Source organism: Sardina pilchardus, chromosome 3 (assembly GCF_963854185.1).
Source record: "Sardina pilchardus chromosome 3, fSarPil1.1, whole genome shotgun sequence".
Classification (NCBI taxonomy): Eukaryota; Metazoa; Chordata; class Actinopteri; order Clupeiformes; family Clupeidae; genus Sardina; species Sardina pilchardus.
The window spans coordinates 14,652,036-14,724,124 of record NC_084996.1 but is presented as its reverse complement, the minus strand read 5'-3'; the positions used below and the strand labels follow the sequence as shown (position 1 = coordinate 14,724,124).

General features: G+C 46.2%; 1 protein-coding gene across 1 annotated transcript; it reads right to left on the bottom strand.

Annotated features, from left to right (window-relative positions):
* Positions 1-22,476: 22,476 nt before the first annotated feature.
* On the bottom strand, positions 22,477-51,495 carry LOC134075899 (protein shisa-6). Its single transcript, XM_062530928.1, has 5 exons — positions 50,945-51,495; positions 43,316-43,470; positions 37,491-37,586; positions 35,877-35,942; positions 22,477-22,550 (listed from the first exon to the last, which is right to left on the bottom strand). The coding sequence occupies exons 1-5, from the start codon at positions 51,493-51,495 to the stop codon at positions 22,477-22,479; spliced, it is 942 nt and encodes a 313-aa protein (XP_062386912.1).
* Between the last annotated feature and the right edge of the window lie 20,594 nt (positions 51,496-72,089).

The following is a 72,089-nucleotide window of genomic DNA, read 5'->3' as shown; positions in this document are numbered from 1 at the left end:
AGTCAAGGAAAGTGGGAAAGAATACTTTTAGGATTAACTACACAGAAACATTGTTCTGGAATCAAAGTTGGATGTAAGGTTTGTTTGGTGGTATAAGCCGAGGTCTCGCTATTCATACAAATCTTGTTATAGGCTGTTGGGCTGACAATATATAAAGTCCATTCAAATACAACAAGTTTGAGGATTTTATTTGTCCATCTCACTGAATGGAGGCCCTATCTAGCTAATCACACATAATGTGCTATTGTTCTATAGAATTGCAGCTGATTCAGTCCAATCAACAGTATCTCCGCTTGTGCCGAGACGAAAGCGAAGCCCCTATTAGTGATAAAACAACCCCAGACAATCAGGCCGCGCCGGGCAGCTAATTAGCAGCATGTGGCTGGCGTCCAGGCCCGTGATCATTAGAGTGTGCCTTTATTCATCTACAGCGTGGGCGGCTATTGATCCCCTGTCTGGAGCACGGCGAGGCCAAAACCTGCCCTCCTGTGAAAACCTTTCTTTCCAAAGTGATCTTCGGAGAGGGGATTTAGCATCGGGGGCTAGCCTAAAGAGTTAGCACAAATAACATGATTGCCTTCGCCGGTACACGTAGGAGGGATCAGATGAGGCCCAGTTGTTTTGAACAGTCTTTTAATCCTTTTTTCATTTTGATTAGACAGAAGGAGAAAACGAGAGTGTGTGTGATCAGATACAACCCCTCCCACACACACACACACACACACACACCCTTCTCCGTCCACCCTCAGCTCCTCAAGACTGCTGACCATGTTGTTTTTATCCTTCTCTTAAAGTGGTCTGTGTTTATGCGTATCATCTCAAGGGCAACGCGTGTGTGAGTTAGCGGTTGTCTGGGAAAAGAACATATCAGTTTAATGTGGGCATCACCTCTATGGCTGTGGCCAGATGGTTTCATGAGCAGGAAGCTCATTAATTTGTTGAGGCTGGCTATTCTCCAAAGACCCAAGTCTCTGCGGGACAGTCACGCAGGTAACGTATACAGGATGTGAAGGTGCTTTTGCGTCATTCCCATAAGGCTACAACAATCAGCTGGGATGATGGCAAGGTTTATAGGACAACCTTTCTAATGTTTTCCTAGTTCCTAGAAATAAAATAGCTATGTGCATGTGTCCCAGTAGGACATTTCCCTTTTCATTCATCACGCTGTTGTATTCTCATTTCAGCTCAGCATTTGTTTTGTATGTCTTTTACACACCCTCTTGAACATTACAGTAACGTAACGCATCACAGCAGGCATAACACTGTACAAATGTGACTGCTAGCATGCGGCGGGGGAATCAGTTTCAGTGCTTGTAAAGTGGGAGATGATGTGCAAAGATCTAGCATGTCACAGCCCTGTGATGCCGACCACGTGAGGAGGACACGGGTGTGAGTGCTACAGACACGGCTCAATCAGATGGCAAATTAGTCGACATTCAACGGGAATGGGATCAAACGCCCGTTATCTGGCAAAACCACCATGAAAAGGCTTGTGCTGCTGGTCTCTGCATGTGGGAGTGGGAGGCGGAGTTACCAGTGCATCGATCCTCGTGCGTTTTGTGCAGGTCTCGGTTGCTTGCGTCAGTGCATGCATACATCGTCACGATCCACAAGCCAGCTGCCAAGTGCCATGTGCAAGGAGGTAGAGAGTAGGGAAATGGAAAGAGGGGAGGGGTGGGCATCTGAATCATCCATTCCATCAGTAAACAGCAACAGAGATGCAGAGAGGCGGGGGTTGGGAGTGGGGGGGTGGGGTGGGGTGGGGTGGGGTTGGGAGCTGCGGCACGCCGGTAATGCAATTTTAGAGGCACCTACTTAATTTCTTGAGAGAGGAGTATTTACTTAAGTCAGGCTTCATGGCCAGCTCGTAGGAGGGAGGCAGGTGGGCGAGGTTCTGGAAGGAGCGGGAGAAGGACAGGTCGTACGGCTCCGTCTGCGAGGTCAGGATGTTGTTCATCCGCGGCTTCTCTGTGGGAGACAGGACAGGAGAAGAGAGGGGGAGCGGGGGGTCGGACAGGACAGGAGCGAGAGGTGAGGGACATGTCCTGCAGGGGACACAGGAGCTGGAGCCAAAAATCAGAGAGGGGGGATGGGCTCGGCACCTTCATATGGCAGGAGTAAAATGCTCCAACTCATTGCGGATTGAACACACAACATTCTCAGCTGGGAAAAACGTTACACACACGATGCAAAGGGAGTGTTGAAAACACTCACAGACATAGAATTATGAAGTGGAGTTGCATTTTTGTGTGAGGAGTTGTCTCAGACAGATATGGTAATAATGAAGGCGGGGTTGTAGTGCAGTGGGTAGAACTTTGTTATGGTGCAACTGAACACAGAATTGAGTGCATGTTTGATGTGATGCAATGTTGGTAAAACGCTGTCTAGAGGGCGGCCACATCAGAGCGGAGACTATAAAAGACACCAATTGTCTGCATCCTTGGTACACCTCTTGCTCACTACTTCTGTTGTTTGTCTTTGTTTACTTGTAACGGCTCGCTGCCCCCAACCACTCGCCCATGTAGTTGTTTGTGTCTCCTCTCTTCACCTCTCTCGCTCATTCCAATCACAAACATTCTCTCGCCCCTCAGAGTCTCTCTCCTGTCCACCTTACCACACCTCGCTCCTCTTTTTTTCCCACTTTCTCATTCTCACCATCTCGGTCTTTCTCTCCCACCTTCTCTACCTCTGTTACTCTCCAGCTACCTTTTTCTCCTTTTCTATCCCTTTCTCTCTCTCTCTCTCTCTCTCTCTCTCTCTCTCTCTCTCCTCCCTGCTCTTTCTTAGGCCCCCAAGTGTGCTGGTGTGAATGTGGAACGTGAGTTGGTGGCCAACAGCAGCTGTGGTTGTGGCAGAGGAGGCTGCGGCTGCAGGAGGAGGAGGAGGAGGAGGAGGAGGAGGAGGAGGAGGGTGGTGGAGGAGGGTGGAGGCACTAGGCCACTGACGGGGACCAGGCCACTAGCGGCCTGCTCTGGCAAAAATAGGACTGGGTGACAACTGCGGCACAAAGGACAGAGCGCAGGGACACACATAACACCATGTGGCACTGACTTCAAGCACTCAGACAGGCGGAGAGGGGAGTGGAGAGGGGGAGAGAGAGAGAGAGAGAGAGAGAGAGGGAGAGGGAGATATAGAAAAGGAGAGGTACATCAGTGGTTGGAAGAGAAAAACGTGTGAGAAGGAAAGAAAGAAAAAAAGAATGAAAGAAAGATAGAGAGCGCAAAGGACAAAGGGGAAGATGAGGTAATATTGGAAAAGAGAAGTGCCTTGAGGAACACAACAATCCCACCGAAGGTGAACAGAACAGACCAGAAAGAAAGGAAGAATATAAAAAACACCATGCAGGGCCATTACGTTACTGATGTCAAACCTGGTGCATTCAGTCTGAGCAAAAAGGAGAGTTGCCCTCTCCCCTGCCTCGACCCCAGTCGCCCACCGCGGAACACCACCACACAACTCCAACACACAGCGAGAGAGAGGAGAATACACATGTACAGCCAGTGCATATGTGTATCACTTACCGTAGCGCTCTATTCTGTGGGCTAACAAATCCAAGTGAGAAAAGAAAATATCAATGACAGGATTGTTTTTTTTTTCTTTTTATAAAAAAAAGAAACAACATAAACTGTGGTTGCCCTTCAATAATTAAAAGAAAATTGACAAATGTCAAATGCGTGCAAAGTCATATGTTCACACAGACAGGGCACTGCATCAAAAGACTGAAATTGAAGACATTAGAAGTTCAAATGAGGACGGCAACATTCTTCACTTGGCTGTAATTGGTTGTTCTCACCCCACGCAAATAGAATAGTGTGAAGACATTGATTTCCTTCAGACCAATTACATTATGTTCTGTCGGAGTGGATGGCAACAGTCAGACACAAAGTCAAAAATAAGTTTTGTAGCTAATCGCTTGGTGTATCATTTCTTTATGAGAAATTGGCTCAATCTTTAATTCCCTGCTATAGACCCCCCCCCTCCCCCCTCCCCTCCCCTCCCCCAAACCTAACCCCCACAAAATCCCATTTAGCCTCCCATTTAGTGCGGAAAATTGATAGGGTGCAATAAAAAGTGATTGAGCTTTTTCAATAACCCGAATGAGCAGTGTAGATAGCATTATTGTACACTTCTGTTTTCATTCATTCTTCTCTTTGGACTCAAAAACCTCTATTCCATTTACTTATCTCAGCTTTTCATTTCCTGTTGGTATAAAGCAGTTTGGGCAAATCTCCTCCCAAACATCTATAATCACTTCTGAGCAGCAGCGAGCGCATCGTTTCACTTACTGTCAATTTTGTAAGTTAGCCAAATGCGCTCTTTAGAAATGGCTTCGCTGTTACTGGACATGACTAGTCTGGTTTTCACCATACTAAACATTAGTCTGGGGAGGCTGCGCTTTGATTCTACTGCAAAAGAGGCGTGATCAATGGGCATCGTTCAAATGACTGGCCGGTAGAATCGTAAACACGTCCTTCTGCTGTATAAACTGTTCCAGGGCAAGTTTTTGTTCTGTTTTCAAAGAAAAATTGCCTTTAACATCTTCCAAAACAGAAGCGACAGTGGCTGCTGCTTTTGTTTCGTTGTTGCTTAAGTTTCGTTATCGCACGTCACCGGCCAATTGCGTGCCAGGACTAGAGTATGGCCGTTTCTGATTGGAGCCAAAGATTCTGGCAATGAAACAGAGGAGATAGATCTGCTGGTATCCAGCCTGAGCTGCCTGGCGAAATTCAAATTCCCCGGAAGTTCAGGCAGGGTTCACCCAGCCTATAGGACACGACTGAATTGGCGTAAAAACAGCTGAATGTTCCTGATTTTACATTCATAATATCATTTTTTAAAATACTTATGATTACATCTAACTAGACAAAGTGCTCAAAATATCCTCAAAATATCCCTGATGTCCAAAGAAGTGTAGAGAAAAAGGCAGATTGTCTGTGTTATTTACTTATTACACATATATAAAGGATGTATTACAAGTATTACAACTTGTGTCATCTTCAAATGAATTGTCATGGTATATGATCAAAGTAGCTGCCAAGGTGGACCAGGCTAACCTCCCAAGAAAATATAAAAAGGCTTTCACAGTTCAGCAAGCCTGCCAAGGCCTAATGGGGGTGGGTGGGTGTGTGCAAAGGTCTACTGCTGGAGTGGTTGTGGTTGATTTTAAACATGTTGGGCCTCTGTCCATAATAACGGCTAGCTTAGGAAGTCTTTTGTCAGTGCCGACCGTGCTGGTAAAGTCTTAACATGCATTTCTAGTAGCTACACTGCTAGTTTTCAGCCAAAACCACAGCTTACAGGAAGAGAAGGTGTGTACTGTAAATACCCTTACCGATTTTGGGAGTGTGCGCCGTGAGATCTAGATGACTCCCGAAGTCGTGTTGGTGGTGGTTATCTGGTGGAGGGAGAGAGAAATGGTTGCCATCAAATTCTGGGCTTTCATCTAGATGGAGAACAGACATTTTGTGAAGAAACACTGGTAATGATGACTGGTGTAAGGCAGTCCTCCTGTACTCAGATCAAGGTAGCAAGTTAGACGGAATCATGCTGTGTAGAAACATGTGAATCCGGCGGCGCGCTTCAAAGTGAATAAGACCATCTGCGAAATGAGAGGAAGCTGTTCAGGTGAATGCGGAACACTGGTGAAACATGCATGCATTTAGAGCCATTACATCACATATTCCTTCAGTCTTCCATGAGCGCTGGAGGTTAAAATACCCTCTTCTGGAAGTGCCGTCGGGTCAGTGATGAAATGAGGACGTATGTCACTAATTAGCATGTATCCAAGTCTACTATGTAGCGAGGAACGGATGTTATCACAGAGCACATGAGACCGGCATACGACACGACTCTTTCAGGGCTCGATCAGAGATGATCCCACAGAGCCGTCATCATCACCATTACCCTGGGCCCTTTGAAGGCACGCTCTGATGAAGGGAAAACAACAAGAGAGGGGGAAAAAGATGGAGGGAGCGTGTGAGTGAACGCTCATTTATGATGCTTTCATCATACACTCCAGGCACGGGGTCTGGTCCGCAGGTCTGAGCAGAGAGAGAGGACACCTCGTATAGGTGCCGCCATGTTCTTCCAATGTTCCGAGCCAACGATAACTGGAGAGGAGCGTCTGCAGATTCTGAGGTGCCACAATCATGGTGCAAGGTATCTCTCTTGTTTCCAAAAGCACTGGAATGCATCTGTTCGTCTAATTACAGCAAAACACGCAACGCAACAGTGATGGAACAAACACGCACGGGATGAATATTTGATAACTCCACATTTGCATTTAAACAAGACAACGACTTATTTGATTAGTGCAATAAATGCATAAAAAGGATGACTAACTAGCTATTTGGTGAGACACAAACTCTCTGGAGTTCTTAATGTTGAGTGGCAGGAGACAGGTCTTTTTGCATGCCAATGGTTTCATAATTGAATAACAAAAGAAGTTTCAACACAGAGTTAGCCAAAGGGTTTACGTACGTACACACACACACACACACACACACACACACACACACACACAGATGTACAACAGAGAAAAACCAACAGAAGTGCTCTCCAGATGAGAAACATATCAACGCAATCAGGACTAAGATGGCGAGCAGAGGCAGCAGAAAAAAAAAGAAATGATTCATTCAGCGCAAAGTCTTGTCAAGGCCCCTTTTTTTCCCCAGTGGTGATGTCAAAAGATGAAACTGCCTCCCAGACAAACACCTCTGATTAGAACCACAGATGACTAGCAATGTGGCCCAATTAGACAGCCTTGAAATGGCAACGCACGCTAGAACCTCAAAATGGTGACCCACACAGGGCGCGAGCATGGGATGCCTGAATAGTCCGTTTTGGCACTGTTTGCAGTGCCCTGCTCAATCAGCCTGCTTTGATGAAGGGACCAATTAGATGCTCCCAAGAAGATGCTGAGGATAAATGAACTTGTTGTTTGAGCCCGGCTGGGAAACTACTCGACGCATTCAGGGGGAAAAAAAGAGAAGGGTTATCCCCTAGTGAGCTCGATGTAACATCTTAAATTGTTCTTGGGAAAGCAAGCAATATTTTCTAGGGACAGGGTTATTGGATTTGAAACACTTCTGCGTGGGATATAAGTGAAAAATTGCTGAAAACATTGTTTTACAGGTTCCTGTTTGGCAAATGAGTAAACCAAGCTGCTGTCCAACAATGTGAAACACACAATCCAAAACACATCACTAGAGTCTACAGTCAAACTCAGTTAAAGGCACACCTGCACAACACCCCCTCCCCACCACTACCACCACCACCACCACCACAGACAAACCACCCGCAATTAACTTGTTGGCCAATATTCATTATTACTGAACAGAATCTGCAGACGTGACTACCTCTCACTGCCATGTTTACCAGCCCAGTCCCCCTGCACTCTGCTACACACACACACACACACCACCACCACCACCACCACCAAGTGTGTTTGTTGACGCAGAGAATCAGGGGACGGGATCTTGCCCAACAGGCCCACCCACAGTCACTTAATAGGGTTACAGAAAGTAGCAGATGCAGATCCCGCTAGTTAGCCCACTTGGGTATGAGGTGTGAATTCATTACAGCTAACGAAAAGGCTGTAGACGAAACACTTGCTAACACAGCTGCATCAGCAGCTGGGATACAATGAGGTCTCGGTGGATTTTTCTGTGGCAAAACAAATTCCAAAGGTGAGAAAAAATGTAAACAGCAAGGGATGTGACAAGCTGAATACAGCTGACTGAATGCAGAATATGGCACATTGGTGATGATGAGTTTCCTAGAAGGTGACATTTCTAACCATGACGCTACATGTTTATTCATACACCGCTCATGAGATCATATAAATCACTATCATTTGCAGCACATATTTGTGATATAGCCTGTGTGACCCAAATGTTGGTTTTCATTTCTTCGTAACTTGAATGTGAAAAGAAAATCTGATGCTAAGTGAAGAGTCTTGGACAGTTTACTGATTGCAGTGACCTTGATTAGCATCTGCTGAATTCAAAGCTATTTTCGCTGGGTTATTTTCACTGACATTTGGGTCATTAAATGTTGCTGCCTGCCTCTGTCAGTGATGGACGGTCTGACAGCCATGCCCTGAAACTTAAGTAGGCACCAAAATATTGGACTCCAAAATTAATCTTGTTATTGTGCTATCATGGGCCATTTCCGTGCATGGCACAAACCTAACTGGGATCATTGATCCTTCCACATCGTCTCAGTTTCCAAATCATTCCTGTTCCTCCTTTGTCATTAGAGCCACAGCTACTGGCATTGATTGCGGTTGGACTCGTGACGAGAGTCTCATTATCAGGCTCTTATTACCCATTCACTACTAACAATAAGAGTTAACACATCATTAACCGTGACTGTGGTGTCAGTTTCACACAAAAGCTTTGTAATAGAATGCCCGATTTTCTTACTTGTGTCATCTTAGTCCAAGTCACAAGTCTTGCAAGTTCAGGAAATTAGGAAATGCAGATCCAGAGAATTGCAGTGACATCAGGTTATACGGTTACTGCCGTAGATATGTCACCTCACAGGGAAATGTTCCATATCCCCCCCAGCATGTGATCGCGAAATTAAGTCATTTGTATTTAGATATATGCTAAACATAATAATACAAAACACTTACACATGCAGAGTTAGTTACAGACACCTCTTAATAAAAAAAAGAGGAAACACTATAAAAAAAAAAAAATAAAAAAAAAAACATGATCAATCAATTTTACATCTTCAGGGTCATTTGTTTTTAACAGAACAGGTAATTCACCATATCCTGCTGGTGTGGACATGCGCCGACTGATCTTGGCTGTTGGGGAGGTCTTCCTCTGCGTCATGGCCTTGCTAGCAAGGATGAACACAGATTTAACTGATGTCTCCTTCAATTCCAAAGAAGTAACATCACTCAAAGCTGCGTTTATCCTGGCCTATGAGGGCTTCTTGGCGATGGTGCCCAGGCGCTTGGGGAGCCTAGATTGCGTTGCTTCCGAATGGGAGAGTCCTGTAGAGCAGAATATTCCCCAGCACAACACATGACACATAACAAACATCACAAAAGCACATAAAAAACATATTACACTGCACTCATTCAGTTTCTCAAGCGCCATTCTCCAGCTTTACTGTACAATTGACACACATGTAAATATTACAGATTGCTCTAAATACATTTACACAGCTTCTGTTTTGACACTACACATCAAAATCTCGCACCACTGATTCAATAAGAAGGTGTTGATGAAACAGACGATGGTGTTACATTTGGTTAGGTACTAATGGAAAACACCAAAGGTATCATAGAAGGCTAATCGTTATTTATATTTCACTCCAAAATTGCTCCATATTTTCTGCCGCGGTGTGAATAATTACTTTAACAAATTATATGTGCAAAAAGGGAGGGTGTGATGAAATGGCTTAACGAAGGAGAAATGTCAGCCTTTCTGCAGATGCGATAAAGGGGAAAATTACAACTCAGACGTGCTAATGACTTTGCCATTATGGATTTAAGGGTTGATTGACACTTGGCTGCAAGTCTGGGGAAGCGTCGTCTAAACATTTCGCACCATTTGTTCTGTGTTCAGTGGCTGATTGCATTTTTGCTCCTAATTTTCTCTGAAAGAAAAAAAAAACAGACATGCAAAGAGCCTCCCCTCCTATACCCCCTGTTTCCACTGCATCAGTTGTAGACTTAATATCAGACCATAGACAATGCAATGCACCAGGCCATTACATGTGAAATACCTGTAGATGTAGAGTATCAAAGGGGAGATATAAATAGCTTGAAAGACCCCATTTACCCCTATTTATACCCACCTAGCCTTTCTATTCAGCTTCTTCCAAACAATGTTACAGATCCAGGCTGTATGACTGCATCCTGAGCGTGTATGGATGAAAATAGCAATTGTCCTTGTCTCTGCTGTCTGGCTCAGTTGTAAAGTGTTGTGATTACAGATGTGCTTTGCATAATGTGTGATGAAAATAAACCACCACACTAACGCACTCCTCGCGCTCATTTAGTGGTGTGTGCTTGATTTCCTACGAGGTTCATTACTTTTTTAGACCCGTTGCTGACTGAACGCTGACAAATATCAACATTGCCGGCAGTATTCTTTCATGATGCTCTAAATAGAGAATATAAGCAGAACGACTCCTCCAGCATTAATGAAGTCATTCCCAAGTGACAAACATTTGGAGTCATCTAATCTTCCTTGTATGTTGCTTTATAATGTATGGTGATACCAAGGGGATTGATTTTATACCTTAGGATTGCGCATGCTGGTAAGGGTCTGGACCCATCACTATGGATTGCAGCTTGAGTTACATACAGTTCAGCCAACGAGTGAGTCAGTGTCTTCTCCTCTGGTCTAGATCCTGCTACCGCGATTAGTCCGGTATCAGTGCCATGACTCAATTTTGGGGAAATATGTCTGCTTGGAATAATACAACTATCAAAAAATGCTTCCTACAGTACAAATGTCTGCAACATTTGACATTTAAGGTAGTATCAGTCACATATGTCTACATTTCAAGTCTATGTGAGGATTAAAAAATGAATCATCAACATCAAAACGATTGTATACTATGCAAGAGATAATGTAGAACGCTGTCATGATCTGAAAAAATAAGTCCCAACAGGGTGAACAGTACCCTGACACGCCCACTTATTACACGGCTACTTGTCAAAGCAAACAAAAAAAAACTTCACATGATATGATTCTTGACATTTATTTGTTACCATTTCATCATGGCTTTTGCTGAGAAACAAATGGATCTCGACACGCTGAATTTGATCCGGTAACACCTTACTTGAAGGTATCTAAAGAGTCATACAGTATGACACTGTCATAACTATGACATGACACTGTCATGAACTTGCAGTAACATTATAAACAAGTCATAAACGTTATAACTTCTGTCACTAAGTGTCCCTCGTTTTTGTGTTATGACAAGTTTACATTGTTTGGGTTGTCTTGATTATGACAAGTTGACCTTAATCAAAGTTTTGAACATTGGCAGAAGTTGTCTTGGTCATGACAAGTTGACATTAAATATGTTTGGGATGTCTTTTTAATGTCTTTTTAATGGAAACTTGACATTAACTAGGATGACATTACGAGGCAACTTGACATAAACAGAAAATCCACCTCTTTTTATATTTAATCATGACATGTTGACATAATGATTACTGTAATTAGATCAAGGTTAGAGACCAATTCTAGCACTTGGCGAGATAGATGTGTGACAGGACGTTTCACAAAACTGGCTGTCATGTCATGGCTGTTATGATAGTGTAGCGGATCAATTCTTCGACCTCAAGTAGTGGTACCATTTTGATGTCATTAAGATATCATGAAGGATAAGATATGTCTTGTCATTGCGCACAAAATAACCTTTTAAACACATTGTGCTGTTAAAATCTTTGTCAAGACAATGGGACAAGTTAATGTCCCATTGTCTTGACAAAGATACTATTTTTAATGTTCAAGTCATAAGAATATTGAGCCTCTTTACCACCCAAAACAAAGTTCAGAAGCAAGAGATCTGCAGCCCCAGAGAGGATTTAACCTACTTAGCAGCATTAACTTTGAATCACCTTGAAGCGCCATGATGAAGAAGTCAGGTAATAATTATTCATCCGCTCCTTGGAAGTCACATAATTACCAGGTGTTATTTTTGTGATGTGTTGGAAAAGAACAGGGTGCTTTATTTCAGAGTCTATGCAGCGCACACTACTTTCACCCTGATCCTAATCGTCTCATGCTACATCAGAGAGCAAGTTTTAGCCAATACTGGCACTCTTTGAATCATGCCAACTGTCCACTGGGAGAAGTTAATGGTGCTTTGCCACTATCGGGTAAAACCCTGGAGTCATTCAATTGAAGTTGTCCACAGTTATAGGGCCATAACTGTAGACACAGTTCATAAAAATACCATCAGGAGAAAACTTCACTTCCTGCCAAAAGGTCCCAATAAAAAACAGCCATTTCATGTTATAATATGATCCCTTCCACTACTATGTTTACTACTATGAGACCTTTGATTCCAGTGAAATCTCAACAAATCGCAACATTCGTCAACCAAGGTGATGGTTGAGACAAGTCATTGCATTTGACATAAGGTGACCAGATGTTCGAGACCAAAACCGGGGACATAATCCCAAAAAAGTGGAAAAAACAGGGACATTTTCTGTTTGACTATCAATCTGATATAATACAAGTTTTATCTTCAAAAAACAGGGGACTGGGGACTGTCCCCTGAAACCGGGGATGTCTGGTCACCCCTAATTTGACAGAGCAAGTTAGCTTTTGCAGGAAGAGGATAGTTAACTTTAGCAGGAAGAGGACTGGCCTACACTCATCTGGATTTATCAGTGTAGCTTTTAAGGTCTTGTGTACACCATAGATGTGTTGTGTGTAACGATGTGTAATACAGTCTCTGTATGTTTGGAGTAATAACAAACAAAACATCAGAAGAACCAAAATATGATTCCACTTAGGCTACAGTATGGTACATCACTGTGAGAAACAGCACCTGCCTAAATTAAGACTAATGCCCTTGAAATTATACAGTACTGTACAGTATGCACAGGCTATGGCACGATTGATTTAATTTGTGTTTTTTTTTCATGCAAAAGCAGTTCATGTAAGTTGGCCAGTCAAAGAATGTTTAAAATGGCACGTCTGCATAAACGGCTGTTGCTGTTGCGTAGGTAGCACTCCGTCATCTGCGCCGCCCTTCTGACGAATGTATGCTGATTTACATTGCGCTATCACGTCCTGCAGCTGCATGGCAGAGCAGGCAGCCCGAGCCCCAGTCCACAGCCACAGCCTGAGCCAAGGAATACGGCAGACAGATGAGAGGAATGACAGAGGGTGGAGGGTGGTGGAGGGTGGAGGAGGAGGAGGAGGAGGGTGGAGGAATAAAGGGGGGAGGTGGGCAATGCCACCGTCGCTGCCAGGGAAGCAGAGGTATGGGTGCTATTGATTAGCTGTCTAAGCCGGCGTCTATGCTCATAATGACGAGCGTCCCTCTAAGTATCTCGAATAAACATGGCCAGGGCGGGCGGGCGGGCGGGCAGGCAACTGGCAGGCAGACACTCCAGGGCTCGGTAGAGGCAAGGCATTAATTACACGAGGCGGGCTAGGAGGGTCGTTTTGTGTGGGGGGAGAAATGAGCAGCGGCCTTGACTTTCATTAGCCTGCTGAGGGAAATAATTGGCTCTGTGTGTTCTTCTTCTTCTTCTTCTTGTGATTCTTCGTCTTCTTCTTCTTCCTCCTCTTCCTCGACACTGCCGCTGTGGCAGCGCTGGCAGGCAGGAGTGGTTCTTCCGTACGTGGTTCAGGTCGTCCTTGGGGGTTTTTTTTTGTGGCACAAACAGTCTCTCAGCACGGCAGTTTCAGATCTCTGTGGCCACTCACACATGTAGATGTTGCCACTCTGCTGTGTGTGTGCGTGTGTGTGTGCGTGCGTGTGTAGCAAGGTAATAACTAGAGAGCAATTATGGTAACGGCAACAAATGGGCCTGTAAAATGAATATTTCCTGTGGGAATCTTTGCGTGGGTGACCAGCTTTCTCTCCAGCTCAGCACTACAGACGCAGACCCCCCTCCCCTCCCGCCAACAGCCCTCCCTGGGCCCCAGGAGGATTATGTGGAGGATCGAGGACTAATTAAACACAACCAGCTGAGCAGAGGAAAACAAACCCAGCTTGGATTTGCTGCATTTACATTAATTCCAACTGTTTTTTTTCCAATACATCAATATCTCAGTGAGAAAAAAAAAATGAACACAATCCTTCTGGAGGATTAAAAAAGCTTGAGGGGTACAAGATCACAGCTGCCAAGCAAGGATGGGATACAAGATCTGGAACTTTTTTTTTTTTTTGAGTTTTACTGCAACACCTTGGGAGTCAGACAGGACTCAAATATATGTGAGATTGGTCAGTGTGTATTTCTTTTGGGGATGAAAGAATTAAGACAGGTGTTTGCCAGTGAGAGTCCTCCAGGTGTGTTGGTACTGTAGACCAGCTGATCAAGTGGATGAGGATGAGAGGGGGGTATTTCACGAGACTGAAGTGTGACAACCTGTAGATCTGTAACCAGGTTCTGTTACCACTGTCGCTCAGACCATCGCAGTGAGAGCGAGTGAGTGCACATTTAGTCTGCTGATATGGTACCACAAAAGCTCCTCGTACCACCATTACCACACACAGTTAGGCACAGTTGGTGTGAAAACGAGTGTGATATTAGTTCTTCTCAGACCAAGGGATGGAAGGGATGGAAGACACATAGGATAAGAGGAGTGAAAATGACACGGAGGGGGGCGAAGCGAGAAGGGTCACGGCGACCGCTGACAGCTTCGCTCACGCGGGACCAAAACAATTATGGCAAGACGTCGTCGCCTGCACAAACCACGCCAGTCTCCGGGAGTCTTCTCCAATTCACATCCAATCAAACACGTCGTTCCCCCCGCAAAAGATAAAGTGTTTAAAGTCACGAGACAAACACAGGTAGCCAGGCTCTGTCTGCCAGATACATGAGATAGCAGTGGCATCGTGTTGACCTTTCCAGAATGTGCGCTGGTTCCTTGCCAGGGCTGGATGAGTGCAGCACCTGTGATAAATCAGTATACCAAAGGTTAAGGAAATATCTCGTCATGGCTTTTTTCTTAATGATTACTCTTTCTTTCTTTTTTCTTTTTTTTTTATTTCTTTCCGTCCTTCTTTGTTCCATGAAAGCACACCACAGGGGTGTAAATGGTCTCTCTCCTGCCCTCTCTCTCTCTCCCTCCCTCCCTCTCTCTCTCTCTCTCTCTCGACTCGAATGTAATGAATGGTTGAATGTAATGAATGGTTGATGGCATATCTTTACGCTGCACAAAACAAACAAGCTATCGTTTAAACACTTAAAATGATGACCTGCCAACGTTTTGTTTTAATTTTCACTGCCACTTTACTGTTCCAAAAAACTCCCCATTTTCTTTCTCCGTCTTCCCGTCCCGTGTCAGCCCTTCCCTCTTCCCGCTCTTTTAATTAGTCACAGGGTGAGGCCGCCCTGCCGTCCCCTCGAGGGCCCAGCACAGTTCGGGGAGGTGAACACAACCATCTATGGGACAGAGACATGGGAACTGAGGAAGCTCAGTCCAGTGAATGAATGTGGACGCAGGCTTGATTCACACAGTCTATGGCCATGGAGAAGAGATCTCTATGGCAGGCGCCGGTCAAGCAGGTGTGTCTATGGCCAGGTGAGAGGCAGTGTGTCTTTGTTAGCTTGTGCCCAGTATAATTATCATCTTCCCGTCCAGCATGCACACACTGTCTGAATGGAAAATCTACGTGGGCACCCCTGGGTGTGTCAGTGAAAAAAACAAGACGTTGTCAGATGCACTGTAAGTGTGTTCTTTGACTGACCCATCGTGAAAACAAAGAAAGCTTTTATATGATACTTAGGGAGGAGCAGGCTCCATAAAGAAACCACTACAAAAATGAAAAAGCTAGTTTCTCTGTAATCTCACTGAGAAGATGTGTGGGTTTTTTTTGCCCATTTAAGGAGCATTACCCGTTTCACAGGTTTCAAGCACACAGCAGGCCAGCAGCATCTACTGACTTACTGTACAGGTATAACTTCACATGAAATAACTAGAATAAGAATAAACCTTCACTGTCTAATGGGAAAGTCAACAGGCCTACTGCCTTTGACGCTGAGCTATTTCAAATAAAACTGTACGATTATCCACAGAGCAAGTGGGAACTCATAAACTGCCACGTACGTACGAACGAACGATGTGCGCCAAAGAAACCCGTCAGCCCCAGATTTGACTTTTCCAATATGGTCGCTACGAGACAATGATGCAGGAGCCAGACGCCACACTGACAGGCACCGCAGACAAACAATTCATCTGAGTCACAGAGGAGAAACAACCGCCTTTCAGCAAGACATGTGTTGTGCAGCTCGCTTCACCCGTACAGATGACACATCAGCAATTTAGATGACAGGGGAGACACAAACACAAAAAAAAGGTAATTATAAGAGGCCGTCACAAACTAGTGTATTTGTATAGGAGCTATCACCCCTCTGTACTCGCATGCGAGATAATAGGCTCCTTTATAAGCATGCCAGGCACATCGCCATCTCTGACTCCATTTAAAAAGCATTATCACATTAGCAGATTAACGAGAATCTTGGCCTGAAAACATTACAGACACGTCATTCATTGCCCAATGGCACCAAGAAATATAATCAGGGGCCCCCATCCCTCAGCGAGGCCATTTAAAAGCGGGAAGTGAAGTGTCTGCACATCCAAGCACAGAGTAAATCAAGAAGCACAAACAGTCAAGGACAGAGGGGAGGAGGAACCATTTCAACTCAATTCACACTAATGAAATTAAGGCCTATTTTTTTTTTGTTCTCCAAAAGCGACTGGGAATGAATGCATCATCAATGCCAAACTTTGCTGTCGAAGAAGAAAGAATAACACCGAGTGCGAACATCTTACTTTGGCAGTGCAACACCAGTGCAAATAAAAAACAAACACATCTCTTCACAGCTCAAACCTTTTTTTATGTCTCCATTTAAAGGCTGTCTCCAAATATAAATCACCCAAACTGCAACAATAATAATAATAAACAAAATAAACATCTATTTGCCCTTGCACCTCTCAGTGGGTTTTCATGGCATGTCCCAAGCCTAAATCATAGAAAAGAACGCTATAACCTTGTCAAGCTCTTCGCTTGAGTTCAACACTCCACATTCTTCCTCAGGGCTTCCCTTTTTTCTTCAGAGTGTAGTTCTTAAAGCCCAAGTTCCACCCCAGCTGGGACATCATGATCCAAAAACAATAGAACAGAACACGGCCCTGTGTGCAAAGCTGAGATGTCTTCTCGACTCTTTCCCTTCAGTTCGGAGGTAAAAAGGCTGCACTTGAGAATGACACCAACTGCAGTTTAGAGGGCACATTAACCCGTCTGGGAAGTCTTAAAATACCCCCTTAACTAGGGCAGCTTCTGAGGAGTTTGGGTCGGTTAGCACTGAGCACACTAACAGCGAGAGAGAGAGAGAGAGAGAGAGTGAGAGAGAGAGGAGTGAATAAAGGGCCAAGACATAAAAGAAGGGAGAAGGATAAGGAAATAAATTACAAATAGCAGGCTTGGAGAAAATGACAGTCAGATGATAAAGGGGAAGAATGGAATTGTGAATGAAAGAAGCAGAGAAGAGTGAAAGGGAAAATAAGAGCAGAGTGAGAGTGTAAGAGAGAGAAAGAGAGAGAGTGTGTGTAAGAGAGAGAAAGAGAGAGAGAGAGTGTAAGAGTGAGAAAGAGAGAGAGAGAGAGAGAGAGAGACAGTTCCATGGAGAAGCACTTGCATAACAGAAGGTGTGTGAGACTATTAGGGTCAGGCGTGATGAAGGACATATTTTACCTCCTTCCCATCAGAGTCCAGAAGGACCCCGGGTCCATAGGATTCATCTCAAATGAAACCCTCCATCCACCAGCATTTACATGCAGGAAGCCCTTAGACCATGCAGCCAAATAACAGGCTATTTTAAGACGTCGGGAGTTCCAACTCCACAAACCATCAATTTAATTGACAAGCACAAGCGAGAATTAGGCACGCACCGTTAAAGAGCGGGAAAATGGGCACCTTGTCACTTCTGCCACACGCACCAGGTTTTCTTTTGTCCATCCATCCACACTTGATAACGAAGGCCCATAATGAATATGGTGTGAAAGGTAAAGGCTAAGTATAAATTGCGGGGTGGTGGTGGTGTGTGTGTGTGTGTGTGTGTGTGTGTGTGTGTGTGTGTGTGCGCGCGCAACACAGTGAGTATTTGTCACCATTAACTGATATTTTGTGACTGCCACAAGACAAATGGGTCCCTCCGGACAAATGCGGGAAGTCTGTTCTAATCTAATGTGAGTCATGATGCTCAGGCCACATAGCCGATGGCCTCTGGTAATAGCATGCATTACATGTTGCAATATTCCTGTGGACTCGTTCTCACCGGCTTCGACAATGAGCTTGCTTTCGTTCACTTATTCCTGGCCCTTGAAAGTTGACAGACGGTCATTCGTCTATTTGCCACCAATGGCAATGTTAATCAATGTGAGACACTGTGTATGTGCCACATAGGCGTAAGGAATAGGTGTGGAGCATGGCGTTGGTGGCAATGCTGAAGAGTGGGGACATTTGTTCAGGGTTGGTCCTAGGCTCTAAGTGACCATTACAGTAAATGGACATGAGCTATTTCTAAATATTGAATGGAAAAATGTGAAAGTAGAAAAAAAAATTCCAATATGGAAAATATATGACACATCTAATAGCTGATCATATTACAGGCTAAAGAGCCTTGATAAACTCAAAACATTACTGTAATATGGAAATATGTTCCCTTCGGGAACACCGGATTGAACAGTTGGAAGGATGACCCACACATGTTGGGTCCGTGTGTGATCCATTCTTGTGTGATTTTTTTTTTTCAAATATTCTAAGCAGTGGAAGCCTCCTTTTATTAAAAATAGGATATCCCACAAATGCCAAACTCCCAAGACATTGCGATGCTCATTCATTGTCACTCTTGTGTTGACTGAATGTCAGCTCCCTCCCTTCCCCTCTTTTCCCAGCTGAGGGAGCAATGAAAAGATCCATGTAAAAGCAGCACCCTCTCTATTTACTCAGGGCAAGTTACTATGGAAACCTTGCACACAATTTAACCTGAGATTTACAGCAAAGATATTGAAACCGCTGGTGCAGGGGTGACCTGTGATCTAACAGCTAAGTCTCGGCCGATGAATTCCTTCCCAGAGCCTCCCACGGCTGTACACTGCATATTTTCACTCTCAGGTGCAGCTTTTCTCTTCGCATCAGCCCATTAGGAGGTCTGAAAGAGGTCTTGGCTGGGTCCAAATCTCAGCACACTTTGACATTGATTTCATTTGAAAAGCCCAGATTATGCAAGTTTGTGCATATACATTTTCCCCTCTGGCCTGGCCGAGACTAATTCAAATCAGTGGCAAAACGGAAAAGGTCAGGGAGTGCAAAGTAAAGTCTACGATGACTTGAATCCCATGTCTTGAGATTAAAGCCAGAGTGGCAGCTTCTATTTGAGGAAATGGCTGGCATCCCATGCGGGCTATGGGCTGGCAGAGGCTCTTGATCTCCGGACGCCAAACACACATTTGTCAGTTTTAATTCGCAGACTGCGCCATCGGCTGAACTTTGGAGTCTGGACGGAGAGAAATTCTGACGGCGCCTTTCATTTGCATCATCAGGAAGATATATCCCACAGGGGAACGCATGTCATAGAGGAAGTGAATCCTTATCAATGCCTATACCCTCCTGCTGTACCGTACCCATGCTGGTAGTCAGACATCAATGAAGCAGCCTCTGATTTCCGCAAAAGGTTACTGATATTTAAATTGGCTGAATTTGACTAATTGACTAATGGATTAAACGTTGAAACTGAATCCTCCCAAGACAAGACTTATTAATGTAAACAGTGTTCTTCGCCTATTAAAATTAAACTCAGTGAAACACTCCTAATTTGAGAGTATTATGTGAGAAGAGGCCTAAAGAGAATTTTCAACAGGGAAGCCCTGACATCTGTCTGTCTGCTTGTTTGTGTAAATTAAACAAACATGAAACCCTTGAGAGCTGGGGAAAGTATTCAAGTCTCTCTATCATGGACCATAGTTGTTTTTCAACAGTTCTTTCAGGGAGATCCAATTAAGTAAGAAGCTTAAAACTAGATAGTGTGCGGTTTCTGTTGAAGATTAAAACATAAATACACTAATGAGCATCAATATCATCAAGTCTCGAATTCAGACTATGCTAATCCAATGTTGTCTTAAAATCCTTACTCCAATTGACATTCTGAAAACGATTCTGTTTTGAACTATCCTTTAGCGCTAACGAGAGCCTGTGTGTGTCCCAAACACTGTGATCAATTGTGTCTGTGATAAAGGCCAAGGAAGACGTATGCGGTGAGAATGTATGTTTGCAGTGGAACAGGCAGTACAGCCAGCCATGAAGTCATACAATACACCTTTGTTAAAAGAGACTGGGTCAGGCGTTAAGTAAACCAACCTCAGAGTAAATCTCATTTTCTCTTTGTCACAGTATATTCTCTCTCTCTCTCTCTCTCCCTCTCTCTGTATTACGTTTTGTATTGGCAGACTCCGTTTCCTCCACTAGGTATTTTTTTCTTCGCCGTTGACATTTTCATTGGCCCCATCACAATTAGCTGCGAGACAAGAAAACAATGTGCCACTGGCAACAATGCATCGACGTTCACCATCTGCTTGGATATGTGTTGTGTGAATTACACAGACACCCCCCCCAACCTTTGATTTGAGTACTACAGTACTGAAACATGACCTAGCTATGCTGTCTGTGCATCACTAGATGATATTGAAACACATTTCACTGCACATAGTGACACAGCCATACGTATTAAAGAGCATACAACTGAACCCTCCCCCCAACAGAAGGCTGAGGTCATCTACCAAAACAAATCCAGAAAAACGACTCCAACGACGGTATGAATTGAGGCTTCTATTTTAAAGTTGACCGCCGCAACAAGGGGCCGATCTGCGGCTCAGAGCACGGACTGTGGAACATTAAATATGACATGTGTGGAGTCCACGGGGCATATTTATCACTGAAGAATGCCCTGATTCCATTATTAGCACCCAGAGAACTTCCCCTCACAATTAGTGCCTTTCACATCATTGACGACACTGACCCTGCCGTCGGCTGTATGAGGACTACAATGAGTTTAGCTTCTGCACATTAGCCAAGCTAATGAAATTCCCTCCGCTCTCACAAATTTTGGGTGAGAAACGATCTGTGAAGGTCAAAATGATTAAACGGGTTTTTTTAGCTTTGTGAAAGGCTAGGGAGGGCTTTCTAACACGGAAGCTACACCGGCGCGTAACTGAAGCGTTCTGTTCGCGACGCGTAAAAAACATTTTAGAAGACTGTTTTTCGAACGTACGCACCGCTATCATGGCTGGTGTAGCTGCTTCCACTGATTATAGTGGAAGCTAATTGTTGCAGCAGACACAACGTGAACGGAACGCTCCATTTGCGCACCTGGTGTAGCTTCTCTGTAAGGCAACGAGGTAGACTGGGATGATGGTAAAGCGCACTGGATGAACCACTGCTATGTAAATGAGCTATTATTGACTAATCCCATTCACTTTTCTTTCCCTTTCTCCACCCTGGCACGATCTGGAGGAGCTAAGCGTCCAGCACTTTAGCAGAATCCCTGTGGCGGCACAGCAGCAACTGACACAAATAATAAAACGCAGGGGGGGAACTGAATAACCATTCGAAGAAATGTGCTTAAATCCATTCAGTCATGATTCATCGACAGTGTTGGTTTTCTCTCGCTTCCTTTCTCTTCCTTTCTCTCTTTCCCACTCTCTCTCTTTCTCTCTCTCTCTCTCCTTCTCTAAGATACACACACACACACACACACACACACACACACACACACACACACACACACACACAGCTAATTGCACCGTGCTCCTATGAAAAGTTTTCTCCCTTCGAGCGACCCGTTTTTTCGCCAACAATTGAGATTAATCACTTGGGCGTAAGTGCGGTTTGTGTGGAATGTGCACCTTGGGATGAATTCCCCCCCTATTCTCCTCTTCCCATTCCGTTTTTTTTCCCTCCTGCCCCGCAAGCCTGACAATTATCTGTGCTTAAGATCCAGCGTGAAGGCGACCAGCTGCACCATCAGCAGAGTATGGGCACCAGGGGGCCAGATCTCACCTCTCGGAGAAGAGACGGAGCCAGGGATGGGGAGGGGGGCACACACCGGGGGGACTGAGAACCAGGGGAGGAGTGAGTGGGTGGGTGGGGGGTGGGGGTGGGGTTGTTTGGGGTGGAGGTAAAATTATATCTTTTTGTGGCAATGGTAACCTGGGATTAACCAGACCCCTGTGTGCAGCCTTACCGTTTCCGGGGAAGGACACCTGCAGTGAGGATGATGGCCGATCATCACTTTTGTTGTTTCTTCATGCCCTCATTACCAGTTCAGTAATTACACACTCATGACCACGTGCACACACACACACACACACACACACACACACACACACACACACACACACACACACACACACACAAACATAGAATCCTCAGAGGGAAGCAAGAAATGAAGTAATGAGCACACACAATTTCTCTCTCTTCTCTCTCTCTCATACACACACACACATGCGCGCGCACACACACGCACACGCACACACACACACACACACACACAGGCACAGATACAAACAATACACAGTCAACTGACCATAAAGAGCCAATATCACCAATCGGGTTAGTGGAGGTGAGTGGGATGACGGAGTGTTGTAATATAGGTACAGGAGGCCCAGGGCTCTCTCTCTCTCTCTCTCTCTCTCTCTCTCTCTCCCTCTCTCTCTATCCCCCTCTCTCTCTCTCTCTCTCTGCCTGCCTGCCTGTCTATGGGGCAGCCGTGATGATGGAGCAGCTATGGGTGGTGTGCGGGTGGAGGCGCAGGACACTGGTGTGGAGCTCTGGTGGGAGACGAAGGGGCTCGGAGAGAGGGTGGGATTCGATTACTACGCCGTGTGGAGAGAAGTGCTGATGCCTTTAAATGACGCCGTGTTCTCTTTACAGCCAGGCATTTTTCAAATGTTTCATCTTCTCTCAATGAGAGAGCCACTGCTACAAGATTTAATTGAGCTTTTTATGATATCCTGGTCAAACCTTACCCTGCCTGCATGCCAGGAACGGTACTGCAAAATAGAGGTGAGATACAATAAAGATACCTAATGTTGGACAAAGAGAGAGAGAGAGAGAGAGAGAGAGAGAGAAAGAGAGAGAGAGAGAGAGAGAGAGAGAAAAATAAACAGAGAAAGTAAATCAGACAGAAAGTAGGTTGAAGGATGGAGAAAGGGCAGGTATATATAGGCAACACCTTTAGAGCATCTAGTAAAAGCATGTGCTTTTCCACTTGTGTTTTTGTTTTGCTCCATCACCCGATAGCCTTTTCACAGCTGGGTTAGGCAGTGGGCAGCAGTCTGAGTGCAGGTCTATACGACACCACCCAGAGTGCATGCGCACGCACACCACACACACACACACACACACACACACACACACACACACACACACACACACACACACACACAGATCAGGTCACTACAGCAGTAGGCTTGCTCTGACTGGTGATTGTGTCAGCCTTTAACAGCCCCGTTGCCTTTCTCTACCCTCCCTCCAGCAGGTCCGTGGGGTGATATTATCACCTTGCCCTTTCACTGGTTCTCGGGGTGGCTCCACAATGGGAGGAAAAAGGGGAGTGAATCAACCTCTTAGCTCAGCCCCTATAAGCCTTCAGCAGGAGTCAAGCAGAGTCTGGGACTGTGTGCACACCAGTACCCTTTTATTATCTCACACTGTCTGTCTTTCTGTCTGTCTGCCTGTTTGTCGGTGTATATCCACCCATCCATCCATTCATTCATCTTTCCATCCATTCATCCATGCATCCCCCCGTGCTTTCATACATCTCAGAGAGCCAGATTATGGATGATAAAAGGGGGGTGTCGGTGTCCAATCTGAGCCCCCGGTAGTACCTGCTCAGGGGCCCGTGGTGAGCCTGCCTACCTGGGGTAATGAAGTGATTACTATGCATCTCTGGGAGATGGGAAGGAACTCAGCTTAAAGGCTTACATGTATTAACTGATTAAGGAGAGCAGCTGCCGTGCCCTTTACCACATGACTGGCTGTGCTAATGTTTGTGAAGGTTGCAGTGTTTGTGAACTGCAGTCGTGCGCGCGCGCCACAGTCAAACTATTCTAATTAAATACCGTTGCATGCCAGCGGAGATAAACAAATATTTCCATCTAAGTAATGGAAGGCACCCCGAGTCGGAGCTGCTCAAGGCACTCGGTAAACACTGTAAGATTGTAAAGATGATTCACTCAGTACTTCAAAAATGTTAAGGCTTGGATGATTAGACAATTTTCCTGTTGCAGTTGTTGATAAACAAATAAATGGAATTGAAAATGCGAGATATTACGAGATATACTTCAAAGTATTAATCATGATGTGGAATGCTAGGACTTGCCAGGCCGTCATGGCTTGAGCAATGTGTTTACAATCAATTTGGCTTTGGAGAATTTGAACCTCGAAGGCTATGTTGTGATTATTACGGGTCCAAGCAGTAAAGTTAAGCCTCCGTGTCTGCGACAGTGTAACATTACGTTTTCAGGTTGCCCATCTGTCTGTCTCAATCTCATCGACGTGATAACTAGATATGAACTAGCTGATAAGCCGACAACAGTCAGTAAAATTGTGTTTGTTTTTGCCACTTTATTAGCATACCTGTTTTGACTGATGCTTTGCAGACACAGGTTTTCTTCAAAGCCGAGTTAATAACTATTTCCTCTGTTTCGCCTTTGGCCAACAAGCTGACATGATGCTACTGCTGGCCTGACTACGAGTCAACACGTCACAAACCCTATAATCCTGCAACCGATGGCAACATCTTGCAACGTTTAATTCACACTACTGCAACTGCAACTCATCTTTACTTCCGTTTCGTCTCACTGTGAATCTTTGGTGTGACTTGACCTCGTGCTGAATTATATATCAAATATGCACGTTCATATTTTGCCTCATATTTCAGGAACTGCAAGAGATTACACAAAATGTCCTGTTTCATTGCCTGTAAACTTCTGGATCAAACACCCATTGTTTTTCCATTCCCTCCCTTCAATTCTACCGCCATTTTAGAAAAGCTCAAAACTGAAACTGAAACATACTCTTCAGAGGTAACAACATCTACAGTACACACCATCTCAACAAAAAATGACTTTCTCCGATTTGTTCCTGCTTGAACCCCAATCATCATAGATTTCGGTTATATTTGATTCATTGACGTGTAGCGCTATCATGGATTTCATGGACTCTTCACCCATATGGGAATTTCTTGTGTGAACTGTTGCTTGTTTGTTGCTGTTTTTTTTCCGCTCCTTGTGCTTCACTGCTGCAGATGCAACTCTGATACTCTCTCTAGCCCTTTGAGAACAGCACCAGGCTACAAGAAGTAATAAGACAACTCCTCAACTCTTCAGTCTCCAGCCAAGCACAGCAGAAACTTCTATTCTCGCAGACTCCACTCGCTATCACACAGAGGCAGCACATCATCCCCCGGTCTGACACTGAGTATTTGCCTAAGCTCTTGACAGGCAGCCGGGCAGCATTTTGTACAGCAGTGGGACACTAATGGACACGTTTTTTTTTTTTTTTTTCTCCCTTTTCTTTTTCACAGAGCCACTTCAGGAATGTGGGGCAGCACAGATTGTATCCGTGGGGCCTGTGACTGCATGGTGAACCATTCGTGGTGGGACGCGGAGAGCTCTGAGCGATGAGCCCTTCCTCGCGGTGGCACGCTGTCCACGCCACGTGCCTGCTGCTGCCCCGCTCCACGCCCGAGTGCCCATGCGAGAGCTGACCACTTAGGCGAACATGTCTGCTGTATCTGAATCTGCTGCAGTGGACCAGTATGGACTCGTCAAAGGAGCTGAATGGCCAAAGCAGGCAGTGGTGATATGGCATTTGAGAGAATCACGGCCATACTGTGTTATGACCTCTAGTGCTTTGTGACAGTGACGCAGTCCTTTTAAAATTGTAGCGGTGCATTCTTTATTCTCGTTCTCTATAGCATGCGTAGAGTGTTCACACTGCAAATCAAATCACTAGCATGTGCCACACTGTGACACGATTCACACTGTTCATGGTCAACAAACAATTGACGCCTGCTCCTCTGTGTGTGTGAACGCATTACCCTTGACGGTGCACAGAGCGGTTTCTGTGCTGTTGGCCTTGCAACTGGAAGTCCCTGCAGCCTATGGAAGTAGGCGGCTCCATCTGAAGGAATTCAAAGGCATGTTATACCAAAGGCATGTTATACCAAAGGCATGTTATACCAAAGGCATGACCTGGTTTCTGTGTCTGTGGTTACGCGCTGGTCAGAAACTAATGCTCACACACGCATGCGCCTACTCACTCACACACACACACACACACACACACACACACACACACACACACACACACACGCACACACTTTAAGGCACACTATATACAATGATGTATGCACATGCGCGCTCACACCTTTTCAGAGTGGATGCCGGTCCCGGCCCCCGGATCACAAGTTCAATTAATTTCACAGTTGGCGGCGCCCAGTCATTTTGTCTGAGCTGTTGTCTATGGCCGCAGGAGGGGAGGGAATGCGGAGAATGAGCACTGGCCCGCAGCTCCGACTGCCCCCCCTGCAGAGCCCCCTCCCCCCTCGCCCCTTGCCCCCTCGGGCCAGATCTGCTCCCGTACGTGTGCGGGAACTAGGAACCCGAGGAGCCAAGGAGCATTACTCAGTAGCCTAGCGCAACAAGATCTGCCAGAGCTCATGGCGGGATTAGCGCATGAGAGTCGGCACCTGCAGAACACCACATTAACCAAACCACTTATCTCTCTCCCACCGTCTTGGATACCGCAAAACAGATTAAGCCTGGCTGTGGCACGAGGATGTTTGTAAACATCCCAAAAATAAAAAACCCAATCAAACCAAGCAGAACACGCCTGCGTTTCAGATGACGCATACAAAATGACAGAATAATTAAATATCAGCATTATCACTATAATTGCTGAGTAATTCTACAATTACATTAAACAGTTTTTTTTTTCATGCACGGTAGAACCAAATGCCAGAGGGGTTTTGCTGTTTCAGAGCACAACATTTTTGCACTTAAGATACCTTCCTGGAATTCTTGCTCTTCTTCCTGCTAACAGTGATAGTAGCTAAAAAAGAGAGCTGCTCTCAGACCTTCACATTACCCTGGGCAGCTTCCTCTTACAGTCAGATATATAAATAGGGTCAAAACAGAGAGGAGGGCAATATTGGCCAAACAAGTGCAAGTACGGGGGCTGTAGTTTTGGCTGTGTGGCCGTGAGCAGCAGATTCAGCAAGTGTACTGTATGTGGCATTGGGGTGAGAGTAAGAATATTCTTACACAAGCATAGAGAGGGAGAAATGGAGCGACGGTGACAAACTCACAAATAAAAAGATCTGCCCGCACTGCACTGTAGAGGCTTTCAAAGCACGCGACAATTAGCGAGCAGAGGACTTGAACGATGAAGAGCAAGTCTAAGCACAAGCACAACATCTGAATGAATCTTCACAAAAAGGAATTTTCAGCATCAGAATGAATTTTTGCTCCTTCCTTGTCCCTGCCAGTCTGTTTCTCTTGCTCTCTCTCTCTCTCTCTCTCTCTCTTTCTCTGTTCCATGATAACGTTTCACACTGATTGACTGTTTCATCTGTTTTGCATTTTCCCTGCTTCTTTGTTTGTGTGTGTGTGTGTGTGTGTGTGTGTGTGTGTGTGTGTGTGTGTGTCTGTGTACAGGAGAACATGTATTTAGTAGTTTCTATACTTTTTATCCCTGAAGAGCTAGCCTAGCCAGTCCCCTGAGAGGCTTGCGTCGGTCCTTCATCTGTGCATGTCTGTCTCTCTCCACACTCTCCCTGGCTTCAGGCGCCGTCTTGTGCATCTTCACTTGTGATTCTTCACATTGCTTGTCCTTTTTCCTTCTCTCTTTCTCTCTCTGTTTCCCTGTCAATCATCCTCTCTGCCCCCCCCCACTCATACTCTCTCTCTCTCTCTCTATTTCTCTAAATCCCCCTCTCATATTATCTCTCTTTCTCCGTGTCTATTCTTGTTCCTCAGCATCAGACTCCTGACTTTTTTTTCCAGGGCAACCCACAGGGGACAGTGCTGATAACAGGGCTGCCACTCCTCCCAGCTCCTCTCTCTCTCTCTCTCTCTCTCTCTCTCTCTCTCTCACACACACACACACACACACACACACACAGAGAGGGGGGGGGGGGGTATGTTGCTTCTCTCTCATTCTTTCATTTAGCTGTACATGCATTCAGACTTTTCCTCACACACGCAAGCTCCCTTAACAAAAGGACTACCACGCCACCACATACATAGACACACAGCATTTGCTCTGTGTATTTCAATCTCTTGGACTGACTTTCTCTGGAAAAACACTGTAAGAGTCAGTCTTTACAGGTGCTTTGCTGTGTGTGTGTGTGTGTGTGTGTGTGTGTATGAGAGAGTGTGTGTGTGTGTCGGTGTGTCGGTGTGCGCATACATTAGCACTATCACACCTAATGAACTGTACTCTGCGAGCACCATCCATAAACTCTGGGGCAGTAACTATCCTCATCATCATCGCCATCATCATCATCCCACAGATCAGATCAGCTGTGACTCGTCGCCTCTGACGCCATTTCGGTGGCGGGGCTGCAATTACGGCCCATTTGGTGCCGGCCGCTCAGGAGAGCCATCCTCGACGCTGCGGATCCACATCAGTGGCTGCCATTACCCCGGAGAGAGGGGCAAGAGGTTCGGCACGAACACCCCGAACACACCGCGCCCACCAGGACGCCTCCCAATCGAGGCCGGCTTTGTCCGCCCATTACTTCCTGTGCGTGGGAAATGTGCTGCGTCAATGGTGATGTGAGTGTGTGAGTGTGTGTGTGTGTGTGGCTGTGTGTGGCTGTGTGTGTCTGTGTGTTAGTGGTGATCCTCACACATGTCATGGTTGCTTTGAGACCAAAATGGCAGCAAATTACACCACTAGATCTGCTGGCACTCCTCAAAGTCGTTACCATGAACTTAAAGAGTCCAGATCGTTTAAAAGGCACCGGGACCGGCTTCATTGGCGTAATTCACAATCGGGAACTAAGAGGGTCACTACCCCTGCTAACAGGAAGTCGGATGCACCCCGTAGGGTAATAATGCCAAACCAGTCAACCCAAAGCCGTGTCCTTCATTTCGGTCTTTTCCTGAGGGAGACCTAAGCTCTGGCAATCTAGCAATAAGCCTGCAATCACTAGAAAGCCACAGCTGGAACCTGCAGCTCCGTTATGAGGAAAACAACAGTCTCTACACTGCAGTCTCTACACATACACAGTATTACATGTTAGCATCAGGATCCTTGAACCGGCAACACGATCCAACAAGTGATCCAGAAAGCTCCACTGATGTGGTGAGCAATGTGATTTGCTTTTGAGCCCTCTCCCTCGTCTCCTCTGGCCGTTGCAGACCAGTCCAGTAACATCTGTGCCAGAGTGCAGCCATTCCTCTAGCAGGCCAAAGGTCATCGCCAGCGGCCATGTCGAGCCCCTGCGCTCTGCTGCTGCCCCATCTGTTGGAGCGGGCAGTGAGGCATGGCATGGGCCCCTGCTTGCCCACTGGCCTTGTTGCCAACGTGCTGACAGCAGCCTCTCCGTGTTTTACACTGATCCGTCCTTGCTCCCATTCAATCAGCACATACAGACAACTAAACACACACACACACACACACACATACACACCAACCTAAGCAAACACACACACACACACACACACATACCAACCTATGCACACACAGACACACACACACAGTCACACACTACTCTCGTAATAGATATTGGCATGCAGGCTTCAGATAAGGCTAATCAACACCTTAACTGGATTGGTCCTGCCATAGCGAGAGAGTGTTTTATCCTTATTACTTTCAATTTGCAGACAGACTGGTGAGGATTTGACGCCCTCTCTCCCTCCCTGCGGTGGTTCCTCGGTGTCGGAGATGAATAGTGACAGACAGGGAAGTGACTGCTACCTGACTCCTCTGTGATTCTGACAAGCCTCGCTGCCGTGTCTCTCAGTGTCAAGCAGACAACGCGTTGTGTGTACGCAAAGTCAAACGTAGGTGTCGTAAAGCGTGGAAACGTGTTCTGGGCCAGAGCAGAGTTGTGTTCTCTGGACTCAAAAGCCAACATTTATTTTGCAAGCGACACTTTCAATGCTAAAGCGAGAAATTAAATAATAAAAAAAAGACTGTTTTCATTTTGCTGTCACAATATTAAAACAATGAATAATTCATGCGTGTTATTAATGAACTTCTGGAGCGTTCTAACGTGATGTGGACACTGACAGAACCCTCTAAAATAAATAATGCAAAAGATACGCTGTAAATTACCATATGAGTGTGTGTGAGGGTGCCTTGTGTATGTGTTTGTGTGTGCCTGCATGTGGAACTTTTCCACTATTATACGGATGTACCGTGTATGATCCACATTTATTAGAATTCCAACATATAAACCAGCAACCAGCCACAAACACACACAAATACACACACACACACAAGCACACACACACAGATGCACACCTAAACACACACACACACACACACACGCACACACACACACATGCACACGCACAGACACACGCACACGCACACGCACACGCACACACACAAGCACACACACACATTATCTCTAATCGGTTGAATCATACTATATTAGAATTCCAACATTAGGGGTGGCACGGTTCACAAAATCTACGGTTCGGTTCGTATCACGGTTTTCGGTTCGGTACGGTTCTTGTTGTTATTTTTTCTTTTACTCTTTAACACTCCAGAAACATATTTCAGCATAGCTTAAAGGGATATTCCGCCATTTGTGGAAATACGCTCATTTTCCACCTTCCCTCGAGCAAAACAATCGATATTTACCTTGTTCCCGTTCATCCAGCCATTCTGTGAGTCTGGCGATACAACTTTTAGCTTCAGCCTAGCATAGATCATTGAATCGGATTAGACCATTAGCGATTATTACGCCAGATGAGAGTGTAGTTCCATGTCAAATCAGCCTAGAAAAACGCCAGGTTTCATTTTCAGTTGGTCTTATTGCACTTTCTAACTTGAGAGGAGACACGTATTAAATGGGAAAATTACCAGAAATCTTAGTCACTTTTAAACATGAAGCTAGCAGACGAGAAGCTAATGGTCTAATCCGATTCAATGATCTATGCTAGGCTGAAGCTAAAAGTTGTATCGCCAGACTCACAGAATGGCTGGGTGAACGGGAACAAGGTAAATATCGATTGTTTTGCTCGAGGGAAGGTGGAAAATGAGCGTATTTCCAAAAATGGCGGAATATCCCTTTAATCATCCACAACTAGGCTAGAATATTTAGAGAATAGTTACAGTATCATGTAATAATGCACAAACTGAATTTGACAACATATAAACCAGCAACCAGCCACAAACACACACACACACAAACACACACACACACACACACACACACACCTAAACACACACACACACACACACACACACACACACACACACATTATCGGTTGAATCATACTATAACCACAAGCAGCCTGTCGGCGTCCCATTTTGGTCCATCAAAGTGTTTGAACGAGTGCAACTGAGAAAGCCGCGGAGAAAGAGTCAGCCAAGGACAAAATGGATCACCACTCTCCCTCCCTCCCTCCCTCTTCTTCCTCCCGACAACAACGTTTCAAGAGCAATCGTCAATGAAACTTTTCCCTACTCCTGATGAATCACCCGGACGTGGTTTTGAAGGAGACCCTCACACACACACACACACATCCTCCTACTCTGTGGGATATATAATATGGGAGGTGGAGGAAAAAAAAGTGCACAAAAAAGCACTGGGAAGAGAAAAGTGCACATTATCATTGAAGCTCCAGTACAGTAGGGGCCCACGTGGTTGGGCCTTGGAGAGGCATGCAGGCCACGTCACCTCCTCCAGATGTTAATGTGACCAGCGCGATATGCAGATAAGGGAAAGGCAGGGAGAGCCATATTTTCCACTGGAGATAAAGGCTGGTTGGGATTAGAGGGCCATGCATTAATGCATGGGCAGCCTCCCTCTGATTGTACTCCCTTCACATACAAACACACACGCGCACACACACACACGCGCACACACACACACACACACACACACACGCACAAACACACACCTTCCTGTTGTGTGAATCACAATGCAGCAAACCATCAAAATTCAGATAGGGCTGAAGACTCATACGCATCTACTTGCCTACACATATTACAAATATAGGCTACACACATACAGCACACACACACACACACACACACACGCGTGCGCACACATACAAGATGGACTTCCTGTCTCTCCCTCACACACACACATACTACACACACAACTCTCTGATCTATGGCCGAGGCATGAAATCTGTAAACAAACACACAACAAACATCACTGATATGAATTATTCAGAGAAGTGGGCATAAGCTTTGGGCAACAGAGACTAATCCTGGTAGATTTGAGAAGGTCAGCACCCACTTCATGCGTTAAACACAGAGCCAAAAGAGAATGTAAATATAGGACATGAAACATGACACATTAAGCTAAATTAAAGGAATTACAGTAAAGACCCACTGGCTGTTATCTCGTGCTCTGGTGAAGTGCCTCTATAATTTCAGTGCAGTGAACCTCATTGGAGAAGTAAGACCTGCATGGGTGAATCAGGTTGAAAGAGTGTAAATGTTTTAGCGATCATGTCACAGATTAGATTTGGGCTTGTCAAAGGAATCAAAGGCATCTGGGAGAGAATAGTCTCTCAGGAGGTTCACCTCTCTATCTCTCCCTCTTTCCCTCTTTCTCTCTCTCTCTCTCACAGTGAGCTTCTGTGTAAACTCACTGTATGGCTGCATTCAGTCTCCTGAAATGCTCTTTTTTTTCTTGTACGCGCACACACACACACACACAGACACAGGCACACACATACACACAATCACACACAAAAGCTAGTTACAGTCGGAGTTCTGGGGCGGAAAAAAACATCCACGCTGACCACAGTGTGCCTACAGTACTTCTTTTTATCCACTCATTTTTTTTTCTTCCTGTCACAATCGCGCCTCATGTCATTAAGATATGAAAAGCACGAAACCTTCGGGCAGAGGGACGACAAAAACTGGCCATTACCCAGGCAACAGGGCATGATGATGGAGGACAGAAAGGAGCATGGGGTAAGAGGATAGAAGAGCGACGCGGAGAGTTCAGGCTCTTGCCATCGAACCTCTTCTTCTCACGCACTGTAAACTCTTACCTGAAATAACCCTTTTGAAACGTGCTGTGGGCGTAGAAACAGAAGATTTGTAATGGGCAAAAGTGAAAAAGAAATGCATACACACCCAGGCACAGGGTTGGTGCAGGAGGACAGAAATATCCGTGACACAAATGAAAATATATAGTCGGCAAACGAGAACGTTTTTGCTGCTCGCAAACTTTCATTTAATGGTTTTTCACGACTATATCTATTTTTGCTAAATTTTGCAACAGCGGCTTCTGATTTAGGGAGCCAACCATTCCTATAGAGCCAAGTACAAAATGGACGTCAGGCTGGTTGCTATGTTGTCTCCTTGGGAGTACTGCTTGATGTTTACGCTGCTCTTCCCAAACATCGCCTATGGGCTTAAAAGGTAATAATGCGGCAGCAGGGCTCATGGTCAAAGCAACAGAGAGAGCCATGGCCGTGGCGGAGAGCAACAATGGGTATCTGTGAAAGTCATCTCCACTCTCGCATTCTCACTTGGGACTCTCTCGTGCTGCCTCACAGCGGGACGTAATGCTAGACTGCTTCCAAGAAAGAAAAAAAAAAGAAGTGCGGAGGGGAGAAGGAGGGGTGACAAGGTCAGGCCGTCCTTCCACAGGAGCGGGCAGAGAGGAGGGCGAAGAATCCCATTTCCACAGGAAACAAACACGAGGGGAGAGAGCAAGTCATGAAATAGTAACTGAGGGAAAGCACATTAGAGGGTGTGGGTGTCAGTGAAGGAAAGTAAAAAAAATAGAAGGAAATGGCAGCAGTTGTTATGTCTTTGAGTTCATTTTTTGGGTGATAAATATTTTTTGTGTTTGAGGATAAGAACGTAAAACACTTTGTCAAATGGCTAATGGATATAGAGGAGAACGCACAATACTAATTCTGTTCAGCAGCCACCTTGTAGTGGCACCGCATTCTTAGAACGCATCAGCTAAAATCCCTATCATTCTATCTGTAGACAATCTAAGGTTCTCAAATTCGTCGTCAGCGTATCTTGTAACTCCTCCCTGGACAAATGCACATAGTCTCCACCTGAAGCAGGAGGTGGGGAGGGAGACCCACGTCCCTTTCATGCTAAATAATCCTCTCCTGTGAAGGTAAACCCGCTGACAGATAAATCCCCCGTGGGCTGCCAAAAAAAGCCAGCGAGACCCTAGATCAATGCCATGCTTGTCGAGGAGATTAATGGGCGGGATTCTCCCCCTCCATATACTGGGTGGCGGCGACCTGCTCCGCCTGTCAAATAGATCTGTGGCAGCCCACTGCCGCTAAATCTCCACATCCAACCTGCCCAATCTATTACCATGGCCATAGATGGACATGGCGGCGCGGGCCAGAAGGGTACCCGATCCATGCTATATTTTCAGTGCAGAATCCTCAGCAGGCTGTTGGTCTGTCTATCTATCTATCTATCTATCTATCTATCTATCTATCTATATTTATTTATATAGCACTGGTAGAGATGTATATCTGATGTATGCATGCAGAGATGCTGAAGTAATCTATTCTACACAATGCACTGTTGTCCCCACTCAAGACTGTATGCGGGACAGAACACACAAGCCTTCGTAATCTGTCGCGAGCGTCCGATTATTAATGGCAAACATGGCGCCCAGTCCCCCAGGCCTGTTTTCATTTAAAGGGCCCTGGTGGCCGGATCCTGGACACGGCGGTTTGTCAGTCACAACCAGCACGGCTGGAGCGCGCGGGGGCCTCATCTGACACCATCAATTAACGCAGCGCAGCGGGCGACTTCATCTCCTCGCGGCCCGGCCGACGTGCCAGCGCCATCCATCAGCCACCGGTGAAATATGGACGCTTTTGTCTCCGTGTTTTCTGGGTGCGGACCGAAATGAGATATGGCTGTGATTGATGCCTGCCCCATATATATTTATATATCCCAAGGAGAAAAAAATAAAATATTATTATTATTATTCTTTGCAGGTGGAGGGGTTTCTGTAATTTGCATGGGTGAGTTCTAGTGTCTGCAAGATAACATTTGGAGTAAAAAAATCAAGGCTGTCAAGTGGCAGCAGCCACATCTAATCTGTGGTTTGAGGGCTAGTTTGATTTAATGCGCGTGACTATGGGCGCTGGCTTGTAATCAGTTGTTTATACACGAGACATGCACACACAGGCTTCTCCACAGCGGCAATTTGAGTCTCTTGTGCATTAAATTAGGCTAATGACAGGATAGCAGCTAAAACCACGTTCATCAGCATTGGTTCACATTGGCAGACACAGAAACAAGAAGTCATCTTCAGGAGGAGTAATATCATCAGGACAAGAACAGAGGGGTAGCATTTTGTCATTCTGTGAGATAAAACTCCACTTACCTTCTGAGTGCAGATATCGTTGCTTTCCTAACATAAACATAACATTGTGCATGCCACTGTATCATGTCTTATCACAACAAAATACACACACACACACACACACACACACACATAGAAGTACACACAGATCCACATATACATGGACAGACACAGAGCAGACAGTAATAGCACGAGCCGCCCGTATCTGAATATGCAGCAACTTCTTCTTCTTCTGTAAATCTCATAAATCCCTGGTGACAATTTAATTTTGGGAGAGCAGCGCCTGACAACCATCTCCAAGTTTGCTCGACTTATACATCATACCAAATGCATTCACTTACAGAAAAACATGAAATGGTTGCAGCATTGCCTGCAGGAAATTATGGTGATTATTCATAGTCTATGCTGGCTTTGCTGCTATATCTTGGACTGGGAAGCGTAGGCCTATATGGCACGCATGTTTGCGGGTCCCTGGCCTACCTCATGACATGCATCTTTTGTGACACACAGAATCTGCAAGGGGAGAAGCAAGAGAAGCAGTGGACACGGTGGACACAGGGACACACAGACACGTTTCTGTACGTACTGTAGGAGAGGGGAACGTCCAGATTATCCCTCCAGGATATGCCTAACTCGTCAACTGAATGCTGGGCTGCAAAGACACAAGAACAGCCCTCAGATAAGCCACGGAGAGAGACTACAGTACATAACAGGGGCCACCACGGGCCAAGGATCTTTACCAGCACAATGTTCTGGTGGCTGACACTGATGTTTTAGCACAGCCTTTACACTGGTCAGGTCAGCTCCAAAGACATTCAGGAGAACTAATCATACATCATTCATGCAAACAATAACATATGCAGGACCAAAACATTTGGCATGTATAGGTGTGTTTTATGGTCAAGAGTATTTTCATATTTTCAGCTAGTGAGAGGTGAAATCTTATACAATGAAAACAGGGGCAGTGAGACTTTCAAGGCCATTGTGAAAACATTCTGCTCAAATAGTGAAAATGTCAAGCTGGAAAACAAAATCAACATTATAGCATGCAGTTCTGGTAGTGACATACATACAGGGGAAATACATTCTATATACCTTACAAAATACTCAGTATTAGAAGTGAAACATTTTCATAAGCTGTGAATCTATAAAATCCAACTTCAAGAACGGCTCTAAGCAGGAATGACACATTTCCCTCCATCTTTTTGTACTAATCCCTTTGTACACACACATACACTCTTTCAGAAAGAGACACACACACACACCCACACACACACACGCACACACACGCACGCGTGCATGCTTATCGTACATGGAAATGACAGAGCAAAAACGAGGGGATGATTATGGCGAGCATCATCCACTGTGCACTGCGCCATTATTCAAATCCTTCATGAATTGGCCACGGCACACAATGCCAACAAAAGGGGCAAATCACTCCCACATTCACCGTGCCACAAAAGCAGAACACTCCGTGGCATCGTCTCTTTGCCAATTAGCTGCGAGGAAACGCTATTGTTGCCGAGCGCTGCATTCTATCAGAACAGAAACATGGAGGTGAGTCCCAGATATGACAAACACATACACAGACAAACACACACACACACACACACACACACACACACTGCCTCTCTCTCTCTCTCTCTTTCTCTGTTGCTCCCTCTCTCTTTATCTCTCTCTCTGTGTCATAGTCAAATGGCATCTGTCTGGGCCATGAGATCTATACATCCTGTGGTGTCGTACGTCTATCCTATATGTCCTGCTGAGGACAGGCTATCATTCACCAGGCAGTAAGTGTACAGAGGAGATCACATAAAGGGGCTGTGCAGCGTTGGCACCTTAAACATGCTGGAGGCTCACTGGAAAGGTCAAGGGAAATGTTATGTTCTACTGTTTTTATATATATATTTTTTTTTTGCATTAATATTTTTATTTAAAAGACAACTAGACTTAGAACTTTCCTTTAAAAATGTGTGACAATTCTTCACTGTAGTGTATTCACAGGTCAACTTGACAACCCCTGGAAGGGTTAGCTGATATCACCACGGTGTCCAATGACATTTCACATTAGCACAGACAGCTGGGTGGCAGAGTCCAGATGCTCACACTGACTAGGGAGACTTAAAGCCTTCAGTAGGCTTGCAGACATTTGTGTGTGTGTGTGTGTGTGTGTGAGGAGGGGTGTAGGGTTGGCGCGTACCTTTGAGATGCCCTCGTCCAAGTGTCACAAACCCAGAGGAGATGAAGTTGTGGGGATCTTGGCTGGCTTGGCGGAACAACTCTTTCCCATAGTGGCCTGTGTGAGAGGGAACAGAATCAGAATTTAACGGCACAGAAAAAATGGAGCTATCTGTCCTGACTGCTGCTATTTTACCATTCAAATCTACAAGGAGAGCTCTGGGCGTGAGACCTCTGCAGGAAATCAAAACTTTTGAACTCAAACAGAAACGCACACACTACATCAATCAGTCACAGTCTGACAGTGGGTACCAACTCAACGTCTTCTCGGGGATCCGACATCGCTGCCTCACCCTCCTCTAAGCCTTAATCTACATCCCCATTCGCTTCTCTACCCCCTCCGAGGACAAACAAACAAACAAACAGACAAACTAAACAAAACAGACCACTGAAAAGAAGATCTCAAACTGTGAATCAAAATGGTTCTTGATTCGTGCCACAGCAAGCCTGTCACATTGTCCCCCCCCCCCCACCCCCCCACCCCTGTTCACATCCCCAACATCTCTCTTCACGCTGCAGTGGCTTTTATCTCCCTGTGTGAGGCTGCCTGCACACCGCCGCTCCCCCCCCGGGTTGGGCTGCGGCGGGCGGGGTGGGGTGTTGGGTTGCACCGATGCTCTCCAGCCACTCTGGGGACCCAGGGATGGAGGGGTGGAGAGAGATGGAGGGAGGGAGGGGGGGAAGGAGGTGGAGAGAGAGAGGGCAGCAATGTCGCCGAGGGCACGGAGGGTTTCACATGAAGAATTTATGAACTGGACAAAGTCACTCGTCCTGGGGATGGGAGGGGGGATCATAGACACATTTGCACACTCGACCCCTGGACTGGCCTGTGTGTGTGTGTGTGTGTGTGTGTGTGTGTGTGTGTGTGTGCGCATGCGTGTGTGCGTGGGTGCGTGTGTGTGTGTGCGCGTGAGTGTGTGTGTGTGTGCGTGTGTGCGCATGTGTATGTGTGTGCGTGTGTGTGTGTGTGTGTGTGTGTGTGTGTCTGTGTCTGTGTTTGGAGGGGATTGGGGAGGTTTTCACTTCTCATTTTGCAGGGTCACGAGCCAAGGCCTATTTCAAAGCCTCGCAAAAGAGGCTAGAGAGCTAATTGGATGGTAATGCACGTCTCGGAAGTGGCCAAATGACCCCAAAGGCCAACGAGCAACTTCTTCTCTTTCAGAACCTCACAGCAGCAGAACTTTTTTATGTGTTCACTTTGATTCTCCTGCCAGCAACGCCTACAGTTGAAAAGAACTTGATTGTTTCCCCGTAAGGCGCACAAAGGCAAAAAAAAAAGGCATTAAGCTTTAAGTCACTTTCAATAGAAGTGTCTCCCCTTGGGAACGAATGAATAGATGCACCCATACATTACTCCTGTCAGTGTCGATGTGCTCTGTACATTACAGAGCTGATGGATCTGCCCACGTTGTGTCCTGCCGTCGAAAAACGTAAAGCAGGAGTTCAATTACAGCGGCGACATTAGGATGAATGCGCCGAGCAGTCTCATTCATATTTTTTGCGAGCGGAAGACAAACGCCCGTTGGAGTCGGCGCGGCGCGGCGCGCCTTTGAAGCGACGTGATGTAGCGTAGCACCGTTAGCAGATCGCCACCGTGCGCAGCCTGTCAGAGTGAGTAAAGGAGACGCACAATGAGAACGGGCCGCTCTGTTGGCCCACACTATGACATCCGCTGCGCACTCCGCTAAATCACATCGCCACCCGCCAGACAGACACCGCGAGGACAGGATCAAAGCCTCCAGAGTGGCACACAGACTGGCATAGAGTGAATGAGAGAGGGGGAGAGGGGGATAGAGAGAGAGGGAGAGAAAGAGAGAGAGAGAGAGAGAGAGAGGGAGAGAGAGAGGCTGACTCTGTAGGGCAGTCTTTGAGCAAGACTTTTGATAAGAATATAATATTCATTTCTAAAATACTTCTGTAAATAACTGCCTTTGAACTTTTGAAAACCGTACACAACCAGAATAATAGAGTTGTGCTTGCTTGCCTCGGCCGTCGCTCCTGACGCACGGGCCGCCTCTCATCTCCCATCTCCAAATTTCCGCCCCGGTGTGAGTCTCTCCGTCATGAGCTCCACCACTCGCAACCACTCTACTCTCCTCACTCCCCCTTTCTGCTCTCCTCACTCCCCCCGCTGCTCCTCAGAGGACCCCTCTCTTCAAAGCGAGTCTCTCAGTCAGCCAGACCCCGGGGCGGCCCGAGCCAGAGATCGCAGCTCAGTTCTAATTCTCATAATAAGAACGGGCACACGGGACCATCAGCGAGGTCTTCATTATGCCTCCATCCCGCCTGACACACACACACGCACACACACACACACACACACATTACACGCACACACTACACAGACACTGTGCACACACACACATAGTCAGACACATTCAATCCCTCATTCCCTCTCACACATACACACACTTACTAAATGTATTACAGTAATACACACACACACACACACACGCGCACATGCGCACGCACACGCACACGCACACGCACACGCACACATGAACAACTAATGTGTATGTGCACACACACACACACACACACACACAAAAGAATCTCCTCTGTCTTTATTTCATACCCCCACAGGAAATGCTAAACTCATTATACCATACTCTGGCCCTTCCATGTGACTTTGGGAGCGACCATTGTGGAGCCGGTAAATATTTAATAGGTGCACAGGATTAGTCTGTGGCTCTGACACAAGTGTTATTCAACTTTAAAAAGGATATAGGGAAGCCATATAGATTAATTACATTAGTACTGTATAGTTCATCCTACATACAGTCTAATGCAGTGTGCTGAAATGTTCTTTGCAAAAGCCAGTGGTTGACATCTGAATACTTACAGTAAGTTGGCAGACTGTTCAGCACCTTGCTTTACTAGGCGCTTACTGACCTCACTTTGAGATAAAGCATTTGGAAATAATACCAGTATATGTGAATAATCCTAAATCTAAATCTCCTCCAATCGCATAAGAATGGTACAGTAATATCACCCTGTTACATATGACTCTCATTGTGTAAATCCATATTCTTCCAGCGGATATAACTACCTGTACAAAATGGAGGAGTAGTATTGCTATACTGTATGAGCCGAGCTCCATCTTTCTCCTCCTGCAGCCCGAGCTCATTGACTTGCATTTCACTCCAGACTCTCGGAGGTGATTAGGGTTGGAGACAATCACTTCAGCCGCGAGGTGTAGCTTTTGCTTGCTGAATAAATGGGATATTTTTTTTTTCCCGAATCACGACAAGAGAGACAAAGGAGGACATTAGACAGGGAGTTGAGGAACTACACCCCCCCACACACCATCCTCCCCATCCCAATTACGGGACCGGAGTGATCCCAAACAAAAGGCTCGTGTTCAGACTACGGGCTACCTCGGTCCGAGACACCCGCCGGCTAATCTCCTGACGGAGCGTCCCGTCATCCTGAGGGGTCATGCGGGGGCAGCCCGACGCTAGGCAACAAGCGATCAGCGTGATGGAACGAGGAGTCTCCAGAGGACGCGCGCTGCCGTAAGCCACGATGATGGATGTCACCGGAGCACCTCACGGGACCGAATCAGCGGAGCTATTACCCCACGCACCAGCCATCCTCCTCTGGACCAGCACGCCTGCTCTCCGCAAACGCTCGCTTTTTTTTAACTTGCCCCCTCTTATGGGCACTTCTTCTTCCCCTCGAGGGCCTGCCCCCTGCCTGTGCCCCCTGCCTGTGCCCCCTGCCTGTGTCCCCTGCCTGTGCCCGCTGCCTGCCCCCTGCCTGCCCCCTGCCTGTCCCAGTGAAAGGAGACGTGATTTGAGATGCACAAATCAGCGTCACACAGCGCGGGCCCCGCGGGCTCAAACCCGTCCTCGTCCTGCCCCCCCTGGCGCTGCCAAACGCCAGCCGACAGCGCGAACCAGCAGCAGACATCTTTTGCCCGTCTCACATCGATTGGGGTGGAGCGAGTGTGTGTGTGTGTGGAGGGGGGGGGGGGGGGTGGATAGCATAGTATTACCTGTGCTGTTACATTGCAAATGAGTAGAAAAACAGAGAGGGCAGAAGTGCAGTATAAACCCCCGATAACTTGACATTACCCCACCCCTCCCTTCACCCCCCTCTCACCCCCCCACCCCTCACCCTCACCTCTCCCCTTGGTGGAGCAGGGTGGAGAAGTCTGGTGCTGTGACACGAGACTGAAACGTAATGCTGAGGAATCTGGGACAGCAGAGTAGGGCACTTAGCAGCCTGCGCTGCGCTGCTCGGATCATCCCCAGGAGCGTGTGTGTGTGTGTGTGTGTGTGTGTGTGTGTGTGTGTGTGGTGCAGATTGAGGAGGATCTGGAGGCCGGATAAAAAGCAGAGGGCGGGAGGGGGGGTGGGGAGGGTGAGATGGGGTGGGGGGGCGGTGTCATGGCGCCCAACGGTGGAATTATGTCTCCGGAGGGGACTAGAGTGTGTGCCATCAAGCCAGGCCACACACACAGAAGGGATGGGCATGATGTGGGCGCAGAGTGTGTGTGTGTGTGTGTGTGTGTGTGTGTGTGTGTGCTTTAAAAGGACTGGGGCTGCGTTGGCTGATGTGATCTTGGCACTCGCAAATGACCTTTGATATCTAATAAGAGATTAATGATACAGAGATTAAAAATGGCCTTTATTTGATTTATTTGATTCTTGGGTTATCCCTCCTCCTCATTTCCTTCTCACTTTCCTCTCACTCTCATTCTTTCAATCCATCTCTCTCTCTCTTTCACTCTCTCTCTATCTCTTTCTCTCTCTCTCTCTCTCTCTCTCTCTCTCTGTCCATACCTCTCTCTCTCTCCATCCCTTATTAAACAAGCCCTCTGCTGGCATTTTATTCAAAGCAGGAGGGTGATCAGAGGCTCTTCGGGCTGTATCAGAGGCCACTCACCAGAGGCCATCTGTAAAGTTTAAGAGAAACCACTCGGGCCTCTGCTCCACTTTCGCTCGCTCCGCATGGTATCTATTCCTGCCGTCCAATCAGTGGGAGGCAGCCGAGCGAGGAGAGGAAGCTTTTGCAGGTCATCATGCTGAAATCAGACGAGGACCTCGGAGCCAGCGAGCGACGCGTTTTAATGATTACGGAAACGGGGCACTGTACGTTCCGCTGTAGCAGACGCAACGGTGCGGAATGGAACATCAACCGTGTTCAGCAAAGCCCGGACTGTGACACTACATGCTCCTGCACTCATGTCTCTTTAAAAAAAAGTCTCTCAGTCTCAAGGTCACGGAAGGGCATTCAGACACTGACAAGCGACACTTTGTATGCTGACAGGACAAACGAAAAGTGGAAAAGCGGCCGAGACACAAGAATCAACAACAAAAGGTGCTGTTAAGTGGAACCCAACTGCAAAATGCTTTTGAGCCACATGTACCCTTGTGCTCTCCCTGCCCATCTACAGACACACACAGAACAGCACAGAGAAACCAGGGCTGAGGAGAGCTAGGGGACTTAGAGGCCTGAGATAGAACATGGGATACTGTATTTGCTCACTTCCACATCTCACACAGGCTGTCTGTTATTTCCCTCTGATCTGACTCCAATTCTGCATGTCCACTTACACACTGGACATTTATGACATACTCTGTTGCCAAAGAAAGCGTTTGATATCTGTACGGTATATCACTGCTTGATGCCATCAACGCTTCCCCTTTACTGTGTCCATGAGCTCACATCAGCAGTGTAAACACTCATGGACTTCAGCATCCCGCTGGACAAATCTGATCACCTGTGAACAGCCATGATGGCCTCCACTCGAAAAGCCCAGAGAGAGGGGGATTGACCTACCGTGATTGGGCTTGGCGTGGACCGGCGTGTAGTGATTCTTTGATGTCCGCACGGGCGTGTTCTCCTGGGGCGAGTTGTCAATCGCGGCGATGTTTTCGTGCTCGTACTGTTGGGAAGGAACAGCGCCCTGCTGTCTCATGATGTCCGCCAGCGCTCTGGAAACAACAGAAAACAGAAAAAAAGCGAAAACAATGAAGTTAGACCATTCAAAGCAACTCATTGCATTCCAATTAAAGCCTTCAGTTTAATTGCAACTAGTACACATTGTTTTCACCTTCAAACCCCCTGAAGGTCCATCTAATTTATTTAGCTACTGTGCCGATATCATTTAGGCCCTCCTTGGTGGAGTGTGTGCACCTTCCACACACAGTAATTACAGCCCTAAGTGGTAATGTGGTGGACTTTCAAGTTACAGATGGATGCTAGCTTTGGGCAGTGTGCAGTCGATTGCTTGTATTATTATCATGCCCTTTCTACCTATTCTCTAATGGAAATAGAATACTGTACGCTCTTTAAAACAAAGAGTTTTCCTCTGAGTACGTCTTGCCCCCCTACTACTATTCTCTCCTTTTTCACAGCAATTCAGAGCAATTTAATCTGAATCTGAAACCCGCCCGCAAGCCGTTGCCATGGGTGGACGACGTCGCCACCTCGGAGACGACAACAAGTGTCAAGTGGCACCTTAAATGTGTCAGTGTCAACCTGCTCAAACACATCACGTGGCACCCCCCATCACTCCAGAACCGCCTGTGACTTTGGGAAAATGTATTAATAGCCTCTCCCTTCCAGGATGAGGTCTTTTTTTGAACGTATCAGCTTCACAGACAGAGGCGACCTGATTTCCAGTGCCCCAGTTGGCTGCTGTGTCGTGCAGAGCGAGGGCTCGAGAACATCCAGATCTCAGCAGCGAGGAAGCTGCAGGCCCATGGAAAATGCCACGGAGTTCAGAGCCTGTTGACGTTTGACAGGGTTGAAAGTAGGCCGTTCTGGATTGCCACTGCCAGTGTCTGAAGCAGGTGTAATTTATGAACCAGTAAAGTCAGTGTTTTGTAGTCTGTTATATCTCTACACAGTGCGGTCAAGTGAAAGTCTAAGGAACATGGAAATGGATCATCTTCGTTGGGCTTCGAAATTATGGAGGTCAGGATCCATGTTGAATCCATCCGATCCAATCTATAGAACCTTGGCAAGACGTTTTGTTGACTGTGCAGTTTTTTGAGGCTCTGGGAGCGACGCCAACTGTTTTACAAAGCAATAGTGACTTGCCAATCAAAGGCATTTGAAAAACACGTCTTGACAAGCCATAATTAACCTAAACTGTGATGATATAATGATGTGATTGTCACTATATTGCACAGTGTGACAGTGACAGAGAGACAGCTCCCTCCCTGGCTTCCCCATAGGCAGATTTGATTTGTCTCGGCAGATGCTTTAAACAAAGTGTAGTTTTTACTGCAAAATCATAATAGCAGGTTTGTAAATAAAGAAGGCACTGTTTCAAAAACAGTCTTTTCAGCTGTTCAACACAATGATGTCACACTCTCATTTTCTCAATTCTTCCATTTTGCTATTTGACAAAGACATTCAAATGACTTTTCACTGTCACTTGCTTCTATGACCGTGAACATTGGAAATACCCTTCAAACCACCTAAGCCTTTAACTTTCTGCAGATGGAAATGAGCTTTCAGCTAAATCTGGAACAAAGCATATCTTCTATCTAAGTAATTAATGTGATTTTGTACATGGTCCCTGAAAGAAATAAACAACAACAACAACAAAAAACTCTGACACTGTTCAGTCTATGTGAATGTATTCCTGCATTGTCCTTTTGTCCTTTAAAAAAAAAAAAAAAAACTAACAAGAGTTAGAAGTTGCTAATTACAGTGAGGTGCCATGTTTGTTCAGTTAAGCATGCCTTCTGGTAGAAATACATGTATATTTCAATATTCATTACCGTCAATGGAAATAGAAAATGATCACAACCGGGCATCAACCAGCATGCAACTGAAGCGTTCCTTTTGCTGAGCATATGCTACAACAATTAGCTTCCACTATAATCAATGAAACCGACTGCACCAGATGTGATAGTGACATCCACATTTGAAAAAATTAGACAGGTCCTCTAAAACTTTTTACGCTCTGCAAATGTTTTGCTCCGTAAATGGAACACTTTAGTTGCACATCCGGTTGTTTTGTCCCACTGAGACCATTTTGTCAGTAGTGGTGGCAGCAATCAAATAAACTAACAATTTAGGCGAACAACTAAATGCATGAAGCATGGCGAAGAATACAATATGACACAAGGAGCCTGCTGTATATGCAATCTGGTGAATATTTAGGATTAACCATCCATCTCAAAGAACCACAAGACTTCAGCAAGATTCTTGGCAAATATCTTGCCAACTAGCCTTCAAATAATTTAACAGTAATCTGTATCAACATCAACTACCTTGGGAACTCAAAGCCAACCACAGACTTTGTACATTCATACGAGTTTTGAAACATTGGCAAAATAAGGATGTAACACAAGACATTTAGCCATTCTCACGTATGCTGCATTCACTAGCAATAACATAGTGATTTAGTTGAAGGCTGCAATTGCCTTAGTAGTAATGCAAAGCTGCATTTTTCTGAAGTAACATTTAACTTCTTCCTCTGCTGTGTTCGACCTCTTAGGAGCCCCATACCTTCAACTGTCTCATTCAGCACCTCATTAGTGTACATAAGCACAATTGCACATAGGCCTAAACACACACACACACACACACACACACGCACACACGCACACACGCACACACACACACACACACACACACACACACTATGGTTCAGTGGGGTTAATTAACTTGTCAAAGTGCATTTTGGATTCAATTCGGTCTTCCAATCAATGTCCTTGTGGATTGAAGCCAGCTATCATTCTAGTGAACCCCCCGACTTATCATGCCATCTTAAGAGAGATATCTACACGTTTTAAATACCAAAATAAAATCAATGATAAGTGAGATCGACACAGAGGAAGCCATTGCGGTGCACAGTGCAGTGCACATACGATAGTATGGCACATATACAGTCTATGGTATGGCATATACAGACTTCATGAGCAAGTACCTGATGTCAGTAAGAGGCTCACATTTTTGTACAGTAATTGTGCTTGCTTGTATATGCTGCAGTATTATCTGCATTAACAGAATAGGGGTCTTTGGCATTAAGCATGTCTTGGATCATCACCAGATTAATTTACAGAATCGTTCAAAAGTTAGCCTGCCTTTGGCCATTCACTTCAGCATAAGACTAGTTAATTACTGTAGCATGGCTAATTAGCAGGTAAGTGGCGGTGACAGTGTGTTGGGTGATTAGACAGAAACACTAGCACACAGGGAGAGAAAACTATGAGTTCAGCCACTGACTAGAGAGACCTTAATCTCAATAGAGATTGAGAACGTGACGTAAAACGCAACGCATTTTGGGAATAGGTGGCCCAAAATTAAGTTGTTTTACTGACGTGCGGGAACAACGAAGTGCAGTTGTCGAAATGCCGTTTACCTGCTGTGTTATAAAATTCAATAGAGTAACATGACGCTTATCTTTTATAGTTTTCCAGCGTGGAAAAATAATAGTATACGTCATGTTTCAGAGGTGACAAAAAGGCGAGGAATGGCTTGGATAGCAGCACTAAGGAAGCGCGAGATTATGTTCTGTTTTTTACACAATTTTTTCACGCTTAGTTATCATTATTATCATGCCAGATCATAGACCCAAAACACTAGTTTACATGGGCTGGCATCAGGCGAGCCAAACCTACCCATAATTCTTTGTGTTTTGATGACTTTGGTCACATGTCTTAGCGATCTCTATACACATAGGTGAGCAGAAACAGGTATGCTGTCAAGAAGCTAGATAAGATGGGTCTGTGTGTGTGTGTGTGTGTGTGTGTGTGTGTGTGTGTGTGTGTGTGTGTGTGTGTGTGTGTGTGTGTGTGTTCTCAGGTAGCTACTCCCACAGAATGACCCTGTTCGTCAGTGTCCTGACCCTCTGTCACAATCCAATAGAGATGTGGTCTGGTGAATTCACTTTTCTGGTCCTCTAGAGGTGCCCTTTTGTGCGTAACAACATTCCGGCCGGCCTCAAATCCTCTTTGGACTGCATCAGAGCCTTCGCGGAAAGGAGCAGGGATCAATACATACATCTCAAATCACAGACTGTGGCTTTCTACTCTCCAGGTTCCTCGTGCTCCGCTGAAGGTCAAGGTTAGTCGGCTTACTCCGCTCCACGCTCCTCGCCTCCTTCCCTTTCCCCTCCCCTCCCCTCCCCTCACGCCGTGCGGTTGCTGCCATTTCAGGATGCGCCGACGCACCACCCCACCCCACCCCACCCCACCACCATCCCCCACCCCACCACACCCCACCACCATCCCCCACCCCACCACACCCCACCACCATCCCTTACCCCTTTCCTGTTTTGGTTGCGTGCTGTTGCCAACTTTAACGCTAATCCCATGTTCCACTGCAGCTCGCTTCGCATGCTTGTCAGTTCCAGTGTCAAAAAAAAGAGAAAGAACTAGAAAAATGAATTTTAAAAAACGAGCTTGAAAGGCAGACACCAGCCGAGTTTGCTTTGATGGAGCCGAAACTGCGATGGCTGAGACGAACATTTAAGCGAAAGTTTAAAAAAAAAAAAAAAAAGCCCACAAGATGGCCACGCTTAGGCGCGTCTTTGTCCTGTACTTCTCTCTGTCTCGTCGCATGCATCTCTCACGTCCGCTCCTCCACGGTATTGTCTGTGAGACGAGAGATGCGCTGGCATTAAGCAGCCGGGGTTCAAAGAGTTTCCCCCTGGCGAGGAGGCTGAGAAGTCGCAGAGCCAGGGGTGTGAGAGAACACGACACACAGAGGCTTAGAGGAGAGAGAGAGAGAGAGAGAGAGAGAGAGAGGCAAACAACTTAGGGAAGTTTAGAAAACAACTTCTGATGTTTGGCTGCGTGCATCTGTGGCTGCAGGCGAAAGCTGAATGAGGCTGTTGAAGAGGTTGCTTTGGGGACAGCATGTGTGAGCAAAAGTGGCGCTCTCACTCTTTGCTGCCAGTCTGTCACTAGTTTCTGTTCAGTTTTCCAAATTGTTGATTAAAATTTTGGTGGGCCAGAAGGGAAAAAAAGATTATTCAGTGTTTGCAAAAAAAAATTCTCCTTATCCAAAATAATAAGCTCTTTAGAAATAAATTGTGTGTCACACTCTTGACTTCAGTTAATCCAACCTAAGAAAATATAGACCTATCAATTAATCAAGCAGTCAACCTACAGTACATAAAATCTCTCATAACAGGAAGAGCAACCTGTAATGGCTTCACAACATCTAGCATGAAACTATCCAATTGGATAAATCACTATATACATGACTTGGGAAACTATAAGACTTTTTCCAGACTCCCTATCTACAGGCTGGTGCAATGTAATACTATCCTGTTGCTCTCATATTCCAGCACACTATCAATATTTAAACAAAGACAAAACTTTACGCGGCTCCTCACAGCTGGACGCCTTGAAGAGCAAAGACTTGTTATGAGTCATCCCAGAGAACAGATATCTGATCGGTGATGAAAGGTGCCTGCAAAGAAGTTTCTCTGGGACACACTACCAGAACACTCACTGTTATATCACTGTAGTCAAACAATCACCAACCGCAACAACGCCGTGCTTCAGTGATGTGTCTAGTCTAGTGTGTTGATCAACCATGCCATGCCTGACCACCGAAAAAGTCTTAGTGCCATAGACACATCTGGGACTATTTGTTCAATCCACAAAGCTCTGCTTTCCTGAAACGAATTAGATTAGAGAGGCTTTTCTATGCACCCCATTGGTTCATACTGTACATATGCTGACAGGCCACCTGTATATACTGTACCTATAGGTTCTACCTGAGCTCATGCCTCTGTGCTGTGGTGTAGAAAGCCCACACCACCTCCCACCCTCCCTTTCATAAGACTGCAGCAGTCTATTTCCTTTCAGGTTACATTGTTCCAAATGACGTCCACTGAAGCAAAACATCCACTTTATCAACTGCTCTAGGGGTCCGAGACTAGGGAGGGGGTTACGGTGTTGCCGAGGCAATTTGGAAGTTGGACGTTGGAGGTTTGCCGGTCGGTTAAAGCCAATGTCTTTGCTGTCACAGCTTCTTCTGGGCCATAACCATTTGGGAATACACTTTTTGGGTCTCTGGGAATCACATCAAGACGATCATGGGGTTTGAGCCCTTGTATGAGGCTGTGCAAACATGGCACTGTCAATCACACAGCTGGTGGACAAAATGGGAACAGCATGGGTGAACACAGGCATGATTCTCTCATGGTGAGCCCAATTGAGCACCAGTGCCTGAAACGGCTGTGTCGTCCTCACCAGCGCTCTCAGAGTGATACTGCGCTCGACACTACTTGAGCAATCTGCTCTCGCTACTGATGAACAAAATGGCACTTTCACTCTCGCAGCGCTGGTAATAAGACTACAATCAACATATTCCACAAGTTCACATCAGAGGCAGTGTGTACATGTGTGTGTATATATATATATATATATATATATATATATATACAGTATACTGTATATACAAAGAGAGAGAGAGAGAGAGAGAGAGAGAGAGAGAGAAAGAGAGATATTGCCTATTGCTTAAACCAGAGGTTCTAAATCTTTTTGGGGCTAAGGCACAACAATGGTCAAACCAAAAGGCAAAAGTCAAGGTTCACTGACATAATAGTTACTGGTTATAAATGATGTCACACACATTATATTATAGGCTATAACAGGACCACATTCTTATGCCCCTATTTTTTTCTATTCAGAGAATTCATGAGCTGTGACCATCACCACAGTGATAAGCATATGCTTGGATGATGTTGACTGAGCTTTTTAATTAAGAAGCTGTGCCATTGATGGATTTCAAAATGGGTGTAAAACCACATTTGACAGCACATTACACATTACAAGTGCACACCCATGTGGTGATGGAGGATCTGAAATCCCAAGTTACTGTTTGTGGCTCTATACATCCCATCATGGCACTCATTCATACCTATCAGCTACATTACACTATCTCATGTGATGTGTCAGGGAGGTCACACGACCCCTCATCCCTGTTCACCATATGAGTGGTAATTGCGGGGCTGGTGGGCTGTGGTGTTATGCAGCACCCTCAAAAGGTACATGTTTTGGTTGCTCTCGTCGAATGCTGATGTGATTCCCTCTCTAATAGGCTACTGCAGCACTGGCAGGAGAGTTTGGTTGTGAAGGCAGTTTCTGAAGATATACAGTATTTTAACTACGGCGGGAAAACAATGTGCTCAGTACAGATGTTTGATATAAAACTGAATGATTCGATTTGAGGAACATGGAATTGCAAGTCATCTCATGTTACACTTGAATAGGTTAGAACATTTGTTAACAAAAACGCATCACTGGGCTAAGTAGGCTAATCAGCAAAGTCAACTGGAAAAGTGAGAATTATTTAACAATATGCAAACATAAAATGATTATAACTAACTCATTATTATTATTATGCATTCATTTAAAACTCTCTGAACTCGCTTTTAAGCCAAAGTAGGTGATAAACAGTACATTATCGTCGTCTGTGAAGCCTACTCACCTGTGGACGTTCATTTCCTGTGGGGGGTTTATAACTTTGTCGTATGCGATTTTTACAGAAACTCCTATTGCGATTATCAACGCTATCACGCCACATGTGACATAGACGGTAGTGTTTGTTTGATCCAGTTCTGGGTCGTATGTGTCTCCTGTTGGCGTGGGGGAGGGAGATGGAGTTTTTATCATCCAGTCTGGAGTCACGTAATTCCTGCATTTGTTCTGACTTAAGCGCTTTGCTTTTTCGTTACAACAAAACCGCAGGTAACAGCTTCCGCAACAGTACCTATGATCTGTGTTGTTGCACTCGAATTCTTTGTCGTACTGTCCACTGACGTCGAAGTAACCCAGGCACATGTCATGATCACCGATCACCGAAGGCGACTGGAGCTGCGTTATCTTCTGGGGCATCTCAGTGGAAGCGACAGTGTTGTTAACTTCTTTTGCCTTCGCTGTCCGCTTTGGGGCATTTTTAGTCTTCTTGCCCGTGGCTGCGCTGAGTACATTCAAAGGGTCCAAATATATCAAAAGTAGCAGGAGGTGTTGTATCCCCATGTCTTGAGGTGGTGTGTCTGTGGGGGCTGCGCGTAATCTCTCTGTCCACTTTCACCGTACTTCCAGTTCCTCAAACTAAAGGGGACTCGCCTGTCACAGAGCTGGGTGAGCCACGCAGCTGTCTGCGGGGGTACATGGCCGATGCCCTTCTCCTGCTGTCCGGCTTTAAGAGTGCCATGCTCCGACAGAGGGCTAGACGCCTCTTTTGTTCACCACTTCCCGCAAGATGACCGTGTTACGCCCTGTGCATTTTTCCAACTCGTGTTTTCTTGGTCACTGACGGGGTTAACGGAAGAAGAAGAGAGTGACGAATTAAGGCTTTCGGACAAGAGAGAATGTGGAACATGAAAACATTTTTTTCCCCTTTACAGTCTCTGAGGGAAAGGTGATATTTGCACATCGACTCTCATATCTTGAGCTGTGTAACTTTCTCCTGAAATCAGTAAAGGGAGAGAAAGCTCGTTAGTTATCGGGTTGCCAATTGATTCCTCTAAACTAAAAGTTTTAGCCTATTCAGCTTTAACTATTCATAAGGAGATCGCATTTGTAAAATTGAGTAAACAGGACATGTTTAACTTTTGAACTATCTTGTTTAGCCAGTACCCTGAGAGAAATCCCGTTGTCTCTTCTCAGCGCGTTTCAGTACCCTGGACAGCGCACGGTGAACACGCTCACCCTGACCCACAATTCCAGTAATATTCAGAACAAGTGTGAAGGATCAACGTCAATGAAAATACGTTTTCATATTAATATGACTCTGCAGTGGATACAGCTATGATAGGCAGTGTAGTTTTGCTCAGTCGTATGCTACATTTCATAGAAAACGAAATAGAATTCCGATAAATTAAACCTGTTATTTTTCCTTATTCAAAAAAAAGGCTGCAAAAGTGCATAGACGGGCTTACCTCTGCGCGGTGTCCGATTCTGGGGTGCTCCGGCGCAACCACTGCCTCAAAGAACCTCTGCGCGTGAAGAGAGACCTCTCACCGACCCGCCTCCATCGCGCACTCTCCCCCTGCACTTCGACGTCACAAGAATTCACCAGGTACCTGAGTTAATTACAAACCTCTCTCACCCAGTGATGCGCGGCTGGTTAGCTCTCTATGTCAGTGGACTTTTCGGTAGCTGCCGACATAGGCCCCCCTTTTCATCGCCAGACACAGAGGACCCAAACTAGCCTTCCCCAGCAACAGAATCACCCGTGATTTGGCAGGCGATGAAGCTGATTATGCTCACCCCCGACAAGGCAAATGCTCAAATGTATCTCAGTAAACATGAGAGTAAATGTCATACATATTACATTACACTGAACATACCAATCTGCATCTGGTGTACTATACAGTTTAATCAATATGCAACTGACACACATAAAAAATATAACTCACAGGAATGGAAAAGACAAATGATTGCCTGATCAGAGGATGTAATGAAATGGTGCTTTAAAGAGGCCATGCAACATAAATCATACATTTTGGATCGTGGCCACTCGGTGTGCATCTGGATAAACCGAATGGAAAGCAACGGGGCCACTGCAGGTTCGCCCTATATTCTCAAGTCAGCTGAGGACCCATGATGCTATTTGAATACGAGCAGATGAAGCGGCGAAGTCTAAAACAGGTCATCTGTCTTGGATGTGACAAGCTGAAAGGCTCACAGATGTTGGCTGTTTACCAAGACTGCTGCTGGTATTGGTAAACAGGTCAAGGCAAGTGATTGAAGAGAGCCACAGTGCTGTGACCCGTAGCATAATTAGGCTACAATAGTCACTCAAAGCATAGAGTGAGACGGAGCATGGAAAGAGAGAGAGAGAGAAGGAAGAAAAAGAAAAGAGAGAGAGAGAGATGAAGAGAGAGAGAGAGGGAGAGAGAGAAATGCAGCAACCTTTCAGTGCAAAATGCTTAAGAGCGAAACCGTGACGCCTTTTGTAGGGCAACTTCTTTAAAAAGAGGGAGAGGGAGCGCTTATGTCCCCAGGAGACAAATATGACAGAGGAGAGAAGCCTGTTGATGATGAATGCGCGTCTCACACATACACACACATACACACAGAGACACGTGCGGGCACGCACACACACACACACACACATAAACACTCACACACACACACAAACACTCACACACACACACACTCACACACACACAAACATGCACACACACACACACACACACACACACACACTGAAGCCTAGAGCTTTTTGCAAATGAGACAGTGATATGCAGCCCTTCTCTCTCTCTCTCTCTATCATTCTCTATCTCACTCACTCACTCTCTCTGTCTTTCTCTCTCTCTCCCTGTCTGTCAAAGTGACGTGTCAGGTGGCAGGGCACAAAAGGGAAGAACGATGGTCTATTAGCGTTTAACAGCTTACTGTGGCGAGAGGGGCCGCCTCAGCAAAATGCGCTGACAGGTGACGACAAGCCCAACATTAGCCGGGGAATAATGAGGGCATATTCTCACCTCCCCACACCCCCTCCATCTGAGGAGGAGAAATAACTGAAATAATTAATTTCCAGCGATGAAAATCTGCTCTGCGGTGTTGGAGATCTCGCATGGGAGACCACTTTGACACATTTACATCACTTGCTGCTATTTGGACTGGATGACAGAGACATTACACGAGCTCTCGGTAAACAAGACACAGGTCTCTACTTTTTTCTGCTCGCCATTAAGCGTCACAACGAATGACTGACTGGACATCAACACTTACACAAACACGCATACACAAACACAGATACACACACAAACACAGATGCACACACGCACACACACACACACACACACACACACACACACACACACACACACACACACACACACACACACACACACACACACAAACACAAACACAGATACACACACAAACACAGACACACACACACACACACACACACACACACACACACACACACACCAATGAAAACATCTCTCTGCACAGGGACTTTTGAATTCAAAGGCTGCGCTCTCGTAAGTGTCTGCCCCAATTCTCAGGCTCCTAAAGCTGCAGCTTTCCTGGCCCAGCTGCACACTTCCTAACCCTTTGGTAATGGACCTGTCAAAACATATTTCACCAACGCTTCAGAAAATCCTCAGTCCCAAACAATTCTCCAAAAAAAAAAAAAAAATGTTTTGGGGGGGCTTCTGTGGTTCTCCTGCACCTCATTAGAAGATCTGCCCTGTTGGAAAAAACACCCAGGGTGGACTGAGGGTATAGACTGGGAAAAACATTTTTTTTTTTTTTTTTTTTTGGAAAAAGGACACAGAAAGGTCCAGACCACCACGAGCCGGTATCCATCAGCTGATCTTAAGTGAGCATACGCTGGAGTGCTATCTACAAGGCCCAGAAGGGCCGGCAGGCCCCGGGACCCCGAGCCAAGCACACAGAGAGGTGGCAAATTAGAAGATGGTATCTGACGCGCTCTTCACAAAATGATGGGGACATCCATAGCCCTTAGAGAGCCCACAGAGGATTTGAGCGCAGGCCTGAATGTGTCCGATTGGCACACCACGAGTGGCTGTGGAGGGTGCTGGAGTGGGCGGCCTTTTTCTGTAAGTTCACTGTTCACTTTAGCTGGACTCTTGGAGGAGGGTGGAGAGCGTAGGGAGTGGTGGACCAGACCTTACAGAACTGGGCTGTTCCTGTGGATGCTGTGGGCTAAAAGGAGAACCAATAAATAGCTAGAGTCTATGAATGGTTCTTAGGTGTGTGTGTGTGTGTGTGTGTGTGTGTGTGTGTGTGTGCGTGCGTGTGTGTGTGTGTGTGTGTGTGTGTGTGTGTGTGTGTGTGTGTGTGTGTGTGTGTGTGTGTGTGTGTGTGTGTGTGTGTGTATATATGTGTGTGTGTGTGTGTGTGTGTGTGTGTGTGTGTGTGTGTGTAAGGACTGCAGAGAAAAAGATAACAGGAAATAGAGGAGAAAAAAGATGACGAAGAGTAAAAACCCATAGCCAGAGAGATAGGGCAGTGGACTGACTGGTAGTGAATGAAAGACAAGAAAGCCAGAGCCAGAGAAACAAAACCAGATAATAAAAAAAAAACAAATAAACAAGGAGAGAGAGAGAAAGAGCCTGCCAGACCCAGGGAAAACATATAGCTAAGACCAAAGAAAGAGACAGCAATGACTAGTGAGGAAAAATGAGAGAGCGAGAGAGAAGCAGTAATATAGTGTGAGTGAGAGGAGAGGGAGAGAGAGAGAGAGCTATGAGCATGCGGTGGAGTTTTATCTAGTGGCAGAAGAGAAAGAGCGAGAAAGAGAGATAGATAGAGAGAAAGAGAAAGAGAGAGAGAGAAAGAGAGAACAGGGTTTGGCTGAATGAATCCAGCTCCAGCTCCAGCGCCTCGCTGCAGACTCCCTTATCTCCCCCGCGGCACGTCAGCGCTTCCTGATTCATGGAGAGAAAAAAAAAAAAAAAAAAAACACGTCACGTCGAATGGCGCAGTCATTCTGCAGGCTTTGTTAAAACTCGCTTGAAGTGACATGGGCCGCTCCATGCAACGTGACGCAGTTTGGATATGAAAGTGCAGAAGCCTTGATATATTAAAAAAAAAAAAACACAAAGAATGACGGACAGAAGAGTGTCAAAGCAGAGCGTGACAGTGAGGGCCTTCATAGGAGCTCACGGTGGGGGGGTTCACACTGATAAGGCCCCATGACAGACACCAGGGACAAACGGCCATATCTCTGGCCAAACTGGAGCCGGAAATGAAAGGCAGGAGAAGTGTGATAACCCCTCGGACTGGACAGTGCACCCATGAGGACACCTCTTAGTCACTGGCTCTTCAGCAGACCGAAGTCCTACACTGGAGACACTCAGAAAGCTGTCCAGAGAGATTGTCGTTATGAGGGATTTAAGAGAGCACATTGATAGTACATCAAGCACTGGCAACGTGGTGGTTTATGGACACTGAAACATACTGCACAGGCGTCTTTAAAGGTGCAGTCAGCAATTGCGCATATGTTTATCACACATATTTATATTTAAATTTCTTAGCAGACGCTTTTGTCCAAAACAAGGATCAAACTAAATACACCATGAGGTAGCTCATCCCTCCCTCTGGTATTCTCAGAGAAACTCCACAGTGTTCAGTTTTTGTGTGGAGGACAGGCTGGCCCTAATTTGTTTGTTTGTAGTTTTCAGAGACCGTTTTTTTTGTGTTTTTTTTACAGTGTACTGCTCACAGGATGGGCAGCAAGCGGATCGTGAAGCGGTGTTCCATGAATGTGACAAAAAATATTATGGGCTTGAAATCATGCACAATCACTGAGTTCACCTTTAAAGCACTCCCGTGGACCGTTTTCTTTATCATTACTGTAACAATCCATCTATTCTCAGATCTATCCATTTAATAAATAATGAAGTACTATTTTTATCACAGAGATGTTTTGTTCCAGATTGAATGCATTCATTCCGTCTTTTTCATGACTCACAGTTCACTGGCCAATCACAGTCCAATGTCAAAACCCACTGTGGTTGCAATTAGTGCAGCTAATAACTGGACTGACCGGTGAGAGTAAACACAGTGGTCTTCCACAGGGGACCGCTTGCTTGCAGGCTGAATCAAGCTGAATTAAACATTAGGGCACTGTATTCATTAGCTTCAAAAACACATTGCTTTCCAAAAGTGTGTGCATGGAGAGGAAATGAGAGAGAGAGACGGAGAGTGAGAGAGAGAGAGAGAGAGTGAGAGAGAGAGAGAGAGAGATTGTGCATGGTTATGTTAGGGGGAGAGTTTATGGTGCTCTTGTGTGTTTGTGTGTGTGTGTGTGCATGTATTTGTGTTCGTTAGAGCTAGGAGAGTGTATGGTGTTGCCATTTGGAGCATCAGACAGTGCTGGCAGGGCTGGAGGAGCGAGCCAATGGTAGCGCAGCAGCTGTGAGGGATTACAGCTGGAGCCGTTAGCTGTGAGAGCGAGTGCATGAGCCAGCAGCTGGAGCCTGACCACGCACCACACAGACTGATATATAGACAGACAGGCAGACAGACAGGCAGACAGACAGACAGACAGACAGACAGACAGACAGACAGACAGACAGACAGACAGACAGGCAGGCAGGCAGACAGACAGACAGACAGACAGACAGCATCTGCTAAATATTGGGACAGTGCAAGCACAGACAACACTCTCCAATGCTGCCAATGCCACGACCATCCCCACGACTGGCAGGCAGTGAAATGGTGTCCCCTGGGGCTGGAGTGACAGATGGTCAGCTTGTGGATGTGTTCCTGGACCTACACTTATCAATCAGCTGCCATAGACCCCTCGTTTTGACTGACATTAACTCTCCCTTTCAGGACTCAGCTGGGTGGACAGTTATCAAGTTTGGACCGCAGCAGAACCCAAGTCTGGACCACGTTAGAAAAGGACTCACGATGTGCCATGGTGCAGCTGGCATGGTGCTATACCAGTGTCCACTCAGGGTTTGGAAGCTGGTTTTGAAAAGCAAGTGTGCGTGACAAATCCACCCTCCGGTCTCACCCAGACTTCTAGACAAGTTGCCTCTGGAACAAAGGTGCAACCGAGTCTTTGTTTTATGACTGCGGAATAATTCAAGAGTAATGCTGTGGAGAGGAGAAACAAGACAGCTGAGTAACTGAAGCTGTTCAAGATGTCTGAAAAATATGGGTGGTTTTTTTTTTCAACTAGAGGCTGAGGGAGGCAGACTATGAAATAACTGGAAAAGTTACAGTGAGAGAAGGTGGGGTCTTGATAATTAATGAATGAGAAGAGAGTCTACAGATGAGGCTACGCACTTCATTAACTAGTTCCTTATTCTCGGATGAAGTCCCTGGAATATTCCAGAAGGTGCCTGAGGAGAGCTCCAGCGTGTGTGATTGGCAGGACGAGGCCTCAGAGGGGAATCAAAGCCTTGGCGCTCGCTCGTCTCCCAGATCTGGGTTGGAGATGTCAATTTTCTGGTCCTGCTGTCTGTTATGCAGAAGTATGAGGTTGCTCAATGCTCGTCTTCCCAAATGATCTCTGCATTTCTACTCATTTCTCATCCATCCATTTTTATTAATCTATTAACCTTCTATCTGTCCATCCAATGACCTGTTTATTTAACAGAGATCTTCCACCTGTTGGCCAGAGGTCTCCAGTCATATCAATGCCATGACTGTGTCGCTTCACCACAAATGTGTCTTCAGTGGAGCCACTAGGGTCATAAATAAGATAGGAAGGCAGATGAAAGTCTCTGTTCCACTGCCGTGGCTGTCATGTTCTCTATCTCTCCCCCTCTCTCTCTTTATTCTAACCTATCTATCTCGCTCTCTCTGTCTGGCTTTCTATGAATTCTTCCACTCCATGTGCACCTCAATGCCACTGTGAATGACCCAATTCCAGTTCAACTCTTAAAAAACAAATTACACAGAGAACTCTGCCCAGCTTTAGCTGTTCAAGAGAAATTTGGCTCTATCTGTGTTTGGGTGTGCTCATTGTAGTATGTGTACACACATCTGATGTCTTTCTCTTTCTGTGTGTGTGTGTGTGTGTGTGTGTGTGTGTGTGTGTGTGTGTGTGTGTGTGTGTGTGCGTGTGTGTGTGTGCGTGTGCATATGTCTCTGTGTGTGTGTGTGTGTGTGTGTGTGTGTGTGTGTGTGTGTGTGTGTGTGTGTGTGTGTGTGTGTGTGTGTGTGTCTGTGTGTGTGTGTGTGTCCTGCTGTGCCTCTGAACAGTTGAAATCTAGGAAGAGTACCCCGCAGAGAGCTAGAAGATTGGACCCAGGAGAAGGGAGAACGAGGGAGTGAGTGAGGGTTGAAAGAGAAGAACAGAGTTGTGAGAGAAAAAGGAAGTATATATGACTGAAGGTGTGAATGTGTGTGAGTGACAAATTGGACTCATAATTCCCTTTAATGTTTACCCACATGCTGTGTTAGTAGGTGGACTTTCAGTGTTATTCTCACTATTATATTTCAGGTCAATCTGTTCACGACCAATGATTGTTTCTGTGGGCTGCTGATAGAAACACTATGGATATGAACATCATATGAGGATGTACTGTAGATACTGATATGTAAAGTTCAGGTTGATGTGAAAGACTGTTTCTTATGGTGTCTCTTTGTGGGTCTCTACAGACGTAGTTTGTTGTACTATCCATATTCCAGATATGGGAATATGGGAATTGCTTGTGCTTTTACAGCCTTGTGCACTGCTAAAACCTGAGTTAATCTCCGACTTTGGCTTCGGCAGTGTTAGCCTCCGGTGCAGCGGAGATTCTGCGCCCTGAAGAGCATAGCGTGAAGTATGTGCACATAGATAAGACATAAACCCTAGGAGCAATCATGGGGATAGAGGCCCTGGCTCAAGGGCCCCAGCAACTGTGTAAGTATGGGGTTTTTTTTCAGTCAGATGCATCTTTTTCCCTACATGCATCAGAGGATTCAAAGATACATCACTTGAGGTTAAGATCCCGCACAAATGACTTGGCTAATTCACCACCCATGTTAGAGCCCTTGCGGTGAGTGGTTGGCAGGAGTCTGTGTGTGCTCATCCAGCTGTGCTGAAGAAAAGCCTGACCAGTGGGAGGGACAGAGGGAGCTTAAACACCCCTTCTCTCTCTGGGACTGATCTGGTAGAAACAGAGGCAAAGAGAGCCACACACACACACACACACACACACACACACACACGCTCGCTCACTCATTCAATTTATCTCTCTCTCTCTTGTCTCTATCTAATGGAACTATCTCTCCTGCCAGTCATAATCATCCCAAATGGCTCCACACTTTGTCAAAGGTGCTAGTCCACCCAGTAACATACTCCAGCAGACACTCAGAGAGATCTCCTCCACTGCACACAGAAATCCTACAGTATATCACCCCCAGCCTCGAAATAAGGATCTTCATGTTTCATGCTGACCCCCCCCCCAATGCTCAACATGGGTCCCTTATGTTGTATGCCTGCAAACCACCCATCCACAGGACCTTACAAGCAGACCTCCCTGGTTCACTTCACTTCACTTCCCTGCCAGGCTTCTGAATTCCCGACACTCAAAGGAGCAAGCCCGGCATTGACAGCACTCAATCACTCACAGGATGGTTATTGATGGCCCTGTGGACTGGGGCGACGCGTGTTTGCATTGGCCACCTTAAAGAGAAAACAAATACAGCTGCAGGTCAGGGCAGGCTGTGTGTGTCGGTGTGTGTGTGTGTGTGTGTGTGCAGAAGGTGGATGTTTGATGTTTAGACTGTTAGAGCAGCAGTTTATGAGTGCTTAGAAGTTGGCCAGAGGTGAGATGTGACAGATAGGACAACAGCAGCATTGCATAATGTAATGGTCATTAATGCCACAGTGAAGCTGGTTTACTCTCAGATATTCATAAATTCATACATACATATCTATACATGCAGAATATAACAACCCCAGGCTGTTTAAGCCATTATGCTTTCAATTTAGTCCAGTACAATGAATAATAAATCATTGAATCAAAAATATTATCAAATTACACACACACACACATTCAGACACACACACAGACACACACACATACAACCTCATCTGTGATACAAGATCTCCTGATATTATCTCCAAAGTATCGCCAAACTGATCTTTAGCCAGGAACATTAGACTGAGTTCATCTGCAGTGATGTGAAGACTTTGCGAAGAGGTCCAACCTGCTACAAAAGAGTCATAGATCTAAGCTGATAAGTGTAACAAAGGTGTGATGAATTTGGAACCCTGTAATGCACTCCCTTTCCGATATGCCATCTCTGAAAAATGAGGCTGCTGAAATGCTAAGCAGTGACTTGACGTGAACTTTTGTCCTTATGTATGAATTTATATCATAAAGTCACTTTAAAAAATAAATATTTCAAGTAATGTAGAGTAGAGATCAGACGCCCAAATTTATTTTCTTCAGTCATTCATCAATCCAGGTGCCTGCGCCTACTTCATTGTTTTGTTAGCTTCTTATAGTGATCTAGAGGAATTTTGTGGTCTTACAAATTTCTATGAATAGGAACACAATAAATGTGTGAAAGGACATATGGAATGGTGGGATTGGGGCGGCAGACAAGACTTCCATCCACTTGAGAGACAGAGAGAGAGAGAGAGAGAGGGAGAGAGAAGAGAGAAGAACGGCCATTATAAAGTTCCTGTGGCAGCAGCAGCGGTAGATGTGGTGGAAGGCGAGTCCCTCTCATGTGCCGGGCTGACAGACAGAAGCAGGAGGCGGCGAGCGCCACGGCCCACAGCACAGCACCAGCACCAGCACCAGCAGCCCCCTTCAAAGGCCCTTAATGCGGCGCCCCCTTTATGGAGCAGTGATGAAAGGAGAGGCGGCGGCGTGCAGGGGACAAAGAGAAAGAAAATTAGCAGCAAGAGTAATTTGCCTTCCAGCTTCCAGAGGAGGAGAGGAACAAGGGATGGAGGGAGGAGTAGAAAAGAGTGGAATGGAGGAAGGAGGGAGGGGAGGGGGGGTTCTTCGAAACTAATTGATTTGGGTCTAATGACATTGAAGAATTATGATGGTTATCAGCTGGTTGTGGGAAATTAAATTTCCTCATATTGCCTGCATGGCCCTGCAGTGGACCGAGATACGGCAGGAGGCCTGGACAGAGAACGGCAGGCTGTGTCCACTCGACTCGGCCCGGGACCGCCTAGTTACACACTCACCAGCTGGCAAGAGCATCCCTAGCCTTTCAACAACGGATCAGTCGGGATCTGAAGCCTTCTGGTCAGCTGGCAGGATCACTAGGTGACCGTATCTGGAAAGGAGAATGGGTGGGTATACACACCACTTTGACAAATGTGCTGTATGGTTCACTGTCCGATGTCTTATGGTTCACTGGTGAGTGTTAAATCAGGGTTCTGATGGATGTATTAATCTATATGAAGCATTTCAATACTTTAGGGAGACCATGATAAAGTAAATAGAGTGAGAGTTTCTTACCTTTCACTGGCCTCTCTCACTCCCTTCTTCTCCCCCCCTCCACCTCCCCTCCTCCCTTCCCTCTCTCTTCAGCAAGATGATGAGAGTTGAGCAGGGGCGACTGCGTGATGAATCATTAATTCACCACATGGGAAATAAGATTGCCCACCACCACCACCATCCCCCCCCCCGCCCCCCCCCTCCCCGTCCCTCCATCTCCCCTCTCCCTCCTGATGAGGCGTCGAGCCACTTCCAGCCATCGCTCCATCCAGTGTGTCTTCCTCCAGCATCCCTCAGCCTCCAACAGCCCCCACAGCCCACAGCGCTGTACCAGCAAAGAACCAGGAGGAGGAGAGGAGATGGGGAAGTAATGATTATGGAGAGTCAACAGTCTTGGTGACCCACACCGCTCCCAGGCATGCTGAAGCCAGAACAGAAAGCAAATAAGAGGCGGAAAAGGTCACGGCGGCATAAAAAGGTCACAGACTCTGATCTCTGATTGGTTCTTTTCGCTCTTTCTGAACGCTCGCAATTGGTTGGAGCGTCACACAAGTTATCGAGAACAGTGGCTCCGTGCCTGGGCGATAGGATGTGCCAAAGTAAAAAAAAGCTGCCAGAATTTTTCAGCTCATCCTTTATTTTTTTTTTGAAAGCGAAACCCTCTCCTCTCTTTCCACCGTTTCCATTTAGCGGAGAATAATGGGACAGCTCCTCAAGTGGCACTCTAAATCACACCTGTATCAGTAATGCCAATGCGGTAGCTTCTCAGCTGGCTGGCGCACAACACATCTTAAACTGTGAAGAACACCAAGGGAAAGTAGATTGTAAAAGATCCAGCGGGGATTACACTGATGGCGCCGCAGTGTTGGGAGCCGGTTAGTGTTGTTCTTCACCGTTACTGCACAGAGTGCTAAATCATTGACAAACAATGCGCATTGTGTAGCAGCTGTCCTTGTGTAGTGACCCTGATCCCTGAAGCGCTAAAGATAACCGCTCCTTTCCAGCGTCCACTCCCCTCCTCAGATAAGAAATCGCACAGCCAGATGCCACTGACCAACAAGAGATCTGGGCACCTAGATGCAAATAAAGTCTCTCTCTCTCTCTCTCTCTCTCTCTCTCTCTCTCCCTCCCTCTCCCTCTATGTGTGTGTGTGTGTGTGTGTATGATGTGTCTTTTTCTTTCTCCTCCTGTTTCATAATTCGGAACATTCGGGAAATAAACCACACAAGTAATACAGACAAAGCACTTACACAGACATTTGTCGAGGAAAATGGCCAAAGACAGAGGAGTGAGGAAGACAGTGAGCGAGAGCGAGAGAGAGAGATACGGAGGCAAAATGGTTTAGTAACCTGCTGAGAATGCAGGAGCTTGCATTCATTTTTTTTTTCATGGCACAAAATTGCAATGCCTCAGTGTTCCAGTTGAGCAGTGTCAGTCGGATGGCAGAGAAATGTAATAGCCAGGAGCGAGTGGCATGGAGGAGGGGTGAGGGTGCGGAGGGGGGGGGCCGGGGGGGTTGGAATATTGAATATAAATGATTTTGTGAAACGTTTCTTTGAATGAATGACACAGGCCATGATGAACTACTGGCTGTGGTCACGATGTTTCCTGGCTGCCTGACTGACTGACTGGCTGGTAGGCACAGGCACACCGGCTCCCAGGGATCTGAGAGACCGTGTTTGCACCTCCTGAAGATGTGTAAAGAACACACCGTGCAGGTACACAGCTGTGAAAGGGCAAGGTGATCTCTGGGCGACGTGCCCAACCTTTTGTAGGGGCTGGCAAAACACTCGTCACCCGGAGGACGACCAGCTCAAAAAGTTGCAGCCGTGGATTTTTGACAGTGACAGACTCTGGAGGTCGAAATAAACAGCCACGATTAACCACACGAGGCGCGTGAGAGACCTTAGACGGTGTTCTAGGTGTACTCAAGTGAGATGGGCTGACTCGGGTAGTCGGGTATCTTTAGCTTTTTCAGCTTCTACTTCAGCTCACTCCAGAGACGCCCCCAAGGTTGGACTTTCCCTTGACAAGCCATTCATCATAACATAACTCACTTAAAAGGTTCAAAACTATGAAGTACACTTTATGTGTCCACAAAAGCGATCCACAGACAAATCCAACATTTGATGAAACCAACATTTCATCAATGGTGCCGTCATTGGATACAGAAGTACAGTTTACCAACAGTTCATTCACCATACCATTCATTTTTTTATTGTCTTGACCATCACATCCCCACAAAGAATAATCTTTGAAACAAAAACGAGGGAAAGAATTCAACTGAGTGGAATCCAGTTCTTATTCTCCATGTAGATGAGTCAAACTCCCTTTTCAAGTTGAGACAAACTGCATGAAAATTGAACAACTTGGCAGTGTCACAATTTGAGCTGATTTGATAAAGATCCCAATAGACTTGGATGAAAAGCCTTGAGTCTTTACCAGTAATGCTCACGATAATGGATGACGAAAAGTGGGCTGATGAAGGAAACTGGAACTTGAGATCGATAATGATAAAAGGATATAGTAATTGGATAGAGGGCACAAATCATTCACTTTCCTTCTATCTCAATAAACGTCAAAATATCTCACTTTGATTTGACAATCCACTGCCGACAGATGTCTGCGTCTCTTGGAAAACAATGAAAAATATAGTTCTTGGCTCTGTCATTGATAAGAACTACAGTAAGCAGCAGTACAGCAGTAAGCCGTTACTCACTTCACTCACAGTAACATTCCAAACTTTCTCCCACCTTAGCCCACCCAATGGCAACCATGTGACACAAGCATATAGCCCCTAACTCACTACACAGTGCCCTCTATAATGAATAACCGCCATTTAGTTATTCATTATAGTGCACTATGCAGTGGAGTTGCTGTCCCAAATGATGGTGGACAACACAAGACACACCACACCACACCAACCTACCCCTGCCCTTCACTGCGGAGTCTGGTGTGAAATCGGAGTGTGTCTCGCCTGTCGCTTACAATCACCTCCTAATTGCTCCACAATAACACCCAAGCCTGGACTGAATCGCCATTAGCACCGATAGCAGGTCACCCACACTTTCCTATTAATGACGCCTCACAGTTTATTAAAATGAAATGGTGAAGCAAAAATGGAGAGAAAGTGAGGGAGAATGAAATGTGAGGATTATGGATGAGACAATGTTTATTTTACCCCCCTGTAAAATATGATTTTAACACAGTGTCCTAGAGGTTCCACTGGGCCCTGCTGTGGCTATACAGGAATCCTTAATGAGCCTTTACTGGAAGACCATTCATTATTCCGTGCTGCTGACTGTTCTAATCTCCATTGCATTTTTGTTTAGCTTTGTTTTTATTCTTCATTGCCAAGGAGCCACTGGCAGGGATATATGTACTGCATTTTAATTTGTTGTGGAGGCAGGGAGGCGATCCATCTCGCTTTCAATCCAGGCTGGGGTCTAATTGAAGCCTGGGCTAAACCGGTCTGCGCTAGGCTCGGCTGGGCTGTTGTCTGCGTGAGATAATGTATGAGGTCCGTTCCCTTCTAACGTTACTGTTATAAATTAATCAGCCGGCTTGTCACTTCATCATGTTCGAGCCAAGGTTGTGTGCTCAACATTTAAATCTTTATCAAGAGAAACACCCAGGCAAGCATATGATGATACATAGCGGTGTCAGGCGGGTGCTATCCTTAGCTGCCCTGTGTGTCGGGTGCAAGTAGTGCACTGCTTGTTAGGGACAGGGCAGCACACACACACACACACACACACACACACACACACACACACACACACACACGAGACGTGAGCGCATGGACATGGATATTAACTTGTGCTATATATCTCTCACCCTATTTCATCCCTCTCGCTCTCTTATCTTCTCTCGGCTGCCGATATGCCCCCATTTCAGGAGTCATCCAAGCTGACAAATGGCCGTATTCTTCACCTTTCCCAAACGCGGAGGGAGATGAGAGATACCCTGAGGAGAAAAGAAGGGGAGATCCTAAACGCTGTGCCTGAATTTATGACTCGTGTGGACACTTCTGGTGTGTGCACGTGTCCAGTACGTACGCGCACGACACGTCTGTGTGCAGTGACCCACACCTACCCTTGCACCCACGAAAGGTGTCCCTGAGAGCCGTAATTCGTACTGTAAGTCACGCTGTAGGGAGGGTCTTGGGAGACGACGGCTAGCATTTCTCTAACACTGTTATCACCCGGCTCTAACAATATTATCAGCTTTCCTAAACACGCTCACCCGCCGACAGGGGGGAAGTCGCCATAGAGATGTGAAGATGTGTGATGTCTGCGTCTAGCCCCACCCCACCCCACCCACCCACCCTCCACCAGCCCCAAAATCGATGGCGGATCAATGCTGTCAGCTTCACTGTGTCTTTGTGTGTGAGCAGCATCTGTCCCTGGCTGAGAGGCTGAGAGAGACGTATCAGGCCACTCAGGCCACTCAGGCTCAAAGCAAAGCTATTTCTCCGACAGCTCTCTCTGTTTGCACGATTCAGAGGGTGGTGGCTTGGTCACGCTCTCTGTTTGTCTTTCTTGGGTTTGTCTTTTTGCTTCTGATTCATTGAATAGAATGTCACACAGCGTATTATGAAGATTTCTTTTTTTGTCGGATACATTTCAGTTTAGGAAAATGAGAGCCGATTTTTAGTGAAGATACAGGGAAAAAAATGTGAAAGGGGGGTAGGGAAACACCTTGACACGGCAGAGAACGGCAGGCAGGAGTTTTCTTTTCTTTTTCTTTTTTTTGGTCTGTATTTTGTCACTGATGGCTGTTAACCTCTACCAAGCCACTGGGGGAAGGCTCTCCGTGAAGCAAAGAGAAACAGAGAGAGAGAGGGGGAGAGAGAGAGACAGAGAGAGAGAGAGAGAGAGAGAGATGAAGGGATGAAAAACTGGGCCAGGGTATTCCTGAGGAAGGAGAAGTGCGCACTTGGTTGCAGCAAGCAGGGCTAAATTTGGGGAGGGGTGTTAATTTTGGCCTCTTCCCCTGTCTGCTGGACCGGCTTGATTAATGTGGCTCCTCGTCACTGGTAGCTGGCAGAACCAGGACAGACACATTCAGTTCAGCCGCCATATTCTTCCTCATCTCTCCTCCCACCCAACAAACCACCCCGCCCCACCCCCTCTACACACACACACACACTCACACACACACACACACACACACACACACTCTCACACACACACACACACACACACACACACACACACACACACACACACACACACACACACACACACACACACATTCACTCACAACACTTCCTCTCTATTGGTCCCCCTCTCTTGGTTTTCTGGAATGTTCCTGCTATATGACATCTTAAAGCAGCGAGTACACCGAGGATGCTTCTGTAACCTGTGCTATCATGCCAGGGACCCATTTGCCGTCCACTGCAATTAGCCTGTGACACACGTGTTGTACGAATGCTGCGAGGGCTTTCTGTGAGAGTGTCTGCAAACACACGATCACGGGGGTTAATTAGACCGTCGGCACAACTCATAAAACATAATTATCACGGCTCTGTGTTGTCCACATGCCGTAAAGCACAACGATGAGGTCAGAGCCAGCACCTCCTCCACCACCAGCACCACCAGCTCCTCCAGCACCTCCTCCACCACCCTGCTATCTCTCCCCTCTCCACCCCTCCGACAGCCTGCCAGTGTTGAACGGTGGCCGAGCTGAAGTCCTCACACTCCCATGGCCAAAAGGGGAGCGAGCACTCAAGGCTTAAGTGTATTTATAAACACAAATCGGTTGGTTCCACTCTAGCTCTGTGTGAACAGTAAATTCATTTCTGACATTACATGGTGTGAATCTAAATCTAAGCACTCTTCCACGGAATTGTCTTGGGAGGGCCTGTGTTGAATGCAACAAGAGGCAAGATTCTTTATGAAGATGTTTTTATAAAAGAATGAAAGAAAGAGAGAGGACTTCTAAGAATACGCTGTGCTCCACCTCCTCTGCTACCTCTTCCCTTACAGCATTAATTCAGGCTTTTTTTTAGGGGGTTGAGATCCTAAGACACTGAGCCACTTTACATTTTAATTTGAGCATTCAAACAACTCAAGTTCTCTTCCCAAGCGCTCTTTATTTATTCTCTAAATAAATCCCCCCTTATACAATTAATCGCCACGTGCCACACGCCCACAGCTATAGCAACACTGGGTAAGAGGTAACTGCTTTCATGGAGCTCTGGCTTCCTCCATGTTTCTCTATGTGTGCCATTACATGCCAGCCCATTCATTCATAACCAGGCAGTCTCCCCTGAGCGCCACGCAGCCTTTGTGCCAGACTCCCTGTCGAGGCCAGTCTGTCAGCTCGGTCTGGGAGGGGGGCGACTGGGCGAGGGACCACGGCGCGGCACGGCACGGCACGCTGCCTCTCTTCCCCCAGTGTGGATGAATATTTAAACACAGAGTGTGGGAAAGCAAGAGGGAAGACATGAGAGACGACGCCTGGTGCTGCTGACAACTGTGTTTGGAGTTGGCTGGCTGGCTGGCTGGCTGGCTGGCTGGCTGGATGGCTGGTTGGTTCTCCGCGTGAGCCATGGGAAGCCCAGACTAAACAAGGTAGATTTTAGATTCTCTGCTGTGTGTGCTGTGTGTGTGTGTGTGTGTGTGTGTGTGTGTGTGTGTGTGTGTGTGTGTGTGTGTGTTTGTTTGTTTGAGTGTGTGTGTGTGTCTGTTTATTTGAGTGCACACTTGTGTGCGGGTGTGTTCACAAAGCAACACAAACACACACACACACACACACACACACAAAGAGAATCAAACAAATGGAGGAATCCAACAAACACATGTCCAGAGAAAGAAAACAAGTGTCGTTCTGCCTCTGGCTCTGCCATTGTCTATTTAGCCAAGACATTAAACAACTGAAAGACGATGGGGACTAAACAAATGAAACCCGGAGCAGCAATGCCACTGAGATATGCCTTTTAATTAGCCTGCTGCTGAGCAGAGAGGGCCCTGCTCCACACCCAAGGTCCTCCGTTAAGTGTGCGCTGATGAAATGAGAACATTTAAACCGTCATTAACAGCAACTAACAGCAACCACAAACCTACAATAGCATCTTTAAGGGCTGAACGCCCAGTGGGTTCAAATGGAGGAGCTGGCCAGTCACTATCTTGTCGCAAACTCTTCCTTGCCAGGCCATTACTTTGCCATGCTGCTGTAATCCCAGCATCCTTGTTTACAAAGGTCTCAGCACGACATTAATCTCTTTTTTTTCTGTTAAGATGTGTGTTTAATGCTTTTGTCATAAATATTCAGCAGGTTGCCGAGATGCCGCTTTTGCTCAGGTGAGCTGTTATGAGGCGTAGGCCTACACAAATCCCGCAGGGGATCCCGCCGTTATTAAGTCAATAACTTTAGCGGTAATTGAAGCGAGTGAGGGGCTGCTGCTGCTTTTGCACCTGTAGGGGCTGTGGCAGGTTAGACGTCGGCCCCCATCATTCCATTTCCCCGACTGTGGCTCAAATTAAGCGCTTGCATCCTGTAGCAGCCATTCACAGGCTAAAGTAGCCTGTGGAAATGAAATTATGAGGATTAATGCGCGCTAGCTAGCTGGTGCACCTCTGCTCTGTGGGTCACTACCACTCCGCTGTGAAGATGAAACGGGGAAACGTGGCCGGGAGTGCCAGGTGACAGGCGGGAGTCTGCCCCCCGGGTATAGTTCATTTGCAGCGCTGACTGGAAAATGAGGAAGCGGGAAAAGAGTTAGCTGTCAGCATTTAGCGGCTACTCAAGTGGCTCTTCTTAGCCCTACCTGCTAGAACTACTAAAGTTGTCACTCTGGCTGACACTCTGTAATGTCCCCTGTTCCACCACATTTGCATTAGCAAGTATTTCACAAACAGGTCATTCAGAATCTGTACCATACCGGCTGGATTCAAAAACCTGCTTTATATCAAGCATAGGCCACCCCACCAGCTCTGATTGTAGCTTTCAGCTGATGTTAAAACAGGCTAAATCAATATTGCTTTAGAAAACACGCTTGATTACATTGTTGCAATCTATTCATATTCCAATCAGGGATTTCTTACCCAATGTAAATGCCATGCTTGTTTGATATAAATTCCACGGCAGAGAGCCAGCATCTCATTTATCTGACAACACGAGAGAGCTGCTGGAAATGGAGCAGATGGGTCCGTGGGGAGGACGAGGAGTGGCAACAGCCACGGGGCATACAGCAGGAACCACAGAGCCCAGGGACGCACACGCAGCAACCTGCAACCAAAACACATGGCCAGAAGGATGTTTGTTTGTTGTTAAACGTTCTGCTGTGAACAACAATAAAAAATATAGCCGCAAGCGGCGATGGCGGGCCCGAGCACCTGCGGTGCGGAGACCTGTGACATTTCGGAATCTAACAAAGCAATATGAGGCGTGTTGGTGGGCATGTGCATGAGCAACACACATGGCCACCAAATTTGGTCAATTTTCTTGAATGTATGTGTCAACCACAACAGACAACGCGCTAGGTGGCGCTATAGAGTCCCTAAGCCACACCCTAGGCCAGAGCTGTTCTTCACTAGCGGTAGTAATAACACACAAGCTCGTGAAATTTGATTCATTTTTGTGAATGTAAATGTCAACCCAAAACGGGTAACACGCTAAGTGGCGCTATAGAGTCCCTAAGCCACACCCTCAGCCAGAGCTTTGTCTCTGAATAGCGATGGCAATAACACATGTGCCTACCAAATTTGGTTCATTTTCGTGAATGTATGTTTTAACCACAACAGACAACGCACTAGGTGGCGCTATAGAGTCCCTAAGCCACAACCTAGGCCAAAGCTCTGTCTCTGACTAGCGATAGCAATAACACATAAGTCCACCAAATTTTGTTCATTTTCTTGAATGTTTAAGTCAACCACAACAGATAACGTGCTTCTAGGTGGCGCTATAGAGTCCCTAAGCCACACCCTAGGCCAGAGCTCTGTCTCTGACTAGTGATAGCAATAACACATAAGTCCACCAAATTTGGTTCATTTTCGTGAATGTTTGTTTCAACCACAACAGATAATGTGCTACTAGGTGGCGCTATGGAGTCCCTAAGCCACACCCGAGGCCAGAGCTCTGTCTTTATCTAGCGGCAGCAATAACACTCAAGCCCACCAAATGTGGTTCATTTTTGTGAATGTTTGTGTCAACCACAACAAACAATGCTCTAGGTGGCGCTATAGAGTCCCTAAGTCAGACCTTTGGCCAGAGCTCTGTCTCTGACTAGCAATAGGAATAACACACAAGCCCATCAAATTTGGTTAATTTTCGTGAATGTACGTGTCAACCATAACAGGCAATGTGCTAGGTGGCGCTATAGAGTCCCTAAGCCACAACCGAGGCCAGAGCTCTGTTTTTATCTAGCGGCAGCAATAACACACAAGCCCACCAAATTTGGTTCATTTTTGTGAATGTTTGTGTCAACCACAACAAACAATGCTCTAGGTGGCGCTATAGGGTCCCTAAGCCACACCTTGGGCCAGAGTTTGTCTCTGACTAGCAATAGGGATAACACACAAGCCCATCAAATCTGGTTAATTTTCGTGAATGTATGTGTCAACCACAACAGGCAATGCACTAGGTGGCGCTATAGAGTCCTTTAGCCACACCCTAGGCCAGAGCTCTGTCTCTGACTAGAGATAGCAATAACACACAAGCCCACCAAATTTGGTTCATTTTTGTGAATGTATGTGTCAACCACAACAGACAACCCGACAGAGCGTT

Excerpts from the sequence above, each read along its gene's own strand:
- LOC134075899 (XM_062530928.1), bottom strand. The coding sequence starts at position 51,495 with ATGGGGATACAACACCTCCTGCTACTTTTGATATATTTGGACCCTTTG. Across the intron at positions 43,471-50,944 it reads CAGGAAATGAACGTCCACAG|AGCGCTGGCGGACATCATGA; the intron begins GTGAGTAGGCTT and ends TGTTGTTTCCAG. Across the intron at positions 35,943-37,490 it reads TGGACGAGGGCATCTCAAAG|CCCAGCATTCAGTTGACGAG; the intron begins GTACGCGCCAAC and ends GTGTCTTTGCAG.